This window comes from Cajanus cajan, chromosome 6, assembly GCF_000230855.2.
Source record: "Cajanus cajan strain Asha chromosome 6, NIPB_CcT2T_4, whole genome shotgun sequence".
Lineage (NCBI taxonomy): Eukaryota > Viridiplantae > Streptophyta > Magnoliopsida > Fabales > Fabaceae > Cajanus > Cajanus cajan.
Window position 1 is genome coordinate 5,972,271 of NC_138522.1, and position 72,089 is coordinate 6,044,359.

General features: G+C 30.5%; 6 protein-coding genes across 9 annotated transcripts; 4 read left to right on the forward strand and 2 right to left on the reverse strand.

The window, feature by feature from the left end:
• Positions 1-9,036: 9,036 nt before the first annotated feature.
• Positions 9,037-16,516, reverse strand: EMB2423 (telomere length regulation TEL2 family protein). Its single transcript, XM_020348229.3, has 13 exons — positions 16,235-16,516; positions 16,108-16,136; positions 15,934-16,036; positions 15,436-15,607; positions 15,088-15,273; positions 14,811-14,968; positions 13,885-14,161; positions 13,339-13,547; positions 12,890-12,988; positions 11,327-11,856; positions 10,301-11,067; positions 9,878-10,076; positions 9,037-9,403 (listed from the first exon to the last, which is right to left on the reverse strand). Exons 1-13 carry the CDS (start codon positions 16,395-16,397, stop codon positions 9,251-9,253), a joined length of 3,045 nt encoding a protein of 1,014 aa, XP_020203818.1. The 5' UTR covers positions 16,398-16,516; the 3' UTR covers positions 9,037-9,250.
• Positions 16,517-22,949: 6,433 nt separating this feature from the next.
• ELO3 (radical SAM domain-containing protein / GCN5-related N-acetyltransferase (GNAT) family protein) lies at positions 22,950-28,417 on the forward strand. Its single transcript, XM_020348231.3, has 9 exons — positions 22,950-23,537; positions 24,612-24,681; positions 24,785-24,957; positions 25,329-25,503; positions 25,845-26,011; positions 26,136-26,355; positions 26,489-26,593; positions 27,636-27,788; positions 28,066-28,417. The coding sequence occupies exons 1-9, from the start codon at positions 23,068-23,070 to the stop codon at positions 28,225-28,227; spliced, it is 1,695 nt and encodes a 564-aa protein (XP_020203820.1). The 5' UTR covers positions 22,950-23,067; the 3' UTR covers positions 28,228-28,417.
• Positions 28,418-29,300: 883 nt separating this feature from the next.
• Positions 29,301-31,467, forward strand: LOC109789320 (Radical SAM superfamily protein). The gene is made up of 2 exons (XM_020348234.3): positions 29,301-30,232; positions 30,670-31,467. The coding sequence occupies exons 1-2, from the start codon at positions 29,457-29,459 to the stop codon at positions 31,313-31,315; spliced, it is 1,422 nt and encodes a 473-aa protein (XP_020203823.1). The 5' UTR covers positions 29,301-29,456; the 3' UTR covers positions 31,316-31,467.
• Positions 31,468-34,918: 3,451 nt separating this feature from the next.
• LOC109789319 (Galactose oxidase/kelch repeat superfamily protein) lies at positions 34,919-48,382 on the forward strand. Of its 3 annotated transcripts, none has more exons than XM_083076590.1 (20): positions 34,919-35,133; positions 35,214-35,300; positions 35,396-35,464; positions 35,544-35,676; positions 35,905-35,951; positions 36,057-36,143; positions 37,354-37,415; positions 38,796-38,838; positions 38,986-39,066; positions 41,372-41,488; positions 41,809-41,914; positions 42,124-42,187; positions 42,416-42,458; positions 42,577-42,804; positions 42,893-43,054; positions 44,655-44,783; positions 45,845-45,982; positions 46,212-46,298; positions 47,704-47,772; positions 47,889-48,382. In XM_083076590.1, the coding sequence occupies exons 1-20, from the start codon at positions 35,002-35,004 to the stop codon at positions 47,979-47,981; spliced, it is 1,977 nt and encodes a 658-aa protein (XP_082932716.1). In that variant the 5' UTR covers positions 34,919-35,001; the 3' UTR covers positions 47,982-48,382. The 3 variants fall into 3 exon arrangements, with proteins under 3 accessions (XP_082932716.1, XP_020203822.1, XP_020203821.1); XM_020348233.3 differs by having other exon boundaries at positions 34,920-35,133; positions 42,619-42,804; positions 45,839-45,982; XM_020348232.3 differs by having other exon boundaries at positions 34,922-35,133; positions 45,839-45,982.
• An 8,693-nt stretch (positions 48,383-57,075) lies between these two features.
• AZG2 (Xanthine/uracil permease family protein) lies at positions 57,076-59,207 on the forward strand. Its single transcript, XM_020348227.3, has one exon. It carries the CDS (start codon positions 57,291-57,293, stop codon positions 58,914-58,916), a length of 1,626 nt encoding a protein of 541 aa, XP_020203816.1. The 5' UTR covers positions 57,076-57,290; the 3' UTR covers positions 58,917-59,207.
• A 6,903-nt stretch (positions 59,208-66,110) lies between these two features.
• On the reverse strand, positions 66,111-70,209 carry LOC109789322 (uncharacterized). Of its 2 annotated transcripts, XM_020348235.3 has the most exons (6): positions 69,943-70,206; positions 67,827-68,634; positions 67,423-67,494; positions 67,188-67,247; positions 66,937-67,061; positions 66,111-66,493 (listed from the first exon to the last, which is right to left on the reverse strand). In XM_020348235.3, the coding sequence occupies exons 1-6, from the start codon at positions 70,075-70,077 to the stop codon at positions 66,230-66,232; spliced, it is 1,464 nt and encodes a 487-aa protein (XP_020203824.1). In that variant the 5' UTR covers positions 70,078-70,206; the 3' UTR covers positions 66,111-66,229. The 2 variants fall into 2 exon arrangements, with proteins under 2 accessions (XP_020203824.1, XP_082932717.1); XM_083076591.1 differs by lacking the exon at positions 66,937-67,061 and having other exon boundaries at positions 66,245-66,493; positions 69,943-70,209.
• Positions 70,210-72,089: the final 1,880 nt, after the last annotated feature.

The window sequence follows — 72,089 nt, forward strand, 5'->3', positions numbered from 1 at the left end:
TTTTATATAACTAAATTTATAATAAAGAAATATTTTTAATTATATATACTATATGTAATTAAAATTTATAATAAATAAATATTAATATGATCGACAAACAAGAATCCTCTAATTTTTCTGAAAACCAAAAACAATGTCCGAACCTTAATATGATCTAAGATAAAATTGATATATAAAGTGACCTCCCTTAAATACAATATTATACCTTAGAAGCCAAATAGGTCACATTACTGCATGGAAAATAATATTTTTTTGCCACCAACAATTATTGACCTTGTTGAATGAATTATTGAGGTATAAGCAAAGTCTCACATCATTCAAATAAGAAGATGAACATGAATTTATATACACGTTGTCTCCATTGATTGAGAGGTCTTTTGGGTGATGTCCAAAAACAAAATCGTGAGGGCTTGGATCCAAAGCACATGAACAAATCCAGGCAATATATGAAGGAAGAACAAGAAAAAAAATCCTTGCTAACCATAGATAAGAGTCCACACATACTGATTTGAAAAAGTAATGCATCCCTTTGTATATCACTCAGATCAATGTTTAAAGAGAGCAGACCTTGTTGCCAATCTATTAATCAAAAGTCTCCCCAGGAAAGGGCCAACACCTTTAACAGAGCTACACACGATCAAATAGAACTTTCGAGGCACGGGAAGCACTCTAAAGAGCAAAAAGAGAAGTGAGGCGAGACAAAATTTGTACGGATTCACCACTTATTTTAAATCTTATAACATAAGTTTTTATATAATAAAAACTTATTTTTAAGTGTTTAAAATTCAATAAATTATTACATTTAGATATAAATATTAACAAATACTTATATAATTTAAAAGTGTTTGATTATTTAAATATTGATAAGATGTTATCTTATTTTAAAAATATTAAAATTACAAATTAAATTTTGACTGTAAGCAAAATAAAAATATAAAAGTAACTAAATAATTTTTAAAAATAATATTACACATCACAATAATATTAAAATTGATAATAAAAAAAAAGTCAACACTCACATAATTTTAGTTTATAACAAAGTATAATTAATAATAAAATGTGAAAAATAAATTTATATATCTATATATATATATATATATATATATATATATATATATATTATAAGGCATGTCACTATATCACAATTATTTTGTAATTAGTCTTGATGATGGAAACATGTATACCCAAAATTGCATTATTCCAAGTTTACAGCAACTGTTAAAAGAACAGTGACTGATGGGGATAAGGATCTCGGTGTGCATGGATTAGCAAATTGGTCCTCTAATACAAGGATAGAATAAGTTTATCAATAAACTTTAAAATTCTGACTTTTCCACCTCTGAAAGCAACAAACACTAAATGAAAACCTATACATTTGATCATCATAATTGCTAGAAATGAATTGTCTTTAAAACAAATAAAAACAGAATAGTAAAACCAAATTTACACAAATGACAAGGCAAAATGTATAGTATTATTGCATTGCTGGTACGAGGATCTTACATGCATGTGTTTACCAGTTGCACTCAGAAGGCAACCCCAAGAGAATATCATGCTTTAGTTGAGTTCCTCTCGAAGAAACAGTAGATGTGAATCAGATTAAATAACCGTGTGTTTAGATGATAAATTTTAGATATTTGAGAATTTTGAAATTTTTTATATTTAAATTTCTTTAATTTAAATTTTATCATTCTTAAAATATTTTATTTGGATAAATTGATTTAAATTTTTTAAATCTTAAATTATTAGTTTGGATATGATAATTTGATTCCATCATGATAAAATTAATTTTAAAAATATATTCATATGTTGATATTTTTAAATTAAATTTTATAAAAATAAATATTAGTCAATTTTTAAATATTTAATTATTTAAAAATAATAATATTAGATAATATTTAATAACTTAAGAAATATATTTAAATATTCAATAATTAAAAGTATGAAGAAATATAGATAACATAAAATACATATGTGAAATAAGAAAAAATATATAAAAAATTTCAAATTTTTACTTTAAAAAAAAAATTAAAAATCTATTATTTTAAAATTTTTCACAAATACTTAAATTTTAAAATCTTTATAAATTTTTCATTCAAATAAAGTATTTAATTTTTAGAAAAATTAAAAAATTTAAAATAAAAGAACTATTCCATTTAAATTTCTTCTCAAAATTGTATATATCGCTATTCCCACAAGAGAACCAAACCATAATAACAAAAGAGGTCTTACAGCAAGTCCTACTTTACTTATTCCGTAATTTTGTACACTTAACAAAATGATAAGGCAGGCACTGAAATCATCACCACTTGAACTTGAAAATCTAGAAAATATTAATTTAAACAACTATTATATTAAGATTCGTGATTTAGCCAAAGAAGAAAGAAAAGATAAAGGTCTAAAACAAATTCTTAGTATGTATATGTGGATAACAACATTCAATCTAATCTAGGTATATTTATAGATAATAGAGTTCATTTAATAGGTTACAGAATACCTTTCTTAAATGCATCTACCCCAACTCTTAAACAGCCAACATATGACAGTAATGCAGAAAGGCAAAGATAGAAATTAAGAAAATCACTCTCAAAATTAAACTAAAGACAGTAGAAAGAGTTAATGAAAATAATAGTTGGTCATGAATATATACATGCAACAACGTATCATTATGTCAATACTTAATACAGATATGGTATTGGCATCATTCTGAACACATTGTGACCAAAGTAAGTTTGAAGAAATTACAGGTAGGTGTAACAACACCATTAGCAATCACCATCGAAGTACCAGCAAACACTAATATTAGATGCTCAAGTCTTTCCTTGATTTTTACCTGCTTGTTGTATTTAAAATAGAACATTAATAAGACATTTTTTAATATGATTCCCTATGAATTATGAAGGGAAAAAAATCCAACATATCATATTTTCATTCTTTTGGATGTGAATGTTATATATGCCTTAAACACTAAAAATCAACTTTCAAGAGTCATCAAGACACACTGAACACCATGTTAAGTGCGATGCTACCTTCTCAACAGCAAGGGGGTGCTATTATTATAGGATCAATTTTTCAAGAAACTTCAAATAATTCTTTTACTAAACTTTTCTTGTCTAGTTTAAAAATATTTTTTAAATTCATGTGTTCAAGCTTTTTGTGAAAAAATTATCTTCATTTTCTCTGAAGACTAAACATATTACATTTTATTTGTCCAAATTTTATAAATCTCTGATATCCTGAATATAAAGAAGACAAGAAATAATAATAATAATAATATATAGATGTTGATGTTCCACTGTTGTGACAGCTATATAATTTCTCACGATGAGCCATTATACATTTTAAGGGATGAACAGGCACAATCTATGTACAATCAGTCAATTATAGGCTAAAATTTACAGAATTTCAACAAAGGAATAACACTCAAAGTTATATAAGACTAAGGCTACTAGAATACTTAGAATATCCAGAAACTCAACAAAAGGAACAACACCCATAGCCATACCAGAAGAAGAACGAAAAGAAATATAAGCAACTCCTAGACACTAAAAGTTATAAAATAGCTTGTAATATAAACTTTCACTGTCTTTTGGGCCGTGAAAGAAGACTACAGGTTGAACCATGTTAAATTCCATGCCTTGTAGCATTAAGCCTCACAAATCTTGGTGAAGTTTTTCTCACACTTGAATCAGAATATATAGATTTTGACAAAAGGCATAGGTGAGAAGCTTCACGAAATAGAATGTGAGATGCCTCACATTGTGGAATAGTCTTATTGAAATTTATTGTGATACAATAAATAGTCTTGTAACAAATAAGTATAATAAATTAAAACTATTAAATTGTAATGTGCCTGTGCTTCATTGAATTTATTGAGCAACTTTTTTAATGCTGGTGTTTATTTCTTTTTTTAATAAAAATCATTGATAAGATCCTCATGAATGCACGCAACAACATATATCATTATATCAATATATAGATATGGTATTTGAATCATTCTGAACACATTGTGACCACAAGAAGTCTGAAGAAATTACAGGTTTACATGAATTCACAGCTGTAAATAGCCTGACATTGCTGGAGTAACAGCACCATCAGCAATCAATCACCTTAGAAGTACCGGCAAGCACTAACATTAGTAGTCTTCTTCACAGTTAGACAATTCTCAAGTATTTCCTTGATTCTTACCCATACTGATATATATCCTGCAACGAAATATAATGAAGAGAACAAGCAAAAGATATTAATATATATGTTGATGTTACACTAGTGACAGCTATATATAATCTCACTACGAACCATTAGATATCTTAAGGGGTGTACAGCAGGCACAAGCCCATGTACAAGTAGAATACATTAGTGAATTACATTCACAGAATTTCAACAAAAGAATAACACTCAAAGTTATATAAGACTAAAATGCATAGAATCCAGAAACTCAACAGAAGGACAATGACAAGAAATATAAACATCTCCTAGACACTAAATGTTATAAAATAGCTTGTAATATAAACTTTCACTGTTTTTTAGCCGTGTGAATGAAGACTGCTGGATGAACTATGTTAAATTATTTAATGCCTAATTTTTTAACCCTTATTTTCCATTTGTCGAGCTGGTCGTAACAGGAAATTACCGATCACGATTCACAATATTTAATTTTTGATTTAAATGTTTTTCCTTTTGACTATTGGCACAAACCAATCTAAAATTGCTTTGAACAACTCTTTTTGAACGACTGAGCTATATATTTGATTTATTTAATTAAATTAATTCCTGAGATATCCTATCATCACGTGTGCATTCACCAAAATGTATTTTCTAGAAACACATCATCACGTGCCTTTCTAGAAACACATCATCACGTGTCGCAGCTCCTTTAAATTCACCGCATGCCTTCTCACTCTTCACACACACCTCCAACACAGGGTTTCTGCAGTTTACTACAAACTGCAACCCTAAACCCTTCTTCCACGGCACCAAAGTGAATCATTTCTCTTTCAGTTCAATGTAGCTACAAACGAATCCTCTCTTCCATCTTTAGCCAATTCTAATTATTCTTCATATATTCATCTATCATATTTTATTCCTTCACTTTTTACTTAATTGTTATTGACAGATCCATAAGCCTACAAACATCTCAACCCAGTTTTGAGTACAATTGTTATATATCTGGTCAAATGGAACCCTTTTTGTGAGTTGATCAAATCTTGAGCATGATGACATTAATGAATCTATTAACAACTGTGATTTCCTTGGTTAGTGATCTTATAAGATTTGTCTTAAAAACCATTGGCACAATATTGGCAAATGGCTTGAATAATTATGAAAAATAAAGAGGGAGTTGATGCATTGTATGAATAAGAATGAACACCTCTCATTTTATAAACTTTTTTTTATTTCAATGTTTGATGGGACTACTTGATATATTATTTATATTCATGTTTATAGGATTAATGATTTTAGTAGAGTTTTATGTATAATATTTAATTAAATTGAGTTAAGTCGATAAATCCGGAATCTTGAAATTAAAATATTTTACACAAGATCTTAAGTTTAAAGTTGTCATTGTAATTTCAATACATAAAAGAAATGTACTACAAGTAATGTGGATTACTCAATACAATATTATTTATTATATTAGGTATTTTTTGTTAATTATTTATGTTTAAGATTAATTAATATATCAAGGTATTTTTAATTTTATAAATTTAAATAAATTAATGTTTTAGTATGTGCAATATACAGTATAGTTTTTTAATTTATATAACTAAATTTATATTAAATAAATTTTTTCTGATATATATGATGTATTGTAATTAAAATTTATAATCTATAAATATTTATAAAATTTTCAAAAAATATTGAAATAAATATGAAAATAATATATTTAAAGGGATAACAGGTAAAAAATATTAAAATATAAATATAAATAATACATAGGAGTAATATGTAAAATTTGAAAATAAAATATATAATTTATTTTGATATGTTTGTTATATAATATATTGTTTATTTTTTATTTGATATTAAAAAAATAAATTAGACACTTACACTAATGAAGACAATCATAAAGGTGCAGGTTTTTTTTTTAATAATTTATATAGAGCAGAGTTTAAAAATCGGTTCAGACCAGTTCATTGGACCAGTTGAATCGAGAATCGGTGGTCTCACTACAACACAAAAAACATTTAGTAACATTTAAAAAATGTTACCAAATTGTATATAAATGTTACTAAATTGCTTTAGTAACATGTTATCAAATGTTGTATATAGTCTGTGTTGCTAAAGACTTTTAATAACATTTTTATATAATTAGACAACATTTTTCAAATGTTATCAAAGTAGTATTTTTGTAACATTTTAATGATGTTACTAAATTTTTGTTAACTTTATAAAATGATAATTAATTTTAATTTAAATATTATTATCAATTATTATATTTTTATGTCTCCTAAATCTCTAGGAGTTCTTCAAGAGAAGATTAAAAACATTATTAATTAGTCACTACTTGTTATATATCAAATATCAAAGTTCATTTATCTTAAGTATAATTATATGATTATATATACTCTTTATAAGTCATTTATTTATTCGATGTGGGACTTTAATTATGGCGGGTAACAATTAGAGATGAGAGAAATATACTTTTTTACTTGATGTGAGACTTTGATTCTAGAAGCAATTATAGTAACATTTTTCAAGAAAATGTTACAAAATAACCTATGTGACACTTTTTTACTCGATATGTGACTTTGATTTTGAAAATAATTGAATAGAATAATATTGAAATAAAAAATGTTACTCTATCTATAATGATATTTTTCAAAAAAAAATGTCGCAAAATAACTTATTTATTTAATATATAGTAACATTTTAACAAATGTAAGAAAGAAAATGTTACTAAAGAGTTAAAATGTAGTAGTGATCTAGTCGGTCCGAACCTTGAGTTAGATCGATTATGCATTCGATCCATTTCAAACAGGAGTGAACCGATCAATTTTTCGATTCAACCAGTGGTGTGTCAAACCAGTTCAACCACAAAATATTTTTTTTAAAAGGGACTACAAACCACAAAAATAACAATGAGAATTGAATCCTACTCATGAAAAAACAAAGAGTCTTATCAAACAATGATCACTTATTTTAATGTATTTGTTTGTAATATATATAACTTAAATAACTTTTATAGTATATTATTAATTTTAAATTATATATTTAATATATAATATCTATGTAGATATTACATATATTATTTTGTGATATCAATTACAAGTATATTATATATATACATACTATTTATATTTTTAATTTGTAGAAATATATAATTTAACAAGTAATTTTTTTTTATGTATTTTGTTATACAAAATAAAAATAAAGATAATTTAAATAAAATAGAAATTAAAATTTAAAATAAGATATAAATTTATTAAAACAAAGGCTACAATGTTATCATACTAAACCACAATAGTAACAAGCCAGATAAGTTGGTTGGTTGCCTAATACTAGAAAAATTCATTATATTCAATAGTAGAAATACTAACATTTGCAAGAGAGGTAACCTATGCGACATTAGTTGGTTTAGACAGTTCTTTAGCCTTGGTGCGACAGTCTACCTCAACATGGCCATAGCTTTTGCAATAATTGCAATGAGGACGTCGTTGCCCTCTACGACCCCCAAGAATCACCAAAAGGATGGTGTCCAAAAGCATGTGGAATGGAAAGACATAACAACTATTCACTAACCATGTCAAAGGTAGGAAATTAATATTTGGTTGCATGCCACATCAGCGTTAAGAGAGAGACCAACAAGGGCAAGAATCATGAACAACCAGTTGCATTATGTGTAATAAGTTTATGCATCACTAGTAAAAGACATGAGAGTGGCATAATCAGCAAGTAAATGGTAAAACTAACCAAAATATGTTGGCATATCCTTATTTTCTAACTTAGTATTCATCAAAGTCGCCACAACACTGTAGAGGCAATGAATATCATTGGCAAAAACTTTCTTGGCCTTCTTCTAGACATCATAACATGTAGGGAAAGCCTGGTATTGGGGTTGGAGGTTGAGAGCAATAAAGAACTAGAGAATGTTGCACAAGGAAGCGTCAATTTGCTGCTAACGAGCTCAATCCTTAAGGGCAATTTCATGGGCTCGACTTGTCAAGTGGTCAGAACGACCTTAGCCTTGAAACTACAACTTGACAGCAGAAGCCCAGTTATAGTTCGTCAAGGCCATAGTGGGACATTGGTGAACGTCATTGATGCAGTGGCATCGGAGGAGGAATCGTCAAAGGCCATGAATCAAGTGGTAAAAGATGGTGGGTAAAGATGTTTGAATGCAGGGAACCCGCAGAAAAGGGCTTTGGCAAGCGGGTATATGACGGTCGTGCAAAAAAAATCCTAATTTTACGTTAGGCATGTCTACAATATGCGTTGGAGAGCGGCAACACGTGAGGCAACGGACAATTACAGTTCTTGGATAGAACAGATCGCCAAAGAGTTCTCTTGCCTTATATAAAGGCACACCGTCAAACAGAGACACGATGGGGTGATCAACAAAACTCAATGGTCACGGTACTGTTGGAAATTACCCTTCACCACGCAACCACTGATGCAAAAATTGAACCAAATAAAAAAAAAAAATCCTAGATTATTGATACCATATAAACAGTGTTTATTTGAATGTGAGCATGATAGCCACACTTCTAATCTGTATTTATAATCAAGATAGTAATTAATTAAAGATACGAAGAATAGTTTAATCCCTAATTTCTACCAACGGATACGTTATATGTTTCCATATTTACTAGTAATAAAAGCATATATTTAACAACTTCAATCTTGCAGATTCGTAAATTAGTAAAGTACTTTAATTCTTCAATCTTGTATGTTTGACAAGTGTGTGTACTTTGAAGATACTTTCCCAACACATGAACACATTTTGATGAAGTGAACGAGATTCGGAGGTATGTTGTTTTTACTCCGCTTATAATAAGATAAAGGAATTAAAAAGAGACGAGCACCTCAAACGGCTAAGGCGTAAGAATAAATATTATTAAATTGCAAATGCTTTTGAAGTAGAACCTGAACATTAGCGTGATACCAATCTAGAATCCTAAGATATACAAAATTCATACAAACACAAGGACTGGATAAAAAAATTAAACTAATAAGGAATAGAAGAAATAATTAGCACAGTTTTGAATTATTCCGGGCTAGCAGCCATTCACAATAGCCAGTAGCATCACTAATCCCCGCTTAAGTAGGGAATTTTAATGATCACTTTGGATGCACCAGAAGGAAGAGTAGGACCTGCCTTGAGTGAACTTCTTGCTGACTCCAATGCTCGGGAAGTTTGAAGAGCCATCTCGGCATGGAGTTGTATACATGTAATAGCCATCTATACAACAACAACAACAACAACAAAAGGCTTGAACTTGTCATAGACATCTATAGTTATTAGTTAAACAAAAGTGCTTATTTGGAACAGGAAATTAACAGGAGTTGAGCCAAACAATAAAAGGGGGATAAGGGCACTTTGCAAGGCTCTACGGCAGAATAAAAAGATCCAGAATAAAAATTCCTAGGGATAATAATAAGCTATCTATGTTAATATTTTTAAAAGCACATATATAGTCATGAATAAAATAAATATGAAAATAGAAAACCACAACGAAACCAAGATTGACATATCTTGACATACGTTTATGTAACTAACTGTATCTGTGAGCTTATCATCATTAAATAACTGTAGACCAATGCATAAAAATCTAAACCTGTTTACATGACCAGAGTACAAGCAGGGAAAATTGAAAAGCTTGCAAGGGAGATAGATTCTAAACTTCTTTGAAACTTCGAATTTTATTTTGCTTACCGTATAGCATTCTTTATCTGTGTCTGACTCAGCTACATCAAGGGCCCATGTGCGAATCCATTCAAGGCCAGTTGATATTTCAAAATTTCCTTCAAGTATGGCAGATGAAATGTAAGTAGGATGAAGGGCAACCAATACACATGCAGCTGCAAAAAGGACGGCTCTTCTCACATATGCTTCCATATGATGGCATACTTCTCTGTATGAGTTGAAAAGCAAAAGGTGAAAAAGTTTTCCTGCATTAGCACACTAGCAAAAACATGGTAGCAAGAAGAAATATAAACATATATAAGCAATAGAACACCTGAATTATCAATTCCATTAGTATGCACATATACAGACAATTTTTTTTGGAAGGTTTTCGATTATGACAATCCTCATAGGGTTTGCAATTAAAAAGACAACTAATGTCTTAACCAGTACCTGGATCTTAACATATTCAGGAGGGAAGGAGCCAGCACAGAAGCTTCTGGATGCATGGCTACAGATTTCATACAAACCCCAAGCATGTGAATGAGTTTCCCCAAGATAATAAAATCCCTGCCAAGCAAGTCAACACCATGCCTTTTTTTATCATATCCCTCCATGGCAGGAAGCATGAATGCGGCGGCATACATGGGAAACTTATTATGAGAATATTCCATCTGGTTTTGTTGTTCAGGAGTTTGTATGCTCCACCGGCGTGTTTTCCCTTTCTTGACCTGATTAGGTTTTGGGGGAAGTTCTCTCTCATAGCTATTTGACCAATTCAAAAAAGTGCCAGTACCTGAGATCTCTTTCCAGGAACCAGCTCCAGGAGTCCCAGGGCTGCCAGGTAGGAACCAAGGTCGGCTATCAGAAACAACTGAAATAAGGGAACTAATCTTGTGTTTGGGTTTCATAATTTTTGATTCAGCAAGCTCCTGAGCTGCTTCTGTCATGACATCTAGTATCATGATCCTCTGACTGATATCTACATTAGGTGAATACAAAAGCTTGTTTAGCGTCTCAAGTGATTCAAATGGACAGTTGACTGCTAAGGCAACTAATGCTCTCTGTCTTTTCTCTTCAGTTGATTCTTCAGCACCTTCTAAAGCTATATCAGAGCAACGAACCTGAACAAGAGTTCTGGTCATATCCCTAGCTGCGTGTTTTAGTTCATCCGGGGATGCTCTTATGAGCTTTTCAGCTACATCAATAGCCCTTTCTACCTGCAATAAAATTTATAAAACATCAAATTTCAGCAAAAAAGTAGGATGTCAAGAGAGGACTACAAACTGGTTATTGAATAGTTCAGTCTAAAGTCTAAACCAATTATATAATAATTGGTCATTGCAGTAATTGTTGACACAATTCATAACCAATTAAATTTTTTTCTCACAGGAAATCAAATAACATTAAGATTTAAGCATACACATGGCAGGCGATCCAAATACGACTAAAAAGTGTTTTTGAGAGCAAATTACAAACCCCATCAGCATCATCGGATTTTCTAAGAGCTGCAACTACATCAGCCAACTGCGAAAATTTTCTTTTCAAATCTGAGTCATCATCTTCCAAATCATACGGCTGTAAAGATGAATCACTTGAGGAATATGAATTCTCACTAGCATTGTCATCATCATCCTCTTCGTTATCATCTGATTCAAGATGCAGTGATGCTGGATCAATAATCTCATCTGGATCAAGCACGTTAAAGTCCAATAACTTCTTTTTACCCTTTACATAAATACTTTTATCTTTATTGGAAGGGGAGTCGGAGTCCCTCTCTGGACCCAAAACTGTAGATAAATTTGTCCCCTCAACACCTTTTACTCCACAATTTGAGACATCCAGATTTCCTTTCTTGTGGATAGTGAATCCAAATTCCCAATCAATTGTCTCCCCTCTGCAGCTATCATCAAGGTACAGAGGATTCTTTGGATCAATAATTTTAGACAATGCCAAAGCAACACAGCTAGCCATTTTTCGAACTAAATAATTAGGACTCTCCAGCCTACCTGAAACAGTTGCACAAAGAATTAGACGTCAACACCTCATTCTGCAAGTAGGAATGGCAACCCAATTTTAATCAGATTTACAAGACTAATGAATCAGTAGGTGTTAAAGTATATGCACAGTAGATTCTAAGCTGAGTTTATTTTCATCCAGCTGTCATTCTTTTATTGACAGATGTCAGTAGTTATACTGAGTTGTTGACGATCAGAACTAGGATTTTGTTTTGTATACTATTAAACACAATTACCTGTGTTACCATTGAGATTTAATAATATCAAAAAACATGTTCGGTTTCCTCTTTACTTTCACTCTGCTCTCTCACTCTCTTTCTACTTTCCTATAATTTCTCTGCATTCATAATTGATAGTTGAGATCACTCTGACTAGGAGTGGGATGGAGATGGGCCCACAAAAAAGGAATTCATCAAAGCAGTCACATTTTTAATACAAATTAGTCCTTGGCATGAGGGGTATGTGTTGAAGATTCTAGATTAACTAATGATATGGCCAAAAATAGTAAATATAAGTGAAGGAGCAATCCTCACTTCATGAACTATCTTTTGGGATTAAGTTAGGCCCAAATCCAAATTCTAACAATGGGTACTAGACAAGTAGTATCACTTGAATACTAGAGAAAAGTCCTTAATTCAACTTTACTTGCACAATAAAAAGTAGCTAATTGGGTAGCAGGGAAATGAAGGTTTGGGAATACTAGCGTATAAACCCTCCAATCATTGCCAGATCATGTGATTTAAATAACAACCTAATTTGTTTAAGGTTGACACATTTGACGTGACTCAAAGCAAGATCACAGAATAAACCAGCAAGTTCAAGAGGAACCATTCCCCATACAAAAGGCCTCAAATTACACAAAAATTGTTTCCAGATCCAACACATCCTTCCATTGGGTAGGAGCTGGTATTTAAAATACTCTGAAGGATTAAGGGTACACATCATGCAATAGTTACAATCCCACATAATCCCTCTTGCCAACCTTATTATCAAGACACCCAACAATTAAGTAAATGATAATTACAGCTAACTCCTTGAAGAATCAAGTGCATGGCATTCTTCATCCCATCCAATTCCTCCTTAGACATTGTCTCCAGACAAAGGCCTAGTGCAGCAGATATGTCTGAGATAAATATAGGAAAAATAAATAAATCACTAACAAAGATGGCTTCATATCCAGTGAATGCTCAGATGAGGAAAATGCATGAGATTGTTATAAATAGAAGCAGAAATATAGATCATACAGGGTGTGAGCCTTGACACAACAGTAAGGTTGCTGCCTTGAGACTTCATGATTGGGCTGTAGTAGTGGAGATATCTGTTCCACTTACAGGGGTAAAAGCTCCCAAACCCCACAATGAAGATAACTTCATGCACTAGGCCACCCTTTTTAAATTCAAATCTAGAAGCTATGTATTCCTCTATTAAGCATGCTTTTCATATTCAGTATACTAGTGCAAGTAAAAAGGATACAAGCTTGCTGCTCAATAGGCACTGTTTGCACAAATTCTTTCTTAGACCATACAGCAACCAGACGTTGGATGGTATCCAAAATCCCAGGGCGATCATGTCCCAATAATGAGGTACCAGCTGGGCATTCATGAACAGAAAATTGAAGGATCCATTTCAGGCAGCTAAAAGGGAATACTTTCCATAGAAGGAATTTATCGACAAACATAGACCTGAGGAGAAGTCACGGGAACACAGCAAAACAAAGGGGCATAAGCATATATAAAGTAATAGTAATACTGGAATTCCATAACAGTTTCTATAAAATAAAAAGAGAGGGGAATAATGATGTATATAACGTGCATCTTGAAACTTCATAACAGTGGTCACCCTGCTAACCACTACAGCTTTTTCGGGTCAGTCACTGAGAGCTGCTATTTGGAATTGACCACTATGTTGTGTGTGTCGTAGTGCAAGGATCAATGTCAATAATAACCAATAAAGTGGGAAGCTGCCATTTTTACTTCCTTCAATTCAAATGGAGAAAAAGAAACTAATATTTTCACTAACCTGACAGAAGCCTGAAGCTTAAATATTCGATGGAATAACAACCACAGCACCCAATATGCTTGAACATCATTTGCATGTTGTGTAGCTAACTTATGCAAAATCAGCTCAGAGATTCTTTCTGTGGTATAAGTATCACTGATGGATTCCATTATTCTCAACCAAAATACTGTGTCTGGTTTTGACTCGAGCAATTCCTTAGTAACCGAATCATTGCTTGATGATAAGCAGCTGTTGACAAGCGTTAGGACTTCCTGTATTAATTCAGTAGATAGAAGATCTACAAGAAAAGAAATTGAATTAGATAACACTAAACAGCTAGTCCAGAGAAAAACCAATTATAATTCACAACACTGGCATAGGATTACAGTCATAACTGCAGCTCATCAACTTAATTTGACCAGTCCATGACAGCAATTTTAAAAGCAGTTTTATTACTTTCCATTAAGTATAGGATAAGAGTTACAAGGCATTTAAATCTAACATAGTGCTTCCAGTTTCTCAAACCACAGTTATTAATCCCAATTCCCAAATTGAAAATTGATTCACTGGCTTCTTTTTAGTGGTGTCAATCAGCCAATGGACAAATGTTGCAAATAAGAAACTAAATAAAGTGCCTTCTGCAAACTATAAACCATATGCTGCTTATTATCTTCTGAAAGCTATAACCTTTATTACAAGCGACAACATGCCCTTTTTTTCTCCACAAAATGGTTCAGTAATTGCAACATATTGTCACTCTGAAGTTGATATTTATTTATTTACAAAGCGAACAAAAGAGAGTTGGCTTAACAGAAGATAAAAATTGATATGAAGAAAAAGATCTATTTCACAAAGGCTGACAGTTAATTCAAAGCAATTTAATCATACTAGCTAATATAGTAATATATGTAGTTTAATAATTAAAACAAAAATCCAGTATCAATTACCAGCAGAGCCACGACGACAAATGCGAGAAAACATTTCCCCTACAAATAACAGTACACCATTTTTGTCCATTTCATCCATGTCTACATTCTCTAGCAAAATCATCTCTCTTTCTTCTGCCAGGGAGAGTAGTTGGACAACAATCTGCTTGAAGAACACACTGAACACTCTCGGTGAAAAAAACACATAAAATGCTAACCAAGTTACTCAGAACCATGATGGTATTCAATTAATGGAACCTGTAAACTATCTAAACCGAGAAAAGAAAAAGGAGCATACTGTGATGACAATGAAGTCCTGGAATTCATTCTTGCTTTGTCAGGAATAGATGCAACAATCTGTGCCACCCTAGATACATCCATCTTGATCCGTTCATATGCAGCGCTTTTTGATTTAGAAAGACCACCAAACTCTCTTGCTAACTGGAGCACCCCATTATTGTCAAGCAAGCACAGTCCAAGCAATCTGTTATAAATATTGGAATCTGAATAAGTTCTTCGCAACATTAAATCAAATCGGCTTGTCACTACACACCAAATTAAGCACAAGCATGATGATAACAAGTGTTAACAACTTTTAAGGCGAAAGAAACTGCATTCAAGACACTGCACAATTGAACATTCATACCTCTCGGAATTAGAGAGAACAGCATTAACATCAAGACCATCACTCGCATTCAACTGAAGAAAAGGAACCAGAATCTGCAGCACCTCAGTGACCAATCCACGAACGAAGAAAACATCATAAACATGTTTCTGCGCAGAAAAGGGAAAACAACCCAACCAGTTCGATGCAACATCTGCAGGAAGTCACACATAACATGAAAAAAGCAGGAAAAGCAAAACGCAATTTTATATTTTTTAGCAACTTAAAATTTCGAGGGGAAAATAAAAGGACAAAACTTGCATGCAATACAATACGTGTTGTTGTTGGTGCTGTTCTCCGATTAGAATTGGTGTTCCACCTCAATACTATGTGTCATAAAGGATTTCATTAAATGTTAACGCGTGTTATCAAGATTAATCTCCAATTTTGATCAGAGGATCCAAATTCATGGAGAATACCTGTGATAAACCTTAAACTGCAACATAAAGAAAAATAAATATAACCTCATAAAAACATTACCAAGCAATAAAAACCGTGCCAGTGTAGGAAAAGCAGCTCCTCGATAAAACGCACGCCACCAACCATGACGTTTCTCTGCAGAAGGAACTTCGACGTTGAAGACCTGAAACCGACACGAGATGAAACGTGAAATTACGAAGGGCGAATTCCGAGACAAGAACGCGCACAACAAACCTGGTCTCGGTAACTCTCGTCAACGCTATCTGCCACGATGGAAACATGCATACAAAATCAAAATCGTCTTTGAAAAGAGTGGAATAGTGCACAGTCGTTAAAAGTGTTAGGGCAATAATTAACGAACCTGAGAGAAGAGAAGGGTCGAGGGGGAAGAGAAGGGCGGCTATGGAATGAAGCGCGCAAATGACTTGATCGACGTGCTTCGCATTCTTTATAGCCGAAATCACTTCGGCAACCTTGTTAATCACTTCACCTTCTGATTCTCTCTTCTCTAAGCCCTCCTCCATCGGGGAATTTTGGAAGCGGGGTTTATCTGCGCCACTATGCTTTCGCGGTGAATTTGCACACAGCTTCTGGTACTTCGGAGATGAGTCGACTCCGATTCAAGCTTTGGGGACTACTGAAACGACGGCGTTTAGTTTAAAAATATTTGAAGTTTAAGCGAAAAGTTAATATAATTTTTTTGTTTGCGTGATGGGTAAAAAAATATTGTTTGTGTAATTTTTTTTTTCGCAACTCGAAATATATCTCACTCTTAATCCTAATTAAGAAAAGAAGGCACTTAAAATTCTAAGCGTGTAATTCAGCAATAGGAGTTGATCCACGCCTAAATAAAATTAGGAATTTGAATCATGTTTTATTTATGCAATCGCGTTGATTTGACTTATTATATATAAACTCGTGTGAATTAGTCTATTTAATATATTTTTTTATTTTTTTATATGTTAATTTATGTAATTATATATTTATCTATAACAATAGATAATGGGAATAGGTTATTTTGGTTTCCACTTTTCTATTAGACATTTGTATCCTTCAATTATGTTACAATTTATTTTATCAATCCATTATTTAAAGGATAAAATAGAATAAGAAATTATTTTAATCAATCCACTCCAAATATAACTGCACATAACCACTCTTTGATGTAGCATCTAAAAGATAAAAAAAATGAAAAAAAAAAATTCCAAATGTAACCGCACAGTAACCGCTCACTCTTCTTATTATTAAGAACTCATTACATATACCATCCCATTTCTCATGCTTCCCTTTTTCTCACTCTTGAACCATTTTCTTCTCCGCTAATTCTACTACTACCCCTTTTATCTCTCATTTTTGTTTCCTTTATAAGTTTTAGATTTAAAGTCTCTTTCCTTTGATTCCCAATGAGCAAAAATCAGATTCACCAAGATTATGGCAACGTGACTGGGTTATCAATGTGAGTTTTAAGATTTGTCTTTAATGGTTGATTTTATTTTTCTTAATGATTTTTCAACTACTATATTTTTAATGATTTGTTCTAAAGCTTCATACTTTGTTAAAATCTCACTACATTTTTCTCTATAAATTCTTCTCTTCACTATAAAATTCATGAGATTTGTTCTTTACTATTTATTTTTAAACTATTTATTATTTTTTCTTTTGATATAGTTAAATTTTAAGTACGTCTTTGTGGTTTATAAGGTTGACTATTTTAATTCCAGGATGATTCAAACGTGAAACGCACCGTTTCCACCAAAAGGTTTTTATCCCTCTGTCTCTGTGTTTGTGATAATAAAAGCACATACAGTGTTTAAATTCTACAATAAATTATTAAGTTTAGTCATTTTTAAACCATGTAATTATCTTAATATAATTTATAGAGTAAACATTAAATTTGGTCAGTTTGTAAAATAAATAATGTTTTTTATGGGTATTTCTCAATAATTGGTTTTTTCCCTACTAAAAAGAAAACAATATTAACTAACTATAACTTCAAAAAATTAGTTATTTTATACATTTTTTAAATTACATATGTAAGTTTAGTACATTTTAACAATGATTTCTATTTTTCTTCATTATTTTTTAAATGAGTTTAAATTTACAAAACTTTTTAAAAATTCAAATTTAAATTATGACTAACTATGATTTTTATTTAATTTTTAATATTGTGAAAATTTCAAACATTCATTTTAAAACTTAGAATCAAATAAATTTCTTTAAAAATTTTAAAAAATAAATTAAAGTTATTAATTTTAAATTTTGATTTATTAAAAAATTTAAAAATTAAAATTCAAAATAATTCTACAATAAATTATCAAGTTTAGTCATTTTTATACCATGTAATTATCTTAATAATTTATAGAGTAAATATTAAATTTTGTCATTTTGTAAAATAAATGATCTTAACTAATTATTATTAAATAAATAAATGCACATATATATATACATAATTTAAAACTTAAAAATTATAATTTAAAATTTACAATTCACAATTTAATATTTAAAATTTACAATTTAAAATTTAAAATTTTAGAATTCAAAATTTTAGAATTCAAAATTCAAAATTTAAAAATACAAAATGTAAAATTTAAAAACTAAAATGTACAATTTAAAATTTAAAATTTTATTTTAAATTTAAAATTTAAAATTTAAAATTAAGAATTTAGAATTTAGAATTTAAAATTTAAAATTTAAAATTTAGAATTTAAAATTTAGAATTTAAAATTTAGAATTTAAAATTTAAAATTTAAAATTTAAAATTTAAAATTTAAAATTTAAAATTTAAAATTTAAAATTTAAAATTTAAAATTTAAAATTTAAAATTTAAAATTTAAAATTTAAAATTTAAAATTTAAAGTTTAAAATTTAAAATTTAAAATTTAAAATTTAAAATTTAAAATTTAAAATTTAAAATTTAAAATTTAAAATTTAAAATTTAAAATTTAAAATTTAAAATTTAAAATTTAAAATTTAAAATTTAAAATTTAAAATTTAAAATTTAAAATTTAAAATTTAAAATTTAAAATTTAAAATTTAAAATTTAAAATTTAAAATTTAAAATTTAAAATTTAAAATTTAAAATTTAAAATTTAAAATTTAATAAAATCTAAAATCTAAAGTTAAAAATTTTAAATTTAAAGTTTAAAGTTTAAAAATACAAAATTTAAAATTTAAAAACTAAAATGTACAATTTAAAATTTAAAATTTTATTTTAAATTTAAAATTTAAAATTTAAAATTAAGAATTTAGAATTTAGAATTTAGAATTAAAAATTTTATTTTAAATTTAAAATTTAAAATTTAAAATTAAGAATTTAGAATTTAGAATTTAAAATTTAAAATTTAAAATTTAAAATTTAAAATTTAGAATTTAAAATTTAAAATTTAAAATTTAAAATTTAAAATTTAAAATTCTAAATTTAAAATTTAAAATTTAAAATTTAAAATTTAAAATTTAAAATTTAAAATTTAAAATTTAAAATTTAAAATTTAAAATTTAAAATTTAAAATTTAAAATTTAAAATTTAAAATTTAAAATTTAAAATTTAAAATTTAAAATTTAAAATTTAAAATTTAAAATTTAAAATTTAAAATTTAAAATTTAAAATTTAAAATTTAAAATTTAAAATTTAAAATTTAAAATTTAAAATTTAAAATTTAAAATTTAAAATTTAAAATTTAATAAAATCTAAAATCTAAAGTTAAAAATTTTAAATTTAAAGTTTAAAGTTTAAAATGTAAAGTTAAAAATTTTAAATTTTAAATTTAAAGTTTAAAGTTTAAAATGTCAAATTTAAAATCTAAAATCTAGAATTTTAAATTTTAAATTTTAAATTTAAAATTTAAAATCTAAAATTTATATTTTAAATTTTAAAATTTATAATTTATAATTTGTAATTTAGAATTTAGAATTTAGAATTTAGAATTTAAAATTTAAAATTTAAAATTCAATATTTAAAATTCAAAATTTAAAATTAGGCTTATATTAAATTTGAATTCTTAATAAAATATAGTTATATATTTAAATTTATAAATCTATTAAGATAGTAAATTTAAATATGATTTTTTTTATAATTTTAAAGGGAAAAAATAAATTCATAAAATAGAGATATTTTAAATATAAATTTTAAAATTTACAATTTAAAATCTAAAGTTGAAAACTTTAAATTTAAAATTTAAAGTTTAAATTTTAAAATTTACAATTTAAAATCTACAATCTAAAATTTAAAATTTAAAATTTAAAATTTAAAATTTAAAATTTAAAATTTAAAATTTAAAATTTAAAATTTAAAATTTAAAATTTAAAATTTAAAATTCGTAATTTAGCATTTAAAATTTAAAATTTAAGATTTAAACTTTAAACTTAGTCATATATTACATTTGAATTTGTATTAAAATATAGTTATATATTTAAATTTTTAAATGTATTAAGATAGTAACTTTAAATATGATTTTTTTTATAACTTTAAAGGGAAAAAAATCAATTTAGAAAATAGAGATATTTAAAATTTTCATTTTTAATAACTTGAGTAAAATTAAATTCTTTGTAAAAATAATACACCAAAAAAAAATAATTGTAAAAAAAGGTTAAACTTGACAAATACATTCAGTTTATTAATTACATAAACATATGTAATTAATTTAATTATAAAAAATTTATTGTTATTATTTAATGGTACATATTATGGTTGTTAAATAAAATTAAAGCAAAGTTTTGAAATTTAACGTGAATCATGAACATATTCTTAATGGTGACTTTTATTTAAAATTTTTCTAATATGTCAAATAAATAATATAAAATATCAATGGAATAAAAAGTGGAAAAAAAATGAAAAAATTAATTTAGTAGCGTGAATGGGGCCCTAATTCGTTAATTAAGAACGCGTTACTTCACTGAAATTTGTGTTCTTCTCCGCCTCACTACATACAAATCTAACTCTATTTTTAAGTACGTCTTTCTGGTTTATAAGGTTGACTATTTCAATTCCAGGATGATTCAAACGTGAAACACATCGTTTCCACCATAACGTTTTTATCCCTCTGTCTCTGTGTTTCTGATAATAAAAGCACATACAGTGTTTTTATTTTGTTTAAATTTATTTTTGGTGTGTCCATGATATAAGAAATAGTTTTTTTTTTAAGTGCATCCCAATTTGTGGTTCACACGTGCATTCATACGCATGACACAGGAAGTCACATTTAGTCTTTCGTTTTGTTTCATTTGTCTGTAAATTCACTCATTCATTTATTTCAATTTTCGCTACGTGACTTTAAATTTGTTACATCACTTTATTTTATTAAAAAAATTTATTTTTTGCCTTTCTATTTTTCTGTCCTATATTTTCGTAGAGGATGATACGATCCCTTTCATAATGTGCGGTTGTAAAAAAATATTTAATGGATTATTTGATTTTCATAACTATTATATATTCGCATATTACGCTTTTCCTTTTACTTTATTTTACTTAGAAATTTATCGCATGTAAGGACTCAAAATGATATTTTGTTAGTTTTGCAGTTTTTATTCCCGGTTATTGTTTGTATGATTTGTTTGTGATTTTGGGTGAAAATCTGTGAATTATAGAGTGTTAGTGTAGATTAGAGATTATTAACATACTGTGTAAACATTTTGAGATTTGTTGGAATTATGCAGTTTGTCATCTACCAGTTCATCTTCATTTTTATGGAAAAATTAATTTTTCACTAATTAATGCTCCTAAAAAGTTGTTCTGGTACATTCTTTCAATCTCATTTTCATTTTTTTTCTACTACATTTTTTCTGTGTTTTATTGACTTCTTTAGTGCATGCAAAAGTGTCTCCAAACTATCATATGGAAAAAGACAAATTTATTTAATGAAAAGTTGTAAATAATTTTCATTTTAAATTGTTTAATTATTTTAAAAATATGACATTATGCAATTTAATTATTATTTATTTAAAATGTTGTTTATTATTTATTGACATTTAATTTCGTTAATTTTGTTCATAATTTGCAGGGAAGCTATAAATCGTCCTGAAGCGAATTCATTATTTGATCTTCCCATAAAAAAAAATTATGATGGAAAAATTGCATTTGATTATTATATATATATATATATATATATTATTTTATTCCATTATTGTAAATATAACTATGTAGAACATAAATTTTTCTTTTATATGAACTGGCCTTCTATTATGTCTTGATTATTATGCACTTCATCAATGAACAATGATTGAATTAATCACATTATAATGTGTAAAATTATTTATACAATTAGATGTCAAGAATAAATTCTTTCAATCCATGCGTTATTTTAAAGAGATATAAAATTCATAGAGGCACGAAGTGCCTCGGCCCCGCTAGTATTATTAATTATTTTTATTAAATTTATTTATAAATTATAATAATTAGTGTTAATTTAATATTATTTGTCAATATTTATATAACAATTTTGATATTATAAGTTAATTATAGTTAATGTCTATTTTTTTTTATATACTTTTGTTTTATTATAAATATAATTATATTTCTAAAATATAAGATTATAATATATATTTTTATAAAATTTAATATTTTTTATTTTTTTTATTTAAGTGAGTCATTTAATTCATCAACATGTAATGGATTAAGCTAAATAACCTATTTTGACAACTTTAATTTTAATTTTAATTATTGTTACACATTTTTATGTAATTATATTAAAAAAAAGAGATTTTAGAAAGTATGTTTAGTTATTTTTCATGTTAATATTTTCAATATTTTATTTTTATTTTTTAAATTTTTTTTAATTATCAACAATTAAAATAACTTACTTATAATATAAATTATTTATTATAAATTTAAAATATAATTTATATGATAAAAAATTTATTATAAATTTTAGTTATAACATTATTTATATATTTAATTTTTTATAAATTTTAATTATATAAAATATTATTCTTTTACATTATCCATGCTAAAATACTGATTTCAAGAAAATAAATTTAATGAATTCATATTTCTTAGTTTATTAAAAATTCTCAATCCATTAAAAAAACCATCATATTCATAACCTATTACAAATTAACGATGTAAACTCTCTTAAGCGTTAAATTGAGTAGTCACGTACGAATTTCCACACGAAAGAGAAGGGTTTACCTTACACAACACCGTATACTGCATCGCTAAAACCTCGTAACCGTATCGCGTTGGGCATTTCCCTGGTGTTTATGGCGGCTGCAGCGGTGGCGGAGGCGAGAAAGGTTCCTCGGCCGGGCAAGGGCGGGTTCGAGGCCCACGGTCTGAGCGAAGAGGAGGCGCGCGTCCGAGCCATCGCGGAGATCGTGAGCTCCATGGTGGACCTCTCCCACAGAGGCCAGAACGTGGACCTCAACGCGCTCAAGTCCGCCGCTTGCCGCAAGTACGGCCTCTCGCGCGCGCCCAAGCTCGTCGAGATGATCGCCGCGCTCCCCGACGCCGAGCGCGAAGCTCTCCTCCCCAAGCTCCGCGCCAAGCCCGTCCGGACCGCCTCTGGAATCGCCGTCGTCGCCGTCATGTCCAAGCCGCACCGGTGTCCGCACATCGCCACCACGGGGAACATCTGCGTTTACTGCCCCGGGGGGCCTGACTCCGACTTCGAGTACAGCACTCAGTCTTACACCGGCTACGAACCGACCAGCATGCGCGCGATTCGTGCGAGGTAGGGTTACGGTGGCTTTGTGTTAGTGTAGGGTGAATGAGAATGCTTAAGAGTGAATAGTTTGAGTTGATTTCGGAATTAGGCTTGAGGTTAGCAAATTGCTAATTGTGCATTTCGGATTCATTCGATAAATTAGTTGTTGTGTGTTTCATTGGAAGAATGTTTAGTAGAATGTGGGTTTTGAGACATTAGACGTGATTTTTAGGTCATGTTTGTATAATCTTCTTAACAAACAGTTGTTGGAAAAGAGAAGGTAAAATGTATTGAGCTTTTTTCCGTAAGCTAGACGATATCTTATCTAACTTCTCAAAAATTGGAGTGCCTAAATTGATTATTTGGAAAAAAAAAGCTCAATTCATTTTTCCTTACTTAAGGAAGTTCCTCCAAAACATAGTTAGAGTCTGTTGGATAAACTTCTCTAGAACTTAGAAGCACTTTTAGGAGGAAAAACTAGAAAGAAAAATTAAAATAAGTCTATCCATAAACTAAAACAAGCTCATGCTTAAGCTAAAACTAAGGTTTTGGAGAAGCTAATAAGAGAGAGTTTCTACATATTAGCTTACACATAAGCTAATTTTAGCTTATTAAATAAGCAAATAAAAGAAAAATTAAAATAAACTTCTTTCATTTTTCCTTCTTGTTTTTCTCCCCTATAAGTGAGTTTGGAGAAGTTTACTCAAACAGACCCTTAAATTGGTTCATGTGTGTATTTCATCCCTCAAATAATTAGTCTGCCTGAAGGTTACTTTGACCAACACAATACACATTTAGAGATATCAGACATTTGAATTAAATCAGTCATGGGAATTTTGCTGTTAAACTAATTTAGGCCAGGGGCGTTAAACTTACATTTATATCATTAGGGATTAATTTGACTATTTACTAAGATATTAGTTACAGTTAGTGATGATTATGCTAGTAGGTTTGTAAATTTAGTGAGTTGGGTATCACTGTTTGTGAGAAGTTTTATCATGCTAGTTCTGTTTGCGTTTGTGTACAAGCATTTTTTGAAGGATTTCTGTTGTGCCTTGTGCTAATTTTTTATAAATGGTGTACTTGTGGAATTGTGTTTAGGTATAATCCTTATGTCCAAGCGAGGAGCAGGATAGATCAACTTAAGCGTTTGGGTCATAGTGTAGACAAGGTTTGGAGATCATTTTTTATCTATATAATATTTCAATCCAAGTGCATGAAATAAGTGTAGATGTACTGTGTAAAGTCCTTATATTTATGGTTACTGTTTTCAGGTTGAGTTTATCTTAATGGGTGGTACCTTCATGTCACTTCCAGCTGATTACCGTGATTACTTTATAAGAAATCTTCATGATGCTTTGTCTGGACACACGTCTGCCAATGTGGAAGAGGCTGTAGCTTACTCTGAGCATAGTGCAACCAAGTGTATTGGCATGACAATTGAAACGTAATTTGCCATTTAAATATTTAAATTTGCAATAAATGTGAAAATTTTGAGCCTTGGTCTGTTAGTCACGTACAATTGTGAATAAATGTTTGTCTTGTCTTTTATGGTTAATAAAAGTGATGCATCCTTTTTAGATCAATAACTTTTTCCACGGGGATATATAAAGGTTACAATATGAAAAGTCATCACTGTGACATAGATTGGTTTAGTTATGAAATTTCTGGGGAGTTTATGCATTTTTAGTTTAAGCATATTTATAATTAATTAATTAAGTGGAAAGGTTTTGTGAAATTTACATCGCACTAGTGTGTTGTAATAAATCTATATTCTATAATTAGCTTATCAAGTTGTGCACTTTTTAAATTTATCAGGAGGCCAGATTATTGTCTTGGGCCTCACTTGCGACAAATGCTTTCTTATGGTTGTACACGATTGGAGATTGGAGTCCAAAGCACCTATGAGGATGTTGCTCGTGACACAAATAGAGGACACACTGTAGCTGCTGTAGCCGACTGTTTTTGCTTGGCTAAAGATGCTGGTTTCAAGGTTTTTTACTTTTATCTCAATCTGATTCAGTAGAAAACACGACTTTATTCTAAGCAACCATTATCATGTGTCCCTTCTGCATCTTTTTAGATAAAAATTTATTTATACTTATCCCTGCACATATATTTTCAATGAACTTTTTGCCATGTTTACTCTCTCATCATATTTGACTATTTGTGTGGACTAGAACAAGCTTTGGATAGATTTATCAGTGTAATAAGTCAGTATTCTATATTACAACATATTTTACTCCTGAATGCTAGTCATGACTCATGAATGTTATCAATCTTTCTCTTCCTTGCCATTTGGTTTGTGCTTAATTTTTTTGGCTTTTGCTTTAGGTTGTTGCTCATATGATGCCTGATCTTCCAAATGTTGGTGTTGAAAGGGACATGGAAAGTTTCCGGGAGTTTTTTGAGAGTCCCTTGTTTAGAGCAGACGGGCTTAAAATATATCCTACACTTGTAATTCGTGGAACTGGGCTTTATGAGCTCTGGAAAACTGGCAGGTGTATATCAAATATTTTTTATTGTTGGCCTTCTTTTTTCTCAATTTTTTCAATTTCTTATTCATTAGGAATTTTTTCTTAAATGACCTGTATAAATAAATAAAAATCATTAATATAATTGTAGGTATAGAAATTATCCTCCCGAGCAACTTGTGGACATCATAGCAAGGATCCTTGCAATGGTACCCCCATGGACACGTGTTTATAGAGTTCAGCGGGATATTCCCATGCCTCTGGTTACCTCTGGTGTTGAGAAAGGGAATCTGAGGGAGCTAGCATTAGCTCGAATGGAAGACCTGGGATTGAAATGTCGTGATGTTCGGACTAGAGAAGCTGGAATCCAGGTTATTATATAGAGCCAGTTTTGTTTGGGAATTTTATAAACAAGATTGCAAAAAGCTTTTTAATTCTGCAGACACAATTTGTTCCTTGAATACCTTTATGGAGCACCAAAAACATTTTTGTATTTCTCTGTAGGATATTCACCACCAGATTAGGCCAGAAGAGGTGGAGCTTGTTCGGCGTGATTATATGGCAAATGAGGGTTGGGAAACATTTCTGTCATATGAAGATACAAGACAGGTGACTTGATCTCTCTTCCCGTTTTCTCTGTTGCTAGTGCAGTGCCTATTCTTATGCTTATGCAATCACATATTTTTCTAATTTTTCCAGCTTATACAATAATTATATATTTTTTTAAATGTAAAGAGTGACCTAGGACAGTTCACCAAGAGTGCTCCTCTTGGCAGGTACTTCTAAGATAAACAAAAACAAGGGTTCTCCTTGTGTTCCTCCCACTCAAGTCTCAAATACTCTCTGAACAAAGGAAATGCCAATTATGCTAAAGTTAAATTACATTAGGCATCTAAAGGGGATAAAGATAATAAAAAGCATAGCTACAATCTAATTAGATACATAATCTTGATAAAATATAACTTTTCTTAAACTTTATCTTATCAGAGATAAAATCCTATGAAGCACGGACTCATTTGTAGAATGTTGTGTTGGTTTGTCTGACACATTTTGGACACAATACCCGTCATCAGACATACCTTGGACACACATTCGACACTTCTCCATTGTATAACAATTAAATACTACTTTTAATATTTTTTTTTTATTTAGACACCTCGTCAACACAATTTGAACAACTTTCTGACACAACTTAGTGACAAGTCAAGAGACTGAACCGGCACATTCTCTTTGCTAAACACTTATCTAACACTTATTTTATAAAGGATACAAAATTTAGCTTATTTATAAATATTACAAGGCTCATGACATCTTTTTTATCTTTTTTGACTCATTTTCATAAGAATGACTAGTTCTTTTAACTTTTAAGAGATATGGTTCATTTTCTAAGCATCATTATCATATAAAAATTGTAAAACTTATATATATATATATATATATATATATATATACACTATATCTGAAACAACATAATTATCACCAAAATCCATATATTAAAAATAAAATAAATAATCCTAATCTATTTTGCACTAAAAATTGTTACTTCATATTTTCCCTTTTTCAATTGCTAATCAAAAGGGTCATGTTTCAACCTATTGCTGACGCACAGCAAATTCAGCTATGACCTTATGTGAACTCTGCTTGTAAACAGGATATCCTTGTTGGTTTGTTGCGCCTGCGAAAATGTGGCCGTAACACTACTTGTCCAGAGCTTATGGGGAAGTGCTCTATTGTTCGTGAACTCCACGTTTATGGAACTGCTGTACCAGTTCATGGACGTGATGCTGACAAACTACAACACCAGGTAATAATATCTTATTAATATGGAGATGACATGCAACATGAATAGAAATTTTGAAATGATTTCATCATATTAAATGGTCTGATTAATTCGTTGACTCTTTTTTTTTATAATAATTCTGGAAGCTGCTAAGTTGATGAATATGCTATTTTTTAACCTTGTATGATAACCGAGAAAAAGATACATGCTGATATTCATACTTGGGGTTTTCTTGATTTAGTAACAGCATTTTTTTTTCTATTCTTCTACTTGACCTTCTTTGGACCAAAATTGTTAACAGGGTTATGGTACACTTTTAATGGAGGAGGCAGAGCGTATTGCTTGCAGAGAGCACAGATCAACAAAAATAGCTGTAATTTCAGGGGTTGGCACACGCCATTATTACAGGAAACTGGGATATGAGCTTGAAGGACCTTATATGGTGAAATATCTAGTGAAATAACATACTAGTTATTTCGTATGTAATTTTGTAGCATGAGTTAATGAATAATGTTTTATATGTCATTCACTAGACATTCAGTTGTGCAGAGGTTCCCTAACTCCCTCCCCCCCAGTGCTCCCTCGGCTAGATTGGTTTTCATAATTCTCTAATTTTCTTTCGAGATTTAATGGATATATTTTTTTATAGGTTCCTCTTGAAGTTGCATCATCAATTGCACAATTTGCACTACCATATGTTTGACTTTACCTTTCATTTACTTCCTCACACTAGTTTGTTAATGTAGGAATGTTTCGACTTCCTACAAAATCTCTCTCTCCACTGGGTGAATTGATAATTAAGAGCTCAATAATAAAGAGGGTGGATATATTTTCAGACGAAAAACAATTTGGATCCTCCCAAAAAACAGATTAACCAATCTCACAGTGAGTTGTGACATTAGTGATGTTTGGGTTAGAAATTGTAAGATTCTATTTATTGTAGATTATTTTTTATAACAAGTATTTTGACAACATTAACCATGTTTGAGTGTAACTTTGGAGGTCTCAATTGCGCTTGCGAAAATGGATATCGTGCATTACTAATGCGTTAGAGGTAGGTGAAAAAAAAAAACGTACTTGTAAGTATTCGTGATAAAATCTATTATGAATTTTAATTGAATAATTAAATAGGCATTTACTTTATAATAAGGGTTGAAAAACATAGTAAAGTACTTATATCTACAGGTATTCATATTTTAAAATTATTAAAAATACTCTTAAATTATCTATAAATTAATTTATTTTAATACTAAATATGTGTCATAATTATTAATTTATAATACAAGTATATATTATAAAATTATTTTTTAATATAAATGTTTTAAAATTATTTTTTTAGTTTTATTTTATTTCTTACTTTTAAAATTAAAATTTTATATTTTATCAAATATTCACAAATAGTGATAAATATTCATAAATATATAAAAAAAATTATAAATATCTGCACTAATGAGAACCGGTGACATTGAGTTACTAACCGCACGTGTGTCGTTGCTATCCTTGATTAGAGGTGCATAGGAATAAATACAACAGCAATATTGACGGTATCCAAATAAATATGCATGGAAATGAAATAAATATTTTTTCATCTTTTTCCATTTATATACCAAAACAGTGTTATCGCGCCTAGCTAGCCGATACGTACCGCGTCTCGTTAATCTCTGTAGACATTTAGATGCTCCCAGTCGCGCCATGCTGAAATCAACCTTCACTCCCATTTTCTGGGCACTCACCCCCAAACCCAAACCCAATTCCCCAAAACCCCTCTCTCACTCAATCACCACAAACAGCACGCCACTCGTTCGACACAACGCCTCTCTCAACCCCGCCACCGCATCACCCCCTTCCTCCGCCTACATCCACCTCCCTTTCTGCCGCAAACGCTGCCACTACTGCGACTTCCCCGTCGTCGCCCTTGGCTCCACCTCAACCCACCCCCACAACGACCCACGCGTCTCAAACTACATCCACTGGCTCTGCCGCGAAATCACCGCCACCAGAGCAGGCCCACCCCACACACCACTTCAAACGGTCTACTTCGGAGGCGGAACGCCCTCGCTGGTGCCTCCTAGGTTGGTTTCCTCGGTGTTGGAGACCCTCACGGCGAAGTTTGGGATCCGTGAGGATGCTGAAATATCCATGGAAATGGACCCGGGCACGTTTGACGCTGAGAAGATGCGGGAGATGGTGGTGTTGGGCGTGAACAGAGTGTCTCTGGGGGTTCAGGCGTTTCAGGAGGAGCTCTTGAGAGCGTGTGGGAGGGCCCATGGGGTGAAAGAGGTTCATGAGGCTATTGCTGTTGTTAAGTCATGTGGGGTTCGGAATTGGAGTGTTGATCTCATTGCTTCATTGCCTCATCAGACTCGTGACATGTGGGAGGAGACTCTCACCCTCACTGTTGAGGCGCAACCCACTCATGTTTCGGTTTATGACTTGCAGATTGAGCAAGGGACTAAATTTGGGCGCTTGTAAGTGATGCTTGTCATTTGTTGTGTTGAGCACCGGGGAGGTTATTACATATATACACACGGCTCTACATTGGTGAGATATTGTCCGCTTTAGGCCTAAGCCCTAAAGGTTTTGCTTTTGAACATCACCTAAACGACCTCTCGACCAATGAAGACAATTGTGTGTATATAAACCCATAACCATCTTCTTGTTTTACATGTTGCACTAGCACTAGCAAATTACTTTTAAGTGGGAAAAATGAAAAAAGCTACTCCGTAAGCTAATTTTAGCTTATCTATAAGTTAATGTATAGAGGTTTTTTTCTATTAGCTTCTTTAAAATTTTGTTTTTAACTTATGAGAAATTTATTTCACTTTGGAAGTGTTTCTGGAGAAATTTATTCAAGGAGAATCTTATTTTATAATGATTTGGAGCCTGAAGGTGAACATGTTTTCAGGTATTCACCGGGGGAATTCCCAATGCCTTCTGAAACGCAATCAGCTGAGTTCTACAAGATGGCTTCAAGAATGCTTGGTGATGCAAATTACAATCATTACGAAATCAGCAGCTACTGCAAGAGTGGATATGAGTGCAAACACAACTTAACGTATTGGAAGAACAAACCTTTCTATGCCTTTGGCCTTGGCTCTGCTAGTTTCATTGGTGGGTTGAGGTTTTCAAGACCAAGGAAGGTGAATGATTACTTTAATTTTGTGCAGAATTTGGAAAATGGATTAGTAAATACCTCTGTTGATGGCCAAATTCATGGCAAGGACACAGCCATGGATGTGGTGATGCTGTCTTTAAGAACTTCACAAGGCCTAGACTTGAAGTGCTTCCAAGAATCATTTGGCAGCTCTGTTGTTTTATCTTTGCTTGAGGTTTATAAACCTTATGTTGAGAGTGGACTTGTGGTTTGCTTGGACGAGCATAGGAAAAGCATTAGAGTAGATGACCTTAATAATGCAGAAAGGAGGGTGGCTTATATAAGGCTAAGCGATCCTGAAGGTTTCCTCTTATCAAATGAGTTAATAGCCCTTGCTTTTGGGGTTATTGACTCTTGGAAGGATTTCCCTTCATACCAAGAAGCAGAAGCTACTTGAAAGCAGGACTATATCTGTTAAAGGAACACACAAGTTATAGCTGATGTTATTTTACACAATTATTTTGTGCCTATATATGCAGAGCAAATATTTTTTTTTGGATAAACAAAGGTATCCATTAACTAAAAATTAAGGATTAATCTTTTAAGGTATCGGGATCTATTTAAGAGATTGATTTCCCCCTCCCAACAAGTATTTGTTGCAAGGCGCGGATGGATATTCAAACACTAGTGATGGGCATTCATACATTTGGTTGACATAGATCACATGATATTCATAACAAAGTAGTAGGCTATAGTAGCTGATGAAATGAAGTCTATTACGATTAGCATTCGAATCTCACTCGAATGAACTTGTCAAAACGTACCCCCTTGAGAATCATCTTGTGAAGTTGAAAGGCATAATTACCAGTGTATAACAAATTCCAAACAGTAATCAGGTGGGACAGAAGAGTAATTGTCATATGAACTTTGCAGAGGATGGATTAAAACCAAGGGGTTACGTAATTGATATATCAAGTAATCTTGATCCTCAAACTAGTAATTTTGGGAAGTAAACTAGAATGAGATCACTGAACAAATAAATTAGGTGAACCAATCACCTGTTTCTTCATTTGGCACAAACAGTTTTAGGGGGTGTATTGGTTTAGGATTTCATAGGATTTTAAAAGACTTTTTTTGAGTAAAAAAGTCCGTTGGTATTCAATCAAGACTTTATATCACTTAAAAACAATCTAGTGGTATTCAATCAAGATTTTTAAGATTTTTTAAAGAGTCTATTAAAACTCATTGGTATTCATTTGAGACTTTTTACAACTTAAAAATAATCAATGTATTCAAAAATATAGGGATTTTAAAGGATTGTTGTATTAGAGGGATTTTGATAGACTTTTTAGTGGTATCTATAAGTACCAAATTCATAAAACAATCTCATCCAAACCCATAAGATTTTGGAGGATTGTTGTATTAGAGGGATTTTGATAGACTTTTTAGTGGTATCTATAAGTACCAAATTCATAAAACAATCTCATCCAAACCCATAAGATTTTGGAGGATTGTTTGAAGTGACTTTTTAAGTGCTTCAAGGAATTTCCAAGTGGGTTTTTCATCTATTTTTTTTTTATGTTCATGTCTTCTCCATTTTTTTTCTCTTGTTAATAATACTACACTACTACTTATATATAATACTGTATTACTGTTTTCATTTCATTCTCCTATTTGATGAAATTTCTATACGTAAATGATAGTGTCATTAACTTGCTTTATTTTTCTCTCCGTTCTCTTTAATTGACTTGCTCTATTTTGGTCTATTTAATTGAGATTATTCCTCAGTTATATAACACAGAAAACACTTGAAATTTTAACTTTTAAGTAATAATTTTTTTTATAACACGCATCAAGAAAAGGGAATGGTGAAAACTAAAATTGATATCATTATCTCTATAATTAACTATAGATCTTCAAGACCTTGTAATCAATTTAGATTTATTAGAACAATATATATATATATATATATATATATATATATATATATAGGTGTGTGTGCGTGTCTGTGTGTGTTTGTGTGTGTGTAAAAGATGAATTTGAGTTAGGGTTTCTGTAAATAGAATGAGATAAGAATGGATATTAGTTGGGAGAAAAACCCTCTCAACATAAAAACTGTGATCTCTCTCCCTCTCTTGAATTTGTTATTGTTATCATTCCCCTTTTATGACTCAACAATTATTTTATTTCTTTTTTTACTATGAATTTTATTTTTTAAATTTTTATATTATGAAATTAAGATTTTTATATTTTAAAAAATAAAATTAACATAAGATATTGCAGTATCTTAGAATTCAATACTAAAAATATTTCTTCACGAGTGAATAATTGAAAGTAATTAAAAATTAAAAATAAATATTTTGTACTTGTAACAAATTTTAGATATTTTTTTTCTTTCAATTGATGTTTGTAAATATCTACTTTAGTACCGATATAAAATGAAGGGACATATTTAGTTATAAGAGAGTAGGGTAGTTGTCCCACTATTTTTTTTAATCATTTATAAAATTATAAATAAAATATTTTAAACCACAAATTATAAAAAATTTGAAATGTTGTTTAGAATAATTTTTAGCATGTGTGGGACTACATAACTTTCTTCGTAAAGAATGTCATTATGATGAATTTTCATTTGAAGTGATGGACAAACCTTCATCTTCAACATTACTAGTTAATGAAAATCATAATTTTAAGCCTATTATTAAAATAAAGGAGCAAGAGCGAAAAGATATTAATGTTTTGAGGACTAATATAGCTATGAATATATGGGTGAATTCTATTTAGAACGACATGATATTACAAAAAATTATAATTTATCCAGACATTATTGTTTTTTTTTAATTTTTATATTTGACTCTTTTTAAATTTGAATGTATGAAAAAAAATCTTGAATTCTTATCTTATGTAAAAAATTTATGAAATTCTGCAAAGTTCACAAAATCTCGCAGAATTCATTAAAATCCTAACTTAAGTCTTGCATAATCCATTAAAATCTTTATTGAAAATCTTGGGAATCTTACAAAATCTTAAAAGTCATGAAAATCTTGCAAAATCTTTTAAAATCTACAGGACTTTTTTCAACTTAAAAAAGTCATTTATTCCTTTTGTCCCTCTTGTTTAGTCTCATTTTCTTGCTTTTTTCACATTACTTTTTGTGTGCACATTGTCCTTTTTTTTTTACTGCAACAAGCTCAATGTGTATACATTGTCCTAGTTACACATCCTAACGTTATTCAGTTTACATTACTTAATTCTCAATTTACCTTGTTATTCATCTGAAAAGCATCTAGTTCTATCGAATCTTTTTCATTTATTCTATTATTCACTAGTGTACTTTGGATTATATACGACATATATATTGTTTTTGAATATTTTCACAAAATATTTTAACCATTTAAATTTTTCTTAAAATTTGTATTAGGAATTATCTATTAACAGTTAAGAAAATTTTGATTTTTTCTATCATGGATTGTAAACTATAACTTTTTTTAGTAATATTAGTTTATTATACACACATATATATATATATATAATAAACTATTTTTTTAAAATACAATAAATGAGACAAATAAACATTAATTATATGTTTGTTAGGATAGTTTTTAAGTAATTGTTGTAAAATGATATTTCAATCAAACTACAAATGAGGTAAAATTCACTTTGGTTATTTGTACCGTTTGAAAAAAAATAGTTTAGGACTATTAATTAGAAAATCTTAATGCACAAAAAAAAAACTAAAGTGCATTGATTAAAATAAAAATTAAATTAAAGGAATAATGACACATTTGACTATTTATTTCTAAATTAAAATCTGAGCTCAATCAACGTGTACCATGTATGATATATAGGTTGTTTTTGAATAATTTTATAAAATATTTTAAATTTTAACATATATGAATTTTATATAAAAAAATTGAATTAGGAACTATAAACCGAAAACAATGAGAATTTTGTGCTAATTAACTAAACATTTTTAGGAGAAAAAGTAAAAATAAAATTTTAAACTAAAAATATGGTTATTGAAAAAAAAATCCTGTTTACGCCAAAAATTGAATCCAAATATGAATTGGTGTTTTCGGCGGAGGGTCTAAGAAAGGGCATTTTCTACGCGGCGCGGGGTTTATTGCGTTGTGAGAAGAGAAGATGGGGAAGAAGACGAAGAAGCCCGGCAAAGGCAAAGAGAAAACAGAGAGGAAAACCGCGAGAGCCGAGGAGAAGAAAGCTCGCAGGGAAACCAAGAAGCTTTCACCCGAAGACGACATCGATGCCATTTTGGTACTCTCTAATCTCATCATTACCTTTCTATTCCACTTCGTAGTAACGAACTTGTATTTACATTTCTTGACTCCACGCAGTTGAGCATTCAAAAAGAGGAGGCCAAAAAGAAGGAAGTCCACGTCGACGACAACGTTCCCGCGCCTTCTCCTCGTTCCAACTGCACGGTAACTCCTCTCACTCACTCACTCACTCACTCACTCACTCGCTCGCATCTCATCGTTTTTCCGTTTTTCACGACTCGCCTCGTTTAATTACGCAGCTCACTGTAAATCCTTTGAAAGAGACCGAGTTGATTCTCTACGGCGGCGAATTCTACAACGGAAACAAGGTTACGAGTTTTAACTTGAACGCGATTCTGTTTTATTTGTTGAGCGACTTGTGTGATGTATCAATGTGAGTTTGTGCAGACCTTCGTGTACGGCGATTTGTACCGCTATGATGTGGAGAAGCTGGAATGGAAATTGGTTTCGAGTCCTAACAGTCCTCCTCCTCGCAGTGCTCATCAAGCGGTTGCGTGGAAGAATTTTGTTTATATTTTTGGTATTTACTTTTACTTTCGTCTTTAACTGAGCCAAACGACATTGCATGATCCATGTAGTCGACTTCACCTAGTGGAATAAGGCTTTGTTGTTGTTTTTGGCTGTTCAGAGTTGAAAATTTTGTGGTGATGATGGTTTTAATTTTGTTTGTGCTTTTGGTGGTGAGTTTACGCCTCACAGGTGAAATATTTGTGTGGTGATGGTTGCTTTATTTTTGATTGTGGTTTAGGTGGGGAGTTCACATCTCCGAACCAAGAGCGGTTTCATCACTACAAGGTTAAGCTCATTGTTGCTTCTGTTGTGTGATGAGAATGTGGTTTGCTGTGTTGTGTTGGATTTTGACTGTTTGGTGATGTTGTTTTTGAATGTTGATGTGCTTAGGATTTTTGGATGTTGGACCTGAAAACGAATCAGTGGGAGCAGCTTAATTTGAAAGGGTGCCCCAGTCCACGGTCAGGGCATCGAATGGTATGTTCTGGATCACGTGAAGATGCACTCATTGATTTACCAGTAACGGTGTCAGATTATGAAATTTAATCAAATAGGTTGTGTTTGACATCAAAATCAAATGCTCAAAAATGTGTCTTGTGCACTATATGACATCAAATACCCAAGAATGATGAGTTATGTGAACTGGTAAATCTTAGGTTCCCAACACTAAATGACTCAACATCAAATACTCAAGAATGATACGAGTTCTGTTTATGAACTGCTAAATCATAGGCTCCCCGTGTCTTGGTTATCTTCTATATTTTCTTCTATTATTTGCAACAGAAATGTGAAAATAGAATCACAACATATGTGAACATAGCATATTTACATTATAGCTTTATTTGGTTAATTTCAATGTAATATTCTTATTTTGAGAGGGCAGTAAGTATTGCCATGTCAGAAATTAAATAACAAAAACAATCTATTATCTTGTTGCTGAAGCTGATTTGATTACTAATGTCCTTGTTGAACTATAACCCAATAAATTGAGCAATATACTACTATTCAGAACACAGAAGTTTCTTTCATGCTATTTGGTCTTTAAACAGCTTGCGGTTGGATTACTTTCATATCTCAATTCTTTTTCAACTGCTCCTATTTAATGGATGACATAATATGTTATTGAAAGTTTATTTTGTGTTTTAATTAATTGACTTTTTTAAATTATCATATTGTTTGCATTTGTTAATAGATTGCATGTTACTAACATAGAACATTTGTTGGCATAGATGCTTCTGTCTGTGGCTGAATGCAGTAGATAAGAGCCTATTAAATATGATTGTCATTGATCATTATTGCTAATTGCTGATATCATATCTATTTTATGCATCTTATTTTGCATACTTTAAGGGTGGTTGCTTTGCTTATTGTAATTGCTAAAAGCCTGGAACTTTGCAATATTCTTCCTTTTTTTCATGTGAACTTTCTTACAGAGAAATTCATGGCATGTCCACTACAACTTATTTGTGCTTATGTAAAATTTTCTTAATGTTGCTACATTTAAAAACCTTTTGGTGATATCATTGTTATTTATGGATCTTTATTTTAGAAGCTAATCTCTGCAAGTGTCCCCCTCCCCAATGTCATATGTGAAACCCATATTATCCCAGTTTTTTGTCTTCATTATATATTTTATTGTTCTAAGCTTTTGATGCTTTGTCTTCAAATTATTTTGGTTTATTAACAGGTATTGTACAAGCACAAGATTATTCTTTTCGGTGGCTTCTATGACACCCTTAGAGAAGTGAGGTTGTTAATACTGCTTTTTATTTTTATTTTTTATTGAGTTCATAAATGTGTTAATTATATATATGTGATTTTCTTTTTCATATTAAAAAAATAAAAAAACTACACAGCAGAAGAAATGCTTGCTGTAGTTTATAGTTAAAATGTTCTGGTTTTGAAAAGTGAATTCTAATATATATTATCCATGATTCAACATAAATCTAAATAATTCTACAGGAAATTGAAGTCAGGGACTGGAGAAGCAGAACATGAGCTTCTAATAAACTCAAGTTACAGGAGTTCTTTGGATGTTCTCTCTGCTTGTAAATGTATTTAGCATGGAAAAATCAATTCCTTTGTTACATAGTCTTTGTTTAAAGGGAAAGGAATTGTTTTTCGCTCCTGCTGTAGTTTGTACGTGTATGACTATTGATGCACGATAATTTGGACTGAGTGGACTTGCATGGAACTTTCTTTTGTTTCCATCCCTTACAGTTAGGATATTTTCTTTACAGTGGTTATGTTAGGCCAATGGTGATTGAACTTTGAAGTTAACAAGGCAGCAAGCATGATATGAATAAGGGTCAAGATGGTAATTCAAGCTTTAACCCCCTTACACATGAAGCAAGTATAAATAAGGAATGTCTAAGGTATCATTTCTATTAGAGGTTCTGTTAAGCACAGTAAAGGAGGGACGAGTGGAACAAATGGAGAATAGTTAGTCATGAGAGTGGGGCAGGCTTCTCCGCAAAGGCTGGGCGCTCAATCTCTAGCTTAGTCTTTTTTTTTTCCTCATAAATTTCATTTCTATTCCTCTGTTATTCCAAGAAAATCCATTATCACTGTTCTGGAGATAGCAATATGGACTGTGCCAAACCAGATTCTCTGTTTTATTACTGGTTTTATCCTTTCTTTTTTTCAGTTGTTTACCTATTCTTTTCAGGTTACTTTCTTTGCATGCTATAACTCCAAAGTTTTTGTCTTGATTACTATAATTTTAATGTACTAATGTGGTCATTTCCAAAATATTTAAGCTATTTTTTGATGGCCTGTGAGTAAAGTAATGAAGAGTTACACCATACACTGTATCATCGAATAATCACATGGTGTGTTGTGAATTCACATGTATTAAGCCCCAATTTATCTACATTAGTTGATTCTATGGGATTTTGTGAAAATGAAATTGATGTTATGTTTTAATTGCAACTTACAGGTGGGGGCTGAATCTGTATTCAGAAACTTATTGTCGTATCGTAGTTGTGTTACAAAATTCTATTTCTGATGTTTGTTTGTAAAGTTAAAATGACGTTCTTTAGTTTATTTACCAAGAGAGACCATTCATTGGTATTGATTCACTTAATAGCATTTCTCTATGAGGTTTACACCTTTTAATTGATTATGCAGGTACTACAATGATCTATTTGTATTTGACCTTGATCAATTTAAGGTAAACATATCTAAATACCTGGGCTATTATGTTAATATGCTGTTTACTATTAATCTCAGCACCAAAACATCAGCCTGTTTGATTTAATGTAATATTGTTGATTGTGTTCATTAATTTGATTAACGGCAATGTGATTTTGTACTATAGTGGCAAGAGATAAAGCCTAAGCCTGGAGCAATGTGGCCAACTGGACGTAGTGGTTTTCAATTATTTGTTTACCAAGATGATGTGAGTAAAATTCTGATTCCCCTTATTTGAAGCTAACTTTTATTTTAAACTACCTGTATTTCGGTGTTTGAACTGGTATAAAAAAAGGTTGAATTTACCTCTAAGATACTAATGTTTACCAATGTCGAATTTTATTGACTGAAAAATGGGGAAAATCTCCCTAGAAAATAATTCACTGCTCCAGATATTTTGGGAAGTCTGGATCCACTCAATATGCAACTCTACAATTCAACATAAGTCCCTAACTTGCAGAACTTCTAGTGTTTGCACCTCCCAATGCCCAAAGGCTCCGATTCTCTTAAATTTTGATAATAGATCTCTTTCTCCATCTCCCCTTTTATTTATAATCAACATGACTTAATTCTTCAACCAACTATGCTAACCATCTAATGTAACTGACTAATGGGTATCTATCATTGTGTATGTTTGTTAGGATATAGAATAAAGGGAATTAGAATAGTTATTAGTTATAAAGATATCATGGGCTAGGCCCATCACATCTATAAATAGGAGGTTACTTGGTAGAGGGGAGGATTGAGATTTGTTTACATTTGTAAATTGAGCATTAGCTCTTTGTGAAAGGAGAAATCCTTTGTGAAGGGGAAACCCTTGGAGGAGATATTTCTCTCCTATTTTTTGTTCTTTTCAACATATTCAATAAAATCTTTCTTTTCTTTCTCTTTCCTAATTCTTGGTTCCTAACAATTGGTCCGACCTGCTGGATCTTCGAGGGAGAGCCAGTGTTACTAGAGATGGAGGAAGCACATATTTGGGCCAAGGGGAAGCTGCCAGTCTTTGTGGGTACAAAGCCATTGGGGTGGATTGCTAAGGCTGAGAAATTCTTTGAAATGCAAGAAATTCATTCTTTCCATAAGTTGCAATATGCTTTCATGAGCATGGAAGGAGTAGCAATGCGGTGGTTCTGCTTTTGGAGCCAAAAGAACCCAGATTCTGATTGGGAGTCATTCTCCACATCATTGATCAAAAGATTCTTGAAGCAATAAAAGAAAAGGGACAAAGAAAGTTTGAAGATCAAGAATTATGGTGGCGAAAAATCTGAGATTAAGAAGAGACTCAATGAGGTTTCAGAGATCAAGAAACTCATTAATGAGATCACAACAAAACTTGGGGAAAAAGATAAGCTTCAGGAGGATCTTGATCCCCTATTGCAAAAACAGGACTTGACAGAAGACATTGGCACCAGCAACCCAGTTCTGGACAGATTCAAGAAAAATGCAGAAAATACCAAAGGCAGTGAGTCAGATTGCAGAGGTGACCTGGTGCATTCTTGGGAAAAACAAGTTGAGTTACCCACCTTTGATGGAAGCATAGAACAGAGAATTAACATGAGGGGTTAGCAGTCTAAGGTGTAACAGTAACCTGTTGCAATTCTTGAAGTTAGAAAACAGAAATAAAGAAGTTTCAATCATTAAGAACAACACTATATGTGGTGGGGAAGACCACTTTCTAGGCGAGCCTTCATCATTAAACATCGTTGCATCTATGGATGACAACAGGAAAATGGAGCCTAGGCAAAAGGAAAGTACGAAGGCAACAATTGTGATTCAAGTTATACAAAGTCCACCCTCATTTCCACTACCACCAAAGCTGCCAGACATGGGTTTGTATGCAGTGGCCAAAGGGTTCGTTGTTGATCCATCATGGGCAGACAACAAAGAGACACATTCTGTTAGAGCAAGTGATTTGGCTCTAGAGGATGAGAAAGAGGAAGGGGTAGATTTAGAATTCTACAAAGTGGGTCCAATTGCCCAAACCTATGAAAAAGTAGTTTTTTAGGGGTGTTGTTTCACTTTAGTCCCAACTATAGTGTGTTTTGATGTCATTTTTTTTTTTGGTTTTCAGATTCCAACCTTGAGGACAAGGTTGATTTTCAAGGGGTGGTGTTGTTAGGATATAGAAATAAGGGAATTAGAATAGTTATTAGTTATAAAGATATCATGGGCTAGGCCCATCACATCTATAAATAGGAGGGTACTTGGTAGAGGGGAGGATTGAGATTTGTTTACATTTGTAAATTGAGCATTAGCTCTTTGTGAAAGGAGAAATCCTTTGTGAAGGGGAAACCCTTGGAGGAGATATTTCTCTCCTATTTTTTGTTCTTTTCAACATATTCAATAAAATCTTTCTTTTCTTTCTCTTTCCTAATTCTTGGTTCCTAACAATGTTACTATAGTAAAATTTCCCCTATGTGCTGTATGATACATGTGATTAATTCGTGTGGATATATAAAGTAGTTTTGAAGTTCAGAAATTGTCATATTTACAAAGTTCCTTTGACATTGCAGATTTTTTTGTATGGTGGCTATTCAAAAGAAGTTTCATCCGATAAGAACAACTCTGAGAAAGGATTTGTTCATTCAGATATGTGGTCCCTTGATCCTAAGACATGGGAATGGAACAAGGTAGTCCTTTGGAATTTAAGTTTAATATTGAGTGAATTTGTATATTCCGCACCTTAGGCAAGTTTGAGCTTTCTTGTATCTTAGAGGTTTTCCTTGCCCACTAATTAAAATGACTTTAGTCAGTGTTCAGTAGCAGCTCAAAATGTTTGTTTATGCTTCAATTTGATTGTGTGATATTTTTCTCTTATATCTGCTTCTCTCTCCCTTCCCCTCATAGGCTCATTCACACTCTGATTGGCTGTGACACCCTGAAAAACAATGCATTTTCTTATCTTTTTGTGCAACTGATTTTTTCATCAACTTTTTTCCCTTCTTGATAGGTTAAGAAAAGTGGAATGCCTCCTGGACCTCGTGCTGGGTTTTCCATGTGTGTTCATAAGAGGAGGGCTGTGCTATTTGGTGGTGTTGTGGATATAGAAGTTCAAGGTTAGCTTTTGATTTTCATGATTATTATTTTTTCAATATGTGACACTGCATGTATTTTTAAGTTGGTGATTGGGAACTCATCTGTGTGGCTAATGTATGTAAACAATTAATATGATCAGACAATCAGATCAAATTCTCATTTGAGGGGGTGTATTTCTTTTTTATGCTTGCTGTAAACTTGGCATCCTAATTGCACTAACCCTGTGCAGGTGATGTAATGATGAGCTTGTTTTTGAATGAGCTTTATGGCTTTCAGTTAGACACCAATCGCTGGTAAGTCCCACATTCCTCAGTGCTTAATATGTCATATTTTGAAGTTGCCATTTATGAACTGAATTCTTCTGTTGACTCTTGATTCTAAGTCCTTGCAATTTTGTATTTTACTCTGTAATTGATAGGTTTCTGCACATAGTCACATACTGGATACTGGTTAGAGAATATTGGTGTGCTATCATATTTACTGCTTCTTGATTAGCTTATTTGATCTTGTTTGGGTAATAGGTATCCTCTGGAGTTAAGAAAGGAGAAGTCGACAAAAGATAAGGTAGATTGATTGTCATGCATATATACTTCTGATCTCATGAAAATTGTTTCCATTTTAAAACTCATCCTATGAACTGTTCTGCATGTTATATTGTTTCTTAATTATATGGTTTATGCAGTTAAAAAAAATTGAACAAAATTGTGCTGATGGTGTTGACAAGATAAATCCAGCATGTACTGCAAGAGAAGACGTTGAGGAGGAAGAGGATGAAGAAAGCAACATTGATGATATATCCAAGAATATAGCATCAAACATGTCTGTTGTTGACAGTGAAACACATAACAAATCCGAAGAAAAGCCCAAGGAGTGTGTTGCTAAATCGGAGATTCAAAGTTCTTTGCCAGAGGTTGACTTTTTAGACCAACAATCCTATGACACTACTTTTTTACCTAGTTGTTGATTAATGAGTCTTTTTTTTCCTCCAAATTTTGTAGGTAGTGAAGCCCTGTGGACGTATTAATGCCTGCATGGCCGTTGGAAGAGATACATTATATATATATGGCGGCATGATGGAGATTAAAGATCAAGAAATCACTCTTGATGATTTGTATTCTTTGAACCTTAGCAAACTTGATGAATGGAAGTGCATTATACCGGTTTGTTCTTTTTTCTTAACTACCTTTTTACCGATACATGTATATGCCGTATACCATCATTATCAATCCTGGATGGTGGTGTGTGGTGGCTGCCTCCAAAAACATTGTAGTGGTATAGCGTATAGTGGGATAACCACTATTTTGAAACATTTTTTATAGTTTATAAATTTCATACTAAATACATATAAATGCTAAAAAAAATTTAAAGAATTTTAACATGTTCATAATTAACAATAAAAAAAATTCTGTCTTAGCTCTAAAGCAAACATACAAGTAAATAGTAAGTAGTAACAAAGGATAACATGTCTAACCAAAGAGATAGAGACAAAAGGTGTGAAGAGTTTGGGTTTTTGGGGGATAGATGACCAAAAAAAAGAACTCTGAGACAGTGAGACTTAGACTAGAGAGACAATAAACAGAGAACATAGACTGATGGAGCAAAGAGAACAAGAGAAAATACAAAAAAGAATCATATTAGAGAGACACTAAACCTTAAACAAGATTACCAGAAAAAAAATTTGAGAATTGGAACAAGAGTGAAGTAAAAAAGCTGCTAGACATTGTCGGAGAGTCACACAAGGTTTGCTAGAGGGTTGCACTGGGGTCATGGAGTAATCACTAGGTAGGAGAGCTGCCAAGTGAGGCATGGTAGATATGAACTTCGAAATTGTTTGCCCAAAATTCCAAAACTACCTCTGTAAAATGCCCTTCTAACTTTCAAATTGGAGGCCATTCTCGAGATTTTGGACACGATCAGCATATGGGGCTATAGTGCCATGAAATGCTGCTATTGTGGCCACCAGTGAAGTGCGACATGTAGCAGTGCATATAGTGGCCAGGGGCCTGCGGGCTGTGCATTGCTATAGCACACTATATAGCGGTGCTATTTACAACCCTGCTCTATACTATAGATTCAAGTAATAATATTATACCTCTAGAAACTCAGAGGTACCCGAATCTCTTACATTTTAACACTACTTCTGTTCTTCTGACCAAATATCAAGTTGTTCTATTTTTGGAGCTCTGTCTCTGTCTGTCTCTCATAATAAGTGGTTAAGCAATAAATAATTTGAGTTGTTGGCTGATAGAAGTCTGCTACTGTAAAGTTGATGAATGTTTGTACCTTACCCAGTTCCAAGGGTCCAGGACACTGCATTACTACCACTGCACCAAGTATTATTAAAAAAGCCACCTAAGAAAATATGTGCTACTGGTTAGATCTATCAGATTACAATGATTTTTTGACAAAGTTATGTCATTAAAACCTAATTTTTCTTGATAATATGTCATTTACAACATCTTAAAATGAAACTAAACTGTTGAAGGAAGAGATGCTTTTTGAGTTTCTTCCCTCAAATAGTAGGGAATATATCTCAGCATTTAGTTACAAATTATAATGTGAACTGGGTGACTTATCCTCTGAAGTTCTAATTACAATGTACAAAACTAGGTCTCTAAATGAGCTATGCTGATGCTGTTAATATAACTTCTGTTTATCCAGTTTATTTAATCTAAGAATATATTGTCATTGTAATTTCCTAATTAAATACACATTTTTACTTTATTTGCTATAACCTGACTTAGCTTTTCTTCAACCCAGGCATCAGAATCTGAATGGGTGGAAGCTTCAGATGATGATGAAGAAAATGAAGATGATGATGAAGATGAATCAGATGGCGATAGCTCAACTGATGAGGATGAAGATGATGAAGAAGAGGAGGAGGAAGAGGTGCATATTCAAACTTTATAATTGAAACAAGAAAAAATGAATGACTTATTCCCTCTTTCCTATGGTTTACTGTTATGTCACATACTGAGAACCTAGTCAAAACACTTGTTTTCATAAAAATAAATAAGGCTACAATACAATCAGCCACAAAGTAATGTTAGGCCTCACTACCTCATGTTATGTTCAAATGTCACTCCCTTATTTAGCCTATATGTTTAGATTATATAAAAAGGGGAAAGCATTTATTTGGTGTAAGCTGAAATACTGAAATTAAGGTTCAAATGGCTGGGTACCAAATTGAATCTTTGGTGCAACTTCACCAAATGAAGTGTCCCACCCCTCCCTCCCACCCCCCCCCCCCTCCCCCCTCATTTTTCCTCAATATATAAGGTTGAACAAGGGTAAAACTAACTTTTGACCACAAAACATTCATGAGCCAACTTCTTTTGTTAATGAATATGTGTGATTTAGTTTGCTGTATTTTTATAAATAAAAGAGGATTTTAGATTTTATAATGAAGGGTTTAGGGAAGGGAAATAAATCTTGCACATCATTAAAACATAAAAGGGGGGAGAAAATAACATAATATACTCTTTTTTTTGGAATTCTGTCGTTCTTTTCCTTTCATTGTTTCAATTCACTTGTTGATTTGTTTCTCTCTCTTATTTTTTGTGGATATTTTAAAGCATTTAGTCCTCCTGTTTTCTATTGGAAGGATGTGTAATGGTAATGAGAACAAAAGGGGTTCTCTCTAAGATACTTTATTTTTTGCTACATGCTATCATGTCCTTAACAGTTTAAAGTAAATAATATTTTGATGGACAAAAAATGAACCTGTTTAACCAGTAACTTATGAAGTGATTTTGCCCTTGCCAATAATTGTAATTTGTGATAGACATTAAGCATCGCATTTTTTCCAAAACTTGACATTGCTATTCCACACTGATAACTTTCAAACGTGTGATCAACTCTCCATAACCAGAAAGTTTATTTTCTCCAAACTCCAAAGCAAGGTTTCCTACGTTATTAATTTGGCTTTACCTTTTGATCACTAGGCTCAGAATGCATCAGTTCAGGTGGGAGACGCTGTTGCTCTAATCAAAGGAGGAGGAAAGAATCTGCGGAGGAAAGAAAGGAGGTCACGGATAGAGCAGATTAGAGCTAGTCTTGGCTTGTCCGATTCACAGAGAACACCATTGGTAATATATTGATATTTATTGTAGACATTTTAGACTGTTGATTAAACATTGCAACTAGGGAATATATGAATGTTTAATTTGCTGTTTGAGCTTATGATTTCTAGTACTAGTACTTTTGTTGATTATTTGTATCTGGTTGTCTTTGTGCCTTTAAAAGCATCTCTGGGCTTTCAATTAGTATTTTATTCATCCCACTGCTTTCTTAATTGATTTCTTATTGCATGTATAGGCTGGAGAATCCTTGAGAGATTTCTACAGGCGTACAAATATGTATTGGCAAATGGCAGCCCATGAACATACTCAACACACTGGAAAAGTAGGTTTTCTCTTTTCTTTCTTTAGTTATATTATTCTTTTATAACTTCCCTTGACAAATCATACTATCTTTAGTAATTTGATTTATGAAGTTATGAACCAAGAAAAGGGACATGAAAAATTGATAGAAACAAGCAAAGTAAATGAACATTTTTTTTATTGAGTGCAAGAGAAGAGAAAGATTTCTTCTTTGAGTTTCTCCTTTAATGTGAATTTTCTAGTTCGAGTTTCTCCTTTGACTAATGAACTTTAATTGTCCCAAACTACTTTTCTCTTCTCTTTTGTCCTAACAACTTTTTTCCCCTTTTTGTATATTTTGTTACACATCATCTTATGACTAGATATCGGTAGTTCTATTAAGTCTTGGTTCTGCACTTATTCAAGAGGAACAGAAATCCTGTTGGTTTTTCTGTTTAGCTCTGCTCGAAGTGATTAAATCCTTGTTCAAAACTTGCAAATGTTTATCTGGTCTACTTAACGAATAATATTTAATTTAATTTTTCAAATTTTTTCTTATTTTGGATGTGCATGCATTTGTTCACCTGATTATGTAACAATTTTTAGTCTGTTAATATAAGTTGCTCAAATTTAATTGACGTGTTGAACTTTCATATAATGATATGTGCCCGTAAAATTGCTATCCTTTAGTTTTTAACTGAGATCAAGTTTCAGCAGCCTCTTAGATGGGGTAAAGTTTTTAAATTTTCTTTTTTAAAGCATAATGTGTTTTGGAGCTGAGATTTGCCTAGAGTTTCCAGGCATTTGTTGTGTTCATTCACCTGTACTTAGTAGTTAGTACCAGTAATCCATTTATACACGCAGAACAAAATTCATTTGATTACTTTTGGATTTTCGGTGATTTTACTTTCTTGGTTTGCATTATTATAACAGATTTTGCATGATAACAATTTTGATAATACTACTAATACTTATTTGTCAATTTATGGGTTCCTTGGAACTCATTCCATAATTGTGACAATTATGGAAATGAATATAAATTCCTCCAAAAGAGGAAAACTAAGAGCTGAAGGACAAAGATTGTGCTTGTTTGAGAGGGTGGAAAAATGGGAGGGAAGTAAAAAGCCAATAAGATGTGCAGGGTAAAAAATCACTCCTATTCTATATTGGGGTAGGCCAAATTTTGTGAGGCGAAATGTAAATGTGTTCTACCCTACTTCCAACTGTTCAACATTTTTGTTGTGCTAAAAAAGTGAAAGTAAATTTTGTTCAAAATTTGTTTTTCCTCTTTTTTACCTTCTCGAACAAGCACACACTAAAATTGTCTTTTGCCAGTTTGAAATAAAACATGATCATCTTTTGTCATATATACACAAATACACGTGTTCATATAGTTGCATACTAATGAATGGCTCATGTCTTTGTGGTAAAATTCCGCTGGGTCATAGGAACTCCGCAAGGATGGTTTTGATCTTGCTGAAGCTCGGTACAGGGAGCTAAAACCTATTCTTGACGAGGTAATGTTTTGCCACAAATTTGTAGCGTGTTTCTTCAATTTTGCACCTAAAAGCCATACGCAATGTCACTACTTTCTTTTTAGTAAGTTCCAAGTTATTTTCTTTGTACACTGCAGCTGTCTCTATTAGAAGCTGAACAAAAAGCTGAGGAGGCCGAAGGGCCAGAAACTAGTGCAAAGAAAAGAGGCAAGAAGAAAACTAGAAATTGATAATTTATTTAGCATGAGATTTGGGTGCCGTCGAGAATGTAATATGCAATTTTGATTTAGTTTGATGTCATTGTCTGGGAAGATTGTGCCAAGAATTTTGTGCACACATAATATGTGCCTCGTGGTCAAGTTACACGAAATCAGTAACTAGCACGCACCCAAAATTCAGTTACACCACGAATTCCCTCTCCCAGAATGGGTACAGAATTCGCAATAGAAGAGTTTAAAATAGTTTGTATGGCGCTGAATTTATCTATACCTGAGTGTATTTAAAATTTCTGTAGTTGTTTGATGGCCTTTAAAATCCGTGATATATTACGTCTGTTTTCCATTCTCTCGATTATGTGTAATAATTATACGCTTGAAGTTGAAAATGGGTATTAGCTGTTCATTTGTCTCTATCATCAAATCATGATTGATTACTATTGAACCTCGATTAGTAAAGACTTAATCTAATGATAAAATGTTGATCGATTGCTTTATTGATGCTCGAAAAATGTGCATTTAAGATGGGAATTTGCGGTTTAGTATAAACAAAGTAATCGTTGAGGTCGATATCAAATATTTCAAAGTCGATAATTGTATGCAACACATTTCTATCTTTTTTTTTGTAATTTATTAAAAATTATAAATTTTCGGTGAGTCTAGGTTATTAAACGAATCTTTATCTTAATTTTATGGTTGATAATAAATTTTGAAAGTGGTGTAATAAAAAAGTATGTACCATAATGTGTTTTTCTTGGTTGTTTTAGAAAACAAAATATACGTGTTATTTTATCAAAGTTATGAAAGTATAAGTGACTTTTAGTAATTTCATTTCCAGAAGCGAGAAAAAAATATTAGAGACGTTAAATCAAAATGATGATATTTTAATTGAAATTACTTATTTCTAAAAATCAACCATGGTATATTATACTTTTAATATTTATAAAAAAAAATTGAGCTAATAGTATTTTAAATAGATATTTTAAAAAAAATGTTTCTGATTTTTAAATGTTGGAACAGTTAACATTGGCAAGTTCAGGACCTCGCCACTTGCTTTTATTTTTGTGAATAGTAAGTAACATGTGCAAATAGAAGAGGGAAGAAACACTTAAAAAGAAGAGCCTAACAAGACATTGCTTTCTGCTACATTATAACATAATTCTATTTCTTAATCTTTCTCAAGTACAGCCAAAATTAAAAGCTTTGCAAATTCCTCGCCTTACAGTATCTTAAAAGAAGAACCCACCGCAGTCTCTACACTCTCCAAGAGTCAAGACTATACAAACATTATATATATAAATAAGAACCTATATTTTGCGCATGCTAAGATTATAATTTTATATGATGCCTTTTGAAATTAAAAGCTGCCTTATGTTTACAAAGATGATAATCCAAAATGGGTATTTTTGGTATCGGCTGCACTGCACGCGTGGCTATGTTCTGCCTCTACTGTAGCCAGAAGCCACACCACAAGATGGAACAGAATTAAAGGCAAAAATTACCTTACTCATTCTTCAAAGTTTAAGCTTTATTTGCTCAAGTGGAATCTCACAAGTAACGATAAAGAAGGATACTCCTAACTTTTTCACATAAATTATAAAAAGGTCTTACTAACAGTGTCTTGAGAGATTAATTAAAAAAGTTATTGATCACGTTAGAAATGTATTGAGTATCGTAATAAAATAAAATATGTAAAAAAGTATATGTTTTAATAAAAAAAAATCCACTTTTAATCAATAAAAACTATTATATATATATATATATATATATATATATATATATATATATATATATATATATATAAAGTAGGATTTTAAAACTTGTAAGTGGCATCTAGAGGTTAGGAACACGAAATTATGAGCGAGAATAAATTTAGTCTCAATAGAGACTTGCTCTGAGTTTTGCTTTTTTTTTTTCAATTGTTCATGCAAATTTGGGAATTCCATTTCTTTCATTTGTTTTTAATGTGATCAATTATCATTAGATAGTTAATAATGATTAAATTATAGGAATTGATTGACGGGAGGCAAAGAGAAAATATTGCTTTAAATAATCCAGAATTGACTTATTTTTTTTTTTATTTTAAAAATGACGAACAAATGTTTAAAGAAAGAAAATACTCACCATTTTTTAATATTGTATGTAGCTTTCACAAAAAAAAATTATATTTGTCCTCATGCATTATGCATCTTGCTAAATCAATTTTTATACAGTAAACATGCATGATAGCGGTTTGCACTCGAGAGCATTTTTCTCCATCTCCTCCTCCTGGACTCTTCATCACTCTTGTTATGTCCCAGTATTTTGCCCCAATTATATATATATGAATGAATTTTCGTTGAATGTTATATGAGATGTAAGGTCTGTTATAAGAGTTGACTTAATATTCTCAAATTTAATTTTCATCAGTATCAAAATAATGTTTGTCCTATGAATATGAGTGTAAATTAACTTTTGATTATTATTTTTTTGGACATTTTATAGATTATGTTCATAAAAAAATTGGATTGATTAGTTTAATTCCCAATTATATTACAATTTTAAAGAACTTTTGTTTGTTTGGGTGTATGATAGTCACACCAAGATTAATTGATTTATTTTTTGCTATAACATCTGGAGAGCCAAATTGGTTACCTTTAGTAGTATTTTCTCAATCATACTTTTTTATTTGTAAGATTTAAATATGAGTCCATATTTAAAAAATTGAGTCTAATTCAACTAATGACTTTATGATTAAAAAAAATAGTAATTTTGCATTATCTTTTGTGATAGGCTATGAATAATATTAAATACAAGTTTAAAAGTACTTTTTGAGAGTTTTTCTATAAAAAAAAATACTCTTTATTTTCATAAAAAGATTTTTATAAGTATTTTTAACTTGTATTCAAATAAATTCTATATATTTTCTGTATTCTCCTAAATGCAAATTTCATGGGAATAGCTTTCATTTGAATCATTTTCCTTGGATATATGTCTATTTAATTTACAATTATACAACTTTGAAATTTTGTTGATTTTTTAAATAAAAAATAATTTAATTTAGTAATATTATTTTTAATTTATCTCATTAATAAATAAGTAAATTTTTACAAATTTCTTCATGTCATCTAAAATGTAACTGGTTTTCTATTTGAGTTTTATGTTAAGTAGTATCAATAAGACTGACCCGTTTCTCACAAATTAAAAAAAAAGTAATTATGTTTTATAGAAATTTTAATAAATAAAATTTTATTTATGTTTTTAATTGTAAAAATCATTTAAAAAACAATAAATTTTTATAAGATTCAAAATAACTTTTCATTTTAATTAAACTTAAAAAAATTACAGTTTTTGATTATTTTGAAAAGGTAAAACAAATGTATAAAAAAAACTTTTAAAACTAATTATATATATATATATATATATATATATATATATATATATATATATATATATATATATATAACAAATAAGCCACTGATTCATATTTTGAAAATAGAAAAACAAATAAATGTCATTGTCAAATTATCAAATAATGAGCTAGTAGTATGAGATTGAGGTAGTATGCATGAAATTCTAAATTCAAACCTAGTGTAACCAATATATGCAAAAAAAAAAATCAAATAATGAGCTAAAAAAATACTTAACTTTATTTTTGTTAAAAAAAATAATAAATATATGTGCATGTATAATAATAAAAATTTGTGCATGAATTTATTTAATATTGATTAATTATTGGGGAAAAAAATACTTAACCCCTAAACTTGAGTAGATATAAACAATAAAGAATAAATTTACATTTCTATACATAAATAGTCTAATAATAACTTTTACATTGGTAAAAGAAGAAAATATTAAATATTTTAAATATTAAATGATTTAACTTTCTTTAAATAATTAGGAATATGTAAATAAAAAAAAAAATAGAATTGTTTATACATGATTTCTCCGCATAAATTTTAAATTTAAATTTCTATACATGAATAGTCTAATAATATACATTAATAAAAAAATATAATATTAAGTATTTTAAAATATTAAATGATTTAAAAATTTAAATAATTAGGAATATCTTAATAAAAATAACATTATTTAATATTTACACATAATATATAAACATAAACAATGATTAATTTTTGTCAAAAATCATAGATACATATAATGTTTATTTCAAACATAAAATTAATATTGGGACCTTTAACAACTTTATTAAATTAAGAAGCATAAGTTATTATCTCTTGTGTCGATCAAATATCTTGTCATATTCTTAGTTATTTGACAACTATTATATTAAATATTGGTATGCAAGGTTGTTATATAATAAGTCATAACTCATGATAATAATGATTCCTAAAAAAACTCATGATAATAATAACGATTAAAAATATTAAACGGGAGAATTACAATAGTATAATTAAAATAGATAAAAAAAAATGGCTTAAATATATTTTTAGTCCCTCAAATTTAAGATAAATTTGTTTTTGGTCCCTCAAATTTAAAACTGTTGTTTTTAGTCCCTGTAATTTTCAAAAATCTTATTTTAGTCCTTTAGGTCACCAATAACATATTTGAAAATGACTAATTAAGATAGTTATGCAATATCAACCGGATTTAATGTAATATTTTCACTAATAGGGACACCAATAGGTAGATTTTATGCAATAATGTTTGATAAATTTCTTAACAAAATTTGAATATAAGGACTAAATTAAATTTTTTTTAAATTACAGGGACTAAAAATAACAATTTTAAATTTGAGGGACCAAAAATAGATTTACCCTAAATTTGAGGGACTAAAAACATATTTAAGCCAAAAAAAATCATTAACATTGATTAACATAAATAATAGTGATTTGCGTCCCTTAATTAAAATGTTCAAAGTTTAAAATCTGGTATTAAGTGCACTTATAGTTCCTAGCAAAGATTAGTCACGTTTTCTAACCGTGGATAATTTGTGTAACATTGTATATTTTTATTAATTATTGTTGGCCTTATTGATTTTTGTGTTGTGGTGTTTTGTTGTTTACTTTCTTGAGAAACTTTGAAATTTAAGAATTCCTAACAAGTTTCAGTCTTTCAAGGATTTCTCTAGGCAAAGGTCCAGTTTAACCTGTAGAGGAAAGGTATATAAGTTTTTTTTAAGACTTGAACTTTATGAATTCATTTCAAAAAGAAACTTAGACAAAAGCTTAAGATAAGGTCTCTAAAAATCGAATCCTTCTTCATCTTTCCTTATTGATTCCTCCTTCCCTATAGTTAATCTAAGGTGATTGTGTTGGAGATTCAAGCTCTTAGAGTTAGGAATCTCAAGTCAAAACATGCGAAGTCGCATCCTTCTTCTTTCTTCCTTTCTTCTTTTGGATTTTGAGGTAAATAAAGCTATAATTTGATCTTGGTTGATTCCATGTTGTTTATGTTGATTTTCACTTAGAATGTTGTATGAATTACATGTCTTGGCAGCTATGTTGTTGTTGATTTCAGGATTGGGGTTTTGTGTATTAATTAAGGTTTTGTGTCTTGGAGAAGATGTGTAGAACTTGAACTTGTAAAAAGTTGCATGTTGTTATTTTGGATGAAAATAAGTTTCTTATGATGTGTAGTTGTGATATTTGGTGTTGCATGTTGTTATTTTGGATGAAAATAAGTTTCTTATGATGTGTAGTTGTGATATTTGGTGTTGCATGTTAGAACTTTTCTGAATTTCAAGTGTATTTAAGTTCATTCATGAATATGCTAAGTGCAAATTTCACCATCGAGCTGAGCATAGTTTCAAGGTGTCGGATGTGACTTAGGCTGGAGGCTCTTTGCCTCACTAACACCAGATGTGAGATTGGTAACGTCGAGCGTGAGTTAGAAAGGAGTTTTATGACTTGGTTATGTCAGATGTGAGTTGAATGGTATCGGACATGAATGCCTTGGAACTCTCTGACTTGATGACAATAGACCCTAGTTGAGAGACATCAAGTGTGATCAAGACAAAGGCTTTATGCCTTGACGACACCAAGCGCTAGTTCAATGATGCTATGCTAGGCATGAGTCAGGCAGAGGCTCTGCCTGAAATGAGGTCAGGTGCGGAATTTTGTCATGTCAGGTGTGATTTTCACAGAGGTTCTCTACCCCATCCATGCTAGGCACAAGTTTAGTGATGTTGGGCATAGGCGAACTTGAGAACTCTCTACCTTAATAATGTCGAGCGCAAGGAAAATTGCACTAGGTGTAGTTTGCTTAGTAATGTTGTGGTGTCTTCGAGCATAAGTGTTAACATGTGTAAGTTAGTTGAATCTATTACATGTTGTAGATTGTTAGTTCTTTATACATGACCGTGCTAAAAAGTTTGTCCTAAATTTTGCCTATAAATAGGAATGTCCAAACTACATTGTAGTCATTCAACTTTTAGTATCAATTTTATATTTCTCTCTTTCTTCTAATCTAGGGTTTTGATGTAATGTTTCTCACAAACTGCTTATGAATTATTTACTATCGTATTATTTTAATACTTTATTTCTTATTTTAGTTAATTAGAAATGTATAATCAAACTTTTTTAATAAATTAACATAAATAATTAAATTTTAGAAATTGGCATGATCAAACTATTTTCTTAATCTCCAATTGAATTAATATATTAGTTCGCTTATGCATGCATATGTTTTGTTTTTAGAATAAAACTCTTATAATCAATTTGGATTTTTCTTAAGATAAAGACTATTGGCTTCCTAAAACCATAGAGTTGTCAACAATTTTATAAATACAATTGACAACATTGTTTTATAATTCATGAAATGCATCTTAGGGGATAGGGACAATAAGTCACAACCCTAAGATTTTTAATTTGTGAATCTCAATCCTTCTATTTTATGTTTTAATTGTTATTTTTTTTTATCTTTTCTCAAATTAAATTTCTATCCCTTCAAATTGTTAAAAAATCACGATTGAGTTAGTAATGGCTTGAACCTAATCATTTGGATTCGATATTTAAATTTTATCCATTGTTACTACTACAATAAAGTACACTTACTTTTAAACACATTTTAAACGTAATATTAGATTACGATAATCATATTTAGTATGTGAGTATAGGATAGTGATAGGTTGTAGGTGGAGTTTGTGTTGAGATTATGCTAATAATGACAATGTTGATCTTTTGAACTACTTGATGTAACTAGAATTTAGTTGTATTAGCTAAAATTTTTCATACTTTAATACCAAATAATTATATATATATATATATATATATATATATATATATATATATATATATATATATATATATATATATATATATATATCAGATGACATGTATATTTCGATCATGTGTATAATAATTCTAAATGATTATATTTATATTTTCCTTATTAATAATTAAATCATTAAATTAAGTTTAATTTAACGTACCATGAACAAATGCTTTGTGTATGCAGTCGCGTTAAATCTTGGGGTCAGCTATCCCATCCTTTGAGGTGCCTCCAACGTAGCGAGGAGATTAGTCACTGTTGTCGGCGGTGGATACTCCAGGAACGAACAAAAAAAAAATCATTAAATATGGTATCATGTCAAATCTTTACACTTACCAATTATTCAAAAATAATAATATTTAAAGTCATATTTCTTTATCTTGCATATTAATAATTCTAAACAAAACCAAAGAAGAGCACGGGTATTTTATTCCCTTTTTCCTAATACGTGAGACTTGATGACTTCGACGAATCTGTTATTCTATGTTAGATTGATTCCAACAAATTCACTCAAAGACACACACACACACTATATATATATATATATATATATATATATATATATATATATATATATATATATATATATAGCTTTCTTTAGGCTAATAAGATTCCCACACGTATTACAAAAATAGTATTCAATTTTCCAAAGATTTTTATTTTGGATTTCTAAATCCATCTTCTTGTCTTGCATGTTATAATTGCAAACAAAATCAAAGAAGAATCGAGCAGGAGTATTTTATTTCCTTTTTCTAATTCCGTGGGACATGGTACGTGATTTTAATGCGCACGCTATTTTATATTAAGTTGTTTCTAACAATTTGACCAAAAGTTTGAACTTAAACGACCCACTACATCATTAGTTCATCATCCAGATTCAAATCCATATGCTTGTATGATCTCTATTCTCTAATCACTAATCAGTTAAATACTTAAATCAATATGTCTTATGTTAAGTCTTTTGCCAAGGTACAATCACCCCAAAATTGTAAAACTTTAACAAATTAACATTGTAGGCCAAGAACAAGAGTCAGTAAAAAAAATTCAAATGACTCTAATCAATGAGAGTCTTAAAAGGTAGTAATAAAAAAGTATTAAATGCATTTATTAAATATTCATTAAAAAATAATTATTAAATGACTTTCCTATTTTTATATAATTACTTTTTATTAAATGTTTTTATTTAATTCAGATTGCCAATACATTAGTAGTCGTCACGCTTTGCAAAAAATAAAAAACGGAAAATGATAATTAAACTTCATTGGTAAATTTTTATTTATACTAATAATAAAAGGATATTCCGTTTTAGTATAAACAAATTTTTAGACAATATTAAATATTTTCCGAAAATAACTTTTGCATAATTTTCACGAAATTAATCATATGGTGGAATTCTAAAATAAAAATAAAGTTTTAATATGGTAAAAATATTATATTACCTTTATTTATTTATTTAATATAATTAAAAAAAAACCTTTAATTTTCAGATAATATTTATAAACATTTTGAGAAATATCTTTATCCACCCAAATGGATTTGTTTATAATTCATAAAAATAATCATATTCTAAAATATAAAGAAAAAAAAATGTCATGTACTAAACATCCATTAGCATCAAGTTAGCCACCTTAATGAAAAGTCTTAAGTTTGAAGCTTAATATATAAATACATAATTACCTTAAAACGATTAAAAAAAACGCTCTGGAAGACCAAACAAAAAAGATGTAACGGGAAGAAATTAATATCATTGACATTAACCTGGCAATAAATATTAATTTAAATTTATCTCCCTATATATATATAATAAATGCTTTTTGAGTTTTTAACACAAAAGGTAGTACTAGTTGGCAATTTGTGTGTATTAAACAAAAGAACAAAGCATATAAATAACGTAGCCAGGTAAGCTAGGCATGATGAAACCAACAACCGTTCTTCTCCATAACATTAACACAACAACACAACCTCTTATTTCTCTATCGCCACACGTTAACATCAGTATATTCACTCCTGCATGATCTCCACTTGTCCACACACCAAAAATCTCCTCCGGATTCTCTCTTCTCCTTTACCAAATATTCATCTCATATCAATCACACCCATAACATAACATTCATGGGAAGAGATAATCTTTGTGCAAATATGAGAGGTGGGTGCGTTTCACGTTTCAGAAACTCGTGCTCTCAGATGGAGAAATCCCTCAACGACGCCGTTTCCAAGAGCTTCCTCGGGAGCTACTTCAAGTTGGAAGCAAGGAAGAGCTGTTTCACAAGGGAGCTTCGTGCTGCTGTTGCCACTTTCCTCACCATGGCTTACATCATCACCGTCAACGCCACCATCATCGCCGCCTCCGGCACCACCTGCTCCGCCGCCGACTGCTCCCCTCCGGCGGGCCCGGACTGCGTGGTGGGGCCCAACGTTGGGTATGAGAGCTGCCTCGCACGGGCCAAGAGCGACCTTGTTGTGGCCACCGCTGTTTCGGCTTTGATTGGGTCTGTTTCCATGGGCCTGCTGGCTAACCTCCCTTTGGGCCTGGCTCCAGGTATGGGGCCCAATGCTTACTTGGCTTTTAACATGGTTGGTTTTCACGGAACTGGGTCGGTTCCGTACCGAACTGCTTTGGCTGTGATTTGTGTTGAGGGGAGTCTCTTTCTTTTTATCTCTGCTGTTGGGCTGAGAGGGAAGCTTGCCAAGCTCATTCCGAATTCTGTTAGGCTTGGCTGTGCTGCTGGGATTGGGCTTTTCATCGCCTTCACGGGCCTGCAGGGTGGCCTCGGCGTTGGGCTTATTGGGCCTGATGCTTCCAATTTGGTCACCCTCACAGCCTGCAAGTATGTCAACCCTGAAACGGGGGCCTGCTTGGGTGGGAAGATGCAAAGCCCAAAATTCTGGCTGGGCTTGGTTGGCTTCCTCATCACATGTTATGGGCTTATGAAGAATATCAAGGGGAGCATGATTTATGGGATTCTCTTTGTGACATTGGTGTCATGGTTTAGACACACTGAGGTGACTTATTTTCCTAACACCCCACTTGGTGATGCAAATTTCAACTATTTCAAACAAGTGGTTGGTTTTCACAAGATTGAGTCCATTGCTGGGGCCCTTAGCTTCAAAGAGTTTAACAGAAAGGAAGTGTGGGTGGCTTTGGCTACTTTGTTCTATGTAGATGTGCTTGCCATCACTGGCACAATGTACACCATGGCTGAGATTGGTGGCTTTGTGGATGAAAAAGGACATTTTGAAGGTGAATATGTGGCATACATGGTTGATGCAGGTAGCACCATTGTGGGTTCTGCATTGGGTGTGTCAACCACTGCAACGTTTGTGGAATCTTCAGCTGGTTTGAGAGAGGGTGGTCGCACAGGGTTAACAGCGATTTTCATTGGGTTATTCTTCTTTTTGTCACTGTTTTTCACTCCTCTGTTGACTAGTGTTCCTCCTTGGGCTATAGGACCCTCCCTGGTGATGGTTGGGGTGATGATGATGAAGGTGGTGAAGGAGATAGATTGGACCAACACAAAGGATGCAGTGCCTGCTTTTGCAACCATGATCCTCATGCCTCTCACTTATTCCATTGCAAATGGGATCATTGGTGGGATTGGACTCTACATTGCTCTTAGCCTCTATGACTATGCTGCAAGCATTATAAATTGGTTGAGGAAGACGAGAAGAGTGGTGGTCAAGGAACAAAACCAAGTTTCTGCTACAGCTGGTGCTGACTCAGCAGTGGAGATTATATGACATGTTTGTGGGGTGCTTATAGTCTTGAGATCAAATGTGGAATTATGGTATTATATTTTTTATTTTGAGGATTGGACTTATGATCTTAGTTTTAGAACTCCTTGTTTATAGAATTTAGTTGATAATATATAGGTTCTAAGTTGAACTGCATTCACAGTGTCATCCTACATATATTTTAGCATAGTGTTAGGGTAGCCTAGCCTCATGAGTAGAAACTTGACGCTTGTGAGGGTTGTTTGTATTTATTTAAAGTTCGATGGAGAGTAAAATTTGTGGTCGTAGTTTGCTGTACTGCCTTGTAAGTTATAATCTTAAGAGCGTCATCACTCCTATATTTAATTTTAATTTTAAAAAATACCATTAACATTCTTTTTAAAAGTACTCTACCTTAACTGTAAAAAAAATATTTAAAAATATCTACTTTATTTAATTTATTAAAAGAATATAAAAATCATCGGTATCTCATTTTTTATTTAAGAACCATGTTAATAATTTAATGGTTTTTTTGATAAATTTTAATTGAAAAGAAGAGTGTATTACAAATAAAGTTCTTTTTTTTTTTTTTTACATAAATTACAAAGAGTATACTAAAAAAATATGATGTTAGTATTTTTTCTTTTAGCGGATAACGTTAACAATACACTTGATTAAAATTTATTAAATTAGGATATGGATTCATTAAATAAAAAATAGAACTCACAAAAAATTGTGATTCCTGATTTTTTTAATTGATAGCAGATAGAGTGTAGATTCGGTGTTTAAAAAATTGTGATTTCTAATATTTTTAATCCATAGTAGATACAATGTAGATTCGGTGTTATAAAGAATAGAGTGTATTATAAAATATATTGCTAGAAAAAAAATTTCTATCTTAAAGCGTATTTCACCATTATACATTTCTTATTTTTATATTTACAACATAATCAATTATTTTCTCTAATTCAACAACTTCAAATATTTTATTAAACAAGCTCCGAAGTGATCCCACGTTGTTTCATTCCATCAACATTGTTTTTATTAAGACATGATTATCTCCCGTACTCATAATAAATATGGTTTCATTTTCTATTTTAATTGGGATTTTATTTTCTAAAAAAATTAAATTTAAATTTAAATTAATGAATGACATAAAATATTAGGATATAACTTCAGTGTTTTAAAATTCCTAATATATAGTTGCTCTTAAACAATCACGATGATTTAAAATTTAAGTTTACTTTGAAGCACATTTGTAATTATGTAAACCAAAATCTTTAAGGAAGTGTATACCGTTAGAAAGAAAATTCTTTTAAGTTTCTCATTAATATTAGGCATGGATGATAAAATAGGTCTCGATCTACAGCCGATTCATTAATCTATAAAAACTAATGGGTTAGATTAAGTATTCTAATCTGATAGTCCGTTGAACCAAATACAGGTTGGTCCATTGTTCGTTATCCGCTAATTCACTTATTTTTTTTAAATTATATGTAATTTGATTTTTTTATAGTAAATTTGTTAAAATAATAATAATTATTATAATTATATATTTATTTTATTATGTAACAAATTTAAAATTTGTTATCAAAAAATTAAATTAGGTCTATTGTAAATTGATATTTATTTTATTATTTAGATATGCTAATTTATATAAATTTTTTAGATATTAAAAATGTATATTTTAATAGATATTTAAAATAAATATGTATTTTTTTCTTTTTATATATCTTTATTTTTTTATTTTTTTTGAGCTAACTCACTGTCCACCAACCCACCCTTATATTTCTTATAAAAATGTTTGTTGATAGAAATATAGAATGCATTGTAATCATAATTTTAAAATTTAGCTTGGATTGGTTAGTCAAATCCATCCGATCAAGGCATAGACAATACATTGATTTGAGTTAATATTTCAATTACTTAAAACATTTGATTTGGAGGTGATATCATTAAATCAGTGTAAATTAGGATGACAAAGAGATAGGACGAGTATAGATTTCAATATTCTCGTCAACATTCTTGTTCTCATATCATATACTTGTCTTCATCTCCATATACTTAATATGTATAAAATTTTCATCTTATCCTCTTTTTCATCAAATATCGAGTATATTTGTATTTGTCACATTCTTACTCAAAAATTAATTAAATAATTTTTATAAAAAATATTAATTTTTTAATATAGAATAATAATTACAAAATTACATTAATTAAATTTTATTTAAAATAAATCTAAAGTAGGATAAAAATTATACAAATATCAAGTAAATGTTAAAAAAAATAAATTAAATTTCTACAAATTTAAAATAAATACAAATTCAAAGTAAATATGTATATAATTATTTTTATTCTCGTATCCAATTTCGATTAAATTGAGTTTTTTTTCTTTTTAAGTCGAGATAATGGTCATCCTAGTATAAATTCGTTAAATCTATTCGATTAAACCAATGCTTTTTATTTTTCCAATTTTGAGACGTTTCCTGCTATGAAGCTTGTTCCGCGTCCCAAGCCTGCTATTATCTGATGCGTCCTGCTGCTGTGTCTGTTTCTTTATGTGTGTTTGAAGCCAAATATTCAAATCAAAATACACTACATCATATTGTATTTTGTGATTTTAATTGATAAATATAATATTATTAACATTTATATATAAAAAATATATATAATATAGATATTTTTAAAAATATTAAAAAAATAAATTATATAATTTAATTAATATCACTATAATTTTGAATTCAAAAATTTAATTCTTTCATTGATTTAATGATGAATTCAATTTTTAAAACGTCGATTATAAATAAATATTTTGATAATTATAATCAGCAGTAGGGGTTGATCCACGTTTAAGAAAGGTTAGGGGTTCGAATCCTGCCTTGTGTATGCAGTCACGTTAAATCTTAGGGCCAGTTATCCCACCCTTTGAGGTGCCTCCAACGTAGCGAGGAGATTAGTCACTGCTATCGACGGTGAATACTCCAGGAACGAACCAAAAACATCCTCATTTTTTATTATGTAAAGATATAATTATTTTCTTCATTTCTAAAAATATTTAAAATATATTAAATAGGATAATTATAATCAAATATCATACTCTCTTACAACTCACTTATTTATATATATATTATTTTTTTTTCTCTTTCTATTTCTTTTTCTCCATCCCAATCCATGTCAAACTGGATGGATGTTTAACATTATTTTATCAAATAAATATATTTATAATATTTTTTAAAAAAAATTCTTAAAAAACATTATTAAAAAAACAATTTTCAAATTGTTCATCAAATACTTCTAAATGTACTATATTTATTTAAACTCGTCTCATACATATAATTTAAACTTAATTACATTTTTATCCCTCTAGTCTAACAATTATATAATTTTGATTGTTAAGATTTTAATTAAATAATTTTAACTCTTCAATATTACAATTATACGATTTAAATTCCTTAATTATCACATTTATATAATTTTTGACCTATTTAAATTAAATATATTATTGTTTTCATTCATATATTAAATAATATATATTTATTATTACTAATATAAATTACTTAAATATGTAAAAAAGAAATTATATAATTATAATAATTAAGAGACTAAAATTACATAATAACAATACTTAAAAGACTAAAATTATTTAATTAAAATGTGAAGAATTAAAATCAAATAGCTATTATAGTTTAATGACAAAAACACATTTAAGTCTGTAAAGTAAGATAATAATGAAAACTCATAATTTTCATGAAGGGTTTTTCGTTCAAATATTATTTCTATGGGTTGCGGCAGTGACAGTAAATAATTACACTACCCTTCTCATAGGAAATTTTGAAAGTGAAGAAGTGTGTGATCTTAAAATTTCTTAGACTTCGTGCAAGTCAGCATGTAATCAATAGATCTTTGGTCTTATATTCTTCAAATACTAACATCATTTAGTATAGGAAAGTTTGGGAGTATATTAAATTGAGATTATATAAGTTTTTTTTTTTTTTTAAGTACAAAAATTTTTTATAAGATTTTATAGGATTTTAAAGACTTTTAAGAATTTTTTTAAAAGATTTTGTAGGAGTTTAATGACATAATATTTTTTTTAAAAGAATTTTTAATCAAGATTTTTTAATATGATTTTTAATGAATTTGTATCTTAAAAATTTATAAGATTTTAAATTTTTTTTATTACATTTCAAAAGATAATATGAAATTTTTAAAAAATAATACAATTAATAAAAAAAATAACATAAATGACAAGATTTGAATAAAGAAAATGAAATCAATAAATTTCCAATCTTTTAATAAGCAATTGATTATGAATTCATGTTCTCTTAAGTAATATTTCTCTACATACAATCCTTTATGCATTTATATTTTCTCATTTATACTATTTAATTTGAACAATGTGTTTAAATTTATGATATTCATTAATCAATAGACTTGTCAAAATATATTTTAACATATGTTTAAAAATTGTTATTTCAATATTAAATTTTATTAAAAATAAAAAAAATTAATTTAAAAATTTTAACAATATATAATATTTAATAATTTAAAACTAATTTTAAATACTTTAATAATTAAGAAACAAAAATTGATTAATTATATATCAATATTGATAGATAAAAATGTAGCAACAGAATATTGATAGATAAAGAAAAAAATATATACATCAATATTAATTGATAAAAATGTAACAAAAAAATACTGATAGATAAAGACAAAAATAAGAGAGAAAAAATAAAAATGTAACAAAATATTGATAAATGAAGAAAAAGAGAATTGAACAAAGAAAAATACATGAGACAGAGAAAACATGAGAAGAGATAAAGAAAAAAATGAGATAGAAAAAAAGATGATCAATAATAGTCAAATCTTACTAGACAAGCAAATATCACGCAATCATCATTCGTTAGATCACACATATATTTTTTTAACATATTTTAAAATTTATGATTATTTGTCAAGTTGAATTAATGAAACGAAATATCAGATAATTTTTAAATTTTTTTAAAAATTTGTAAACTTTATCTATGCATTAAAAAATTTAAATTTAACTGTTGGATCGTTAAAATTTAATATAAAATATGAGTTATTGAATAAAATAAATTTAAGTAAAGTTACTTCTAAAGAAAATAAATTCCTCCTTTCTTTCTCTCTCTATATATATAATGATCAAAGCACTCTATGCTATATTTTTTATTTTATTAAAATATATTAATATTAATAATAAAATATTTGAAATGAGACATATTTATAATTAAGAAAACTCCAACCATTTAATTAAAAAATAAGCAATATTTAAAACTTTATTTTTTATGTTTGTAATGAAATTAATGAACTACAAAATATATATATATATATATATATATATATATATATATATATATATATGATTTATTTATTTATTTTCAATTGTGTATGAATATCTACTAATTTTAGAAAAACAAATTGAGTTAGTAGATATTAATATTTTTGCATGAATATTACACAATACACATGCTAAATATTTATTATATATAATTAAAATTTATAATAATTTTTATATACAAATAAATAGTCATATTTTAATATATAAATTATATTTTAAATTATCATGAATAAATAAATTTAAACATATAAAATATATTTTAGATTAAAGATAAATGATTTATATTGTAACACATAATTATTTTAATTATTGATAATTTAGTTTAAAATATTAAAATTTAATCTATAAATAAATATGATAAATAAAAATTAAATAAAATAAAAATATTCTTAAAAATCTTATACAATAAAAACATCTTCAAACATTTATTAAAAAAAATTCTCAAAGACATTCTCGCATAAAACAACCCATCATATTTACCATATAAAGATAAATTATTCACATTGATTCATGATATGACTCAAATAAAATATATAAATGACAATTTGAGTTAGGCAGAGAACACAGAAGATCCCAAAATTCATATACCCACACACTATATAAGCTTCTCTATAATACTAACTAAGAGCATTTCCAATACCAAATGCTTGAAGAGTTTATTAACCCCAACAGTTGCTTAAAGAAACTTACCATTAGAGGAGTCATAGGTAGCATCAAAGTTGCTTAAAAAATAATTTGGGTTGCTTCTACAAACAACAGTTGCTTAAATATAATATTAATTTTTAACTAGAAAAAAAAAAAAGGAAAGGGAAGAGAAGAAAGGTGCAACCATAATTTTAAAAATTGGACCGGTGATCAAACCGATTAAGGTATTGGGTCAGTAGGTCAAAGATTGAACTAGTGGATCACTAATTAAACCGTATGACCTAATTTTTATTAATTTTTTTAAAAAAATATTCATGTTAAATATATTTTATACTTATAAATTTAATAAATTCATATCTTATTTTAAATTTTAATTTTCATTTTATTTAAAATTATCTTTATTTTTATTTTATATAAAAAATACATAAAAAAAATACACGTTAAACTGTATATTAGTACAAATTAAAAATATAAATAATATGTACATATATAATATACTTGTAATTGATATCACAAAATAATATATGTAATATCTACATAAATATTATATTATTAAATATATAATTTAAAATTAATAATATACTATAAAAATTATTTATGTTGCATATATTATAAACAAATACATTAGACCAAATAATTATTGTTATGTTTAATAAGACTATTTACTTTTTCATTAATTGGATTTAATTATTATTATTATTTTTATGGTTTGTGATCTCTTAAAAAAATACTAAAAAGTTTTGTAGTTGAACGAGTTTGACCCACCAATTCACTAGTCGAATCGGAAAATGTTAGTTTACTCTAATTTGAAACGAATCAAATACATAACCAATCCAATTCAAGTTTGGACCGGCTAGCCCACCAATTCCCAATTCAACTGATCCGATCCAATTTTTAAAACAATGATTGCAACCAGCGGAGGAGGCGGGCAGTCCAACGGAGTGCACGATCGATAGAGGAGGCGCACGATAGAGCGATGTGGTGCAACGGGGGAGAAGAACAGAAAAAGAGAAGGAGAAGAAGAAGAGGGAAAAAAAAAAAAAGAAGATGCCGTTGGAAAAGATTAAAAAAAATTATAAAAAAATGTGCCGTTGGAAATTTGGGCTGTTGGAAAATTTATCTTTTTTGCAATTTTTTTCATTTATTTTAAGGTATCATAATTTTAATGAAATTCAAGATTAAAAAATTAAAAAATATTAAATTTCTAGGAATTGCTTGAAAAATCTCACTATTAGAATAAAAATAGAGTAAAGTTGTTTAACACTAATGTGACACAATGAGGACCACCAAACACATGATTCCATGCTCCAAACAACTCCTTAGAGTTACTCTAACATCTCTTGTGGGCTATATGTACAGTTAAGATTCGTTTATACTTGTCCTCAGCTTCAGCCTCAGCCTCAAACGTGCACACATCATTTGGTTCAATCTTATTAGCTCTGCTAAAATTTAACCATCCATGAGTCAGTAACAGCAGTTTCTCATTGTAAAACACTGGCCACAATCTCCTCAGTGGATCCCGAAGTAACACTACCATCTTCTTTTGCCGAGACTCTTTTATCCCGCGAATCACATGTAGGCATCTGGCCAATTCCTGCGGTAAATATAAACTACAAGTGCTCAAAACACACACAAAGAAGAATGAGAAACAGCATACAAAAGGCTGTACCACAAAAGATGATGAGCTAAATGAGAGTAGTAAAATTTATAGCTATCCTATCAATAAGAAACTGTAACCATACGGATAAAACTTAGATACAGTATTTTATTATAGATACTTTTTGGCCTGAGGGTTTAGGGTTTAGAGTCTTCATAACCCAGACAATAAAAGTTGGCACTAAATGATGTTACTTAGTGTGCAGATTACCACGCTAATTTTGATCAGAAAACAACACTAATAACATTTATAGTATTCTACCTAAGTTTTATCCCGATCATAATCCCAGTTTGTAATCATGTAGTGCAAAATCAATTTACAGCAAAAACTATATAACCATGCATAGAGATAAGGTCACTAAGGGCCAGTTAATATCGTACAAGGTAAACATCATCATTAGGCACCACGCAGGAGAAAGTGAGTGCAGTTTTGAAGTGACTCTCATTATGTTGATTAAACATGTCAGAACTGTGACCCAACTCTCCCTTAGTCTCCTCTGGCAACCCTATAATCACACAGAAAACTTATCCATAAGATCTGATAATTTACCATTTACGTAGTATAGAGAAGTGCATGCACAAAAAAGTGAGTAGAAAATTTAAAACAGAAGTATTGAGGAAAAAATTCAAACCTGTTACTCCCAATTCATCGAGAGTTACAGGCTCTTTCTTGGACTTTTCAGAGATTTCACCTGTAATCATAATAGTTAATCGATTAATTCAGGTAAATCAAGGGCCTACGTGAGAAAATACATACAAACTGAGCACCTGTTAATGTAAGTTACTGCAGACAAGTGCATGCACCCACCAATAATGAGATTTAAAGTGACAACAAATTTCAACAGAAGTGGTAGAAAATGAAAACACCTGTTACATTCAATTCATCCATGGAACTGCCCAACTCGGGAGCCATGTCCACAGGAACTTTCTTCATTTCACCTGTAATCATATTAACTGATCAATAACCACCCAATTCAGCATCTAAGTAATTTGAGATCCCATTGGACTTCTGTTGGGTGTTGTGAAAACCACCAATATGCAAATCATGCTCTTCTTTGGACATTGCAGCCTGATCACTTTCTAAAAATAAGCCAAAGCCAATGCCAAGTAAAAATAATAAAAAGCTGAATATAGGAAAATATCACACGTATTACAAGTGATAAACCTAGAAGCCCGAAGCCTTAAAGTATGTAAAGCAAACTAAGTTTTACTAGGACAGTATTTATCTGATCCTGTAACAAACTACTCTGTTAACTTTACTACTTTAGTACCTAAGCTCTCGGCAATTTGACACTCTTGAGCTTCCCTGTTGTACATGATGGCTTTGATCCCTTTGTTTGCTTCAAGTTCCAAAGTAGAAGTCTTGTCATAGGTGCTTTTGTTTGCCTCACCTAGGGAAGTATTTCCTCCTGACATTTCAAGTTCAGATATGTCTAAGTAAGCTCCCATGCCCACTTCAAACATAGGGTTCTTACTACATACGATTGCATCATTTTGATATATATGGGTTCCACAATCAACATCAGGAACTTTTGAATCTCCGTTTGCAAATCTCGTAGTCCCATCAACACCATGGCTCTGATCAAATTCTAGACTTGTTGAATAATATGGGTCTTCACAGTGTTCTGATATGCACATAAGTTGGCCACTCTCTTTACTATTTTGTGGTACTACTGAGTCAACCTTGCTGCGCTGGTTTTGCATTTTTGGCACATGAAGCTGGGAGACAACTACGGCATTGGGACCTTGTCTAACCAACTTACCATCTTTTACTGGAGAGCCACTTTTGCCCCTACTTCTTTTCTTCTGATTTCTTTTTTTAGAAAAATCAAGCTTTTCACATGCAGATGTATCATAGATCTTGACATCAAAGTGCAAATCCTTTATGTAATTGAATACTAGAAAATATCCAACTTTAAGCCCATGATCCAATGAAAAAGTATTCCATCCTTCCTCAAACACAAAAGAACCATTAACTTCTGATACTTCTACATTCCATTGCTTCCCACTTGAATCATTGAGAATGACTTTCTTATTAACCAAGTGTGACACAATACTACTAAAGGCAGGAGGAATATACTGCAGTTTAAAGAGATGTTGAGAAATAATATGCAAGATCAGAATCCATGGTTAATATAAAGAGAAATATGCTATAAAAAAAAGTAGTATGAAGACAAATGGGCAGATCAAAGCAAAATGCATACTGCATTATCTGATTCAGGCTACACAAATAATATGAATGAATGTAAGGTGTACAAACTCTATGAAAAGAAAAATTCACTTGTATACTGTTACAGAAGCAGAAAAGGTGAGCCTGATAGACATCAAGATCATGTACAGATTGGGAAGTGTTCAAACCAAAATCTTATTTTGTCAGAAGGGATCAATGGTGGGGGCAAAAAACAGAACTTGCTTGGTTAAGGACTTGCTTGGTTAAGGATCACAAATGGAAGATATGAATACATATTTCGTCAGCTAATAATGAGAATTTTGTGGGTCAGGAATTTTGGAACTATGTGAAGAGTCACAGGAGGCTCGGTGAGACTTATACAATTTGGTGATTTTCAATAATTCTTGGCCAATAGTAAAGAATGTATTAGAGAATATATAGCTAGCATTTCATTTCTCTAATAGATCACAAGCAATACTTTATGAAGTTATATATGAGTATGCATGTATAGATGGGTGTGGGTGTGGGAGGGTATTACATGCAATACTTTACGGAAAATGCTAAGCAGTGCCCTCGGATCATTGGTTAAGGAATTAAAAGTAAAAACTTTTTCATTGAGAAGTGGGATAGTGTACTATCCCCTACTTTCCAATGCAACCCGAGGTAATCAATAAAAAACTTTCTATTTATCAATTCCTTGGCACCAGTTAGCACTTAGCAGGACCCAAACTTTATTAAGTTAAATATATATGTGCATGTGTGCACCTGCATGTATGTCACAACTCTCAAGTTTCAATGTTTCATACAAATTATGTGAACCGCCAAGTATAAATGGAGCTTAACCTCGCGTTTTGGATGCAATGTGCATGATCGCTGGAAAAAAAATGTAGGGATTTCAAGATATGAACAGAATCCCCAACTTAAAGGGTGGTCAAGTAGCACCAAAACAAACAATGAAGTGAAACACACAGCACAAAGCACAAAGCAATTCTCAAATACAGCATTTAAGAAACAGGAATAAGATCAAAGTGTAATAATGGCGTCTTGGCTCAAGGGCGATTTACTCAAAAGCAACAATTTTTCTTAAACAACAAAGAAAGCAGCTTTGAAGTAAATTGGTGGAGAATGTAAACAGGATAATGAGAGAGAGCGAGAGGTGCCATGGATGGTTTGAAAAGGAAAGTAAAAATGAAGGAGAAGGTGATTATGATACGAACCAAAGTAGTTAAATGCTCTTGTTTAGCGATGACCTTGAAGAAACAGGTTGGTGAAGGTGGTGTTTGTTTTGGTCGGTGGAACAATAGACAGTTGTTGGTGCAGACTGCACAAACTGGGTGTCCCTTGCTACCCATTTCCCTCTTACTCAACTCAGACAAGTTCTCTCCTTCAATTCATAGCACAGAAGAGAAGAACAAAACCCCAACTCAACACTGTAGTTTGGTTATGGTTTTTTTACCATGTTTCAATCTCCACGTTGCTGGCTTGCTTGGTAAGTACGCTTACGCTTACTAGAAAGATTATTATTTTTTTAAAAATTGTACGTTTAACCATTTATTATATTAAATAGGTTAAAAATCTCTTTTAGTTGCTGATAATATTTTTTTATTTTAATTTAGTCTTATTTTAATTTTAGCTCTTAATTTAGTTCTTAATAATTTAAATCATTGTTATTTGGGTCCAAATGATTTAAACGGAGTTAACTTCTACTGGTGTGGATGTCATGTGGATGCCACGTAGATGCATAGGTGGATGTCAAATGGCATGAATACACCTGAAACCAGAATGACCCGTTTTGCATGCACATGTTATGTGTTAATTTTGCAACTAGAACAGGTCATTCTAAATGCAAATTTAACACAACATGCGTGCAGCAGAACGAACCGTTCTGCTTTTAAAACGGGCCATTCCAGAACGCAACTTCATTTTTTTTTTTGTATTTTTTTTATTATATCTATATTAATAAAAATATAATAAATAAAAAATACAATAAATTAATATTTATTTATGAATAAAACTATATAAAAAAAATCAAATAAGATAAGACCTTCCAAAATCCTTCTTTGATTTGAACTTATCTAGTTCAAAATCTTGATTAAAATGCTGTAATGTGATTCAAAAATTAAAAATAAAAATTCATAATATATCATAAATTCAAAGACAGAAACATGGTTCAGAAACTGAAAACAAAAATTCCGAACATAACATATACTAAAAAAGTTCAAAGAAATTATTGAGAAAGGAAATCATCTGGGTAACGCTGAAGGGAAACCTTAAATCACAAAAATTCAGGTTGTACCTCCTCAAGAACAGGTTGTTATTGTTGGGGTACATCGTCAATTACTTCAAGGGAAAACACCGTTTCGTTTCATCTTGACTGCATAGTGTCAATTTGGTAGTAAGTGATTTACTTCAGTTTGACTAACAATGAAATAAAACTTGTTATCATTGTCCTTAGTGATACACTGCATCGTCCTTAATGATACATTGTATAGCCCAAATGTTAAACAATTGAAGTTATCAATCCCCATTAACAATATTATCAAATCTAGTGTTTGAAATGTTTTGTACTTTAGTAAATATTCGCCCGCGATAATTTTTATTTTCGATAACTTGGATTTTATTGAATTTTTTTTATTGGATTAGCAAAAAAAAAATAATTTTGGAACTAGAACGGCCCGTTCTGAAATCAGAACGGCTCGTTCTGGTTAAACTTTGGAGTGTTAATTTTGCATCTGGAACGGCCCGTTCCAGGTACAAAATTTGCACACCAATAGTGTAACCAGAACGGGCCGTTCTGCTTCCAGGTGTATTCAAGGATTTTGGGATCCACCTACGTGGCATCTACGTGGCATCCACGTGGCTACTAGTTAACTCTGTTTAAATCATTTAGACGGAAGTCCCAAATTGCAATGATTTAAATTATTGAGGACCAAATTGAGACCTAAAATTAAAGTGGGACTAAATTGAAACAAAAAATATTATAAGGGACCAAAAGAGGTTTTTAACCTATTAAATATGTGATTTTTGTTTTTTTATTTTTAATTGTATAATTTTAATTTTTTAATTTTATAAAATTACATAATTAAAAGTTAGGGATCTTACATATTATAGGAAAAATTAATTTTAGTCAACTAATACATGGTGGATATATTATTAAGTATATTCAATTAATTATTTTCTAATTTCAATAAATTGAAATGATACAATAGATGATGAATATTGTACTATCCGTACTGCAGAGCCGAGCTCCGAGCTCGGTACAGCAACGCAGGACGACTTCGGGCACACGCCACGCGACGTCAGCTCGGCATTTAAGTGAATAATAACTGATTCCCGAGAATCTCGCCCCGGACGAGATCCCTTA

Excerpts from the sequence above, each read along its gene's own strand:
- ELO3 (XM_020348231.3), top strand. The coding sequence starts at position 23,068 with ATGGCGGCTGCAGCGGTGGCGGAGGCGAGAAAGGTTCCTCGGCCGGGC. Across the intron at positions 24,958-25,328 it reads ATTGGCATGACAATTGAAAC|GAGGCCAGATTATTGTCTTG; the intron begins GTAATTTGCCAT and ends TAAATTTATCAG. Across the intron at positions 26,012-26,135 it reads GAGCTCTGGAAAACTGGCAG|GTATAGAAATTATCCTCCCG; the intron begins GTGTATATCAAA and ends ATATAATTGTAG.
- LOC109789322 (XM_020348235.3), bottom strand. The coding sequence starts at position 70,077 with ATGGGTAGCAAGGGACACCCAGTTTGTGCAGTCTGCACCAACAACTGT. Across the intron at positions 67,495-67,826 it reads TCAAATTGCCGAGAGCTTAG|GTGAAATGAAGAAAGTTCCT; the intron begins GTACTAAAGTAG and ends ATATGATTACAG. Across the intron at positions 67,248-67,422 it reads GGATGAATTGAATGTAACAG|GTGAAATCTCTGAAAAGTCC; the intron begins GTGTTTTCATTT and ends TTATGATTACAG.
- LOC109789319 (XM_020348232.3), top strand. The coding sequence starts at position 35,002 with ATGGGGAAGAAGACGAAGAAGCCCGGCAAAGGCAAAGAGAAAACAGAG. Across the intron at positions 41,915-42,123 it reads TGTGGATATAGAAGTTCAAG|GTGATGTAATGATGAGCTTG; the intron begins GTTAGCTTTTGA and ends AACCCTGTGCAG. Across the intron at positions 42,805-42,892 it reads TTCAAAGTTCTTTGCCAGAG|GTAGTGAAGCCCTGTGGACG; the intron begins GTTGACTTTTTA and ends CAAATTTTGTAG.
- AZG2 (XM_020348227.3), top strand. The coding sequence starts at position 57,291 with ATGGGAAGAGATAATCTTTGTGCAAATATGAGAGGTGGGTGCGTTTCA.
- LOC109789320 (XM_020348234.3), top strand. The coding sequence starts at position 29,457 with ATGCTGAAATCAACCTTCACTCCCATTTTCTGGGCACTCACCCCCAAA. Across the intron at positions 30,233-30,669 it reads GGGACTAAATTTGGGCGCTT|GTATTCACCGGGGGAATTCC; the intron begins GTAAGTGATGCT and ends ACATGTTTTCAG.
- EMB2423 (XM_020348229.3), bottom strand. The coding sequence starts at position 16,397 with ATGGAGGAGGGCTTAGAGAAGAGAGAATCAGAAGGTGAAGTGATTAAC. Across the intron at positions 15,608-15,933 it reads GGCACGGTTTTTATTGCTTG|ATGTTGCATCGAACTGGTTG; the intron begins GTAATGTTTTTA and ends GACTTCCTGCAG. Across the intron at positions 9,404-9,877 it reads CAGATAAAGAATGCTATACG|ATGGCTATTACATGTATACA; the intron begins GTAAGCAAAATA and ends GTTGTTGTATAG.